This window comes from Salmo trutta, chromosome 14 (assembly GCF_901001165.1).
Source record: "Salmo trutta chromosome 14, fSalTru1.1, whole genome shotgun sequence".
Lineage (NCBI taxonomy): Eukaryota > Metazoa > Chordata > Actinopteri > Salmoniformes > Salmonidae > Salmo > Salmo trutta.
In genome coordinates this window covers 18482568-18554656 of record NC_042970.1, presented here as the reverse complement: position 1 = coordinate 18554656, position 72089 = coordinate 18482568, and the positions used below count along the sequence as shown (strand labels likewise).

General features: G+C 43.6%; 1 pseudogene; it reads right to left on the bottom strand.

Moving 5' to 3' along the window:
• Positions 1 to 13554: 13554 nt before the first annotated feature.
• Positions 13555 to 71045, bottom strand: LOC115207187 (protein SHQ1 homolog; annotated as a pseudogene).
• Between the last annotated feature and the right edge of the window lie 1044 nt (positions 71046 to 72089).

The following is a 72089-nucleotide window of genomic DNA, read 5'->3' as shown; positions in this document are numbered from 1 at the left end:
CACATGTGCCTAGGGCAGGTCATGTGTAATGCATTGATCCATGTTTCTGTAAGTGCAGTTGGAAAATCTCATAAACTGATACAATGGCTGATGCCAAGTGCCTAACCAGATTCATCCAATGAAATCTATGAGCATCAATCAGCTACATTGACAGAGCTCGCCATTGACTTGATTCATGTTTAATAGATGTTTAATAGATATTCCCCCCGCTTGGCAGATGACAACATGCCTCGTCTTCTCTCAATATAGTGATTTAAAATCAGTTCTGTTTATGATTAGAGGCTGTCACGATGTGCTCAGTGTTTCACATTCTTGTTCAGGCTGACCCTAACGCTGCCAAGTTGAGCATCTCCAAGAATGGGACAGTCAGAGAGCCAGGCCTACAGCAACTTCTGGCACCAAACCCTCTGCCAGAGTATCTATCACAGACAAAGACAATCATCCTCTCATGGATTGACTCACTGCAGCCTGCCAAGAGCTGGAATTGTATCTGTCAGTTGTATTTCAAAATCTTGAACCCTTGACAAAAGTAAACCTACATAATGTCAATGCTCTTAACTAAGATCATCTGTTCAGCAGACACACAACAACTCAGATACATTGTTGTCTGTGTAACAATCTAACAACAGCATGTGACATTTGAGTACCAGTCAAAATTCTTTATACCTGTTTTGTATGCTGCACATTTCCACAAGCTCCATAATGTCTGTGCTACATACAGTAGAAAGTGTCCCTGCGTTACCCCATGCAGCTGGCCTGGGGGGAAGGGAAGGTGTGTCCGTGTTCGTTTGTGGTTGTTATAAATCTGGGAGCGCTGCTAACACTCCACAGATGTGAGGAGGCTGGAGTTTTCCCTGACTTTAAACTGGGAGCCCACAGTCTACCACCACAGGAGATGAATGGTGTGTGTGTGGGCACCTAATTGATTAGTCCATATTACACACTCAGGGATGGGATATATTAGATTGGAACATACCCCTTCAGCCACAGTGCAAATTCCACCCATTCCCAGCTCAGAGGTTGGACTGGTCTGGTGGTAGCACAGTGTTAAGCTACAAGGATACAGAGAAGATTCCTCTGCAGAGATCGCAGAGCTGTGGGTTGTGATGCCTGCCACCATCACAGCCCTGCCTCTCCCCTCAGCTCTACCTAGTGCTTAATTCTTAGTCACCACATCTACCTCTGCCATTGGATCTCAAGTACTGCATACTCCTCTAACAACACAATCACACCACAGTCAGCTGTGCTCAGCTGGACAATGCTGACTGGTGAAAACAGAACAGCTTTTGACCCATGTTTCACCCTGACAAAAACTGCTTAAAACATTCAATAGTCCAAGTGAGGAATGCAATCCTCAGACTACCCCCATAAACAAAAAAGGGAATCATCCACAGGCCCATTTAATTATCAACAAGCACTATTGAGTGGCCCATCTAAAGGTCAGTCCCAGCTGGCAATTATGTTATTGTTGGATTATGTAAGAGCCTGTTCCCCCAGTGGAGCTCTTACAGCAAACAGAGCGGTTTTATTACCCATTAGTACTCTTTATCTCATCTGACACACTTTCCAGGGCGTGACACAATGTAGGCTCAAACACCATTAGCATACTACATGGGTATTCCATTGCCGTGATGTCAGGAACATTTCATGAACTGCCAATCATACCACAGTAGACGTACAGTACTGTACTCAGACGAACAGAGGTCTGTGCTTTACCACCCAGACTACTTAAAGAGCTGACGTCCCAATCTTTTTTATCGTTCCTGTCTTTCTTCTAACATGCTTATTTGAGAGTTTCATTTTGCCTCAGGTCTAATCCTTTGATGAGCATCAGCAGGTCCCAGACAGTCATGTGACATGCTGTAACGACATGCCACGCTAATGGGAATCTGCTGCTCCCTCCCACATTTACTCCCGAATTTCCTCCCCTCGTCTAAACCTATTTCCCCTCTCTCCCTCTCCCTCTCTCTCTCCCCATCTAAACCTTTTCCCCCTCTCCGCGGCTGCTGTGTGTCAGCTGGGAGGCTCTCTCTGCATGCCATGCAGATATAATCTACACCTCTTAGTGCTGTGAGCAGTAATGAATCGCAGAGGGTGGCCTCCTCGGTGACAGGCAGGCTTGGCGTAGCGACACGTAAGGAGATCTGCTTTCATACATGGTGTCCCAGGGGACTGCGGTGATGGCGACTCTTGTGATGCGTACAGGGGTGAAACTGAGAGGCAGCGGAACACTGCAGGCATGTGACAGCCAGACTCATGGCATGGTGCAGAGACAGAGAGGGAGTGAGAGACAGAGGTAGAGACAGTGTGAGACATCGAGAATTAGAGTGAGAGAGGCCAGGAGACAGGGAATGAAAGAGAGAGAGAGAGAGAGAGAGGGGGAGGGGTGAGAGAAAGAGAGAGAGAGTGAGCTCATGGGCTCCTGACTTCTTCTGCAAAAAAAGATTGAATTAGATTTGGATAAATGTAGATAAACTTGAATTTGTTTGGCCAGGACTTATACAGGATACTAACCTCAACATCACAACCTACAAGGACTTATACAGGATACTAACCTCAACATCACAACCTACAAGGACTTATACAGGATACTAACCTCAAGATCACAACCTACAAGGAGTTATACAGGATACTAACCCCAACATCACAACCTACAAGGACTTATACAGGATACTAACCTCAACATTAAAACCTTCAATCCAAATCACAATTCCATACCTAAAACTTTGATTTTGGACTAAATTACCTGAATGGACTATTACTACTAAGAACTATCAAGAGAAAACCTCTAACAAACCAAAACTTGCAGAAGAAACACAGTGGAACCTGGAAATACGATCCAACACAAAACTGAGTGAGTAATATTCAGTCTGATGCTACTGCTGAAGCCAAATAGTAAAAGACAATATCTAGGTAATTTTGTTATATAAAGCTAAGTAAATAAGCATACTAAGCTACCCAGCTGCTATTACAGAACCGACCTGGAGGCACCTTCAATTAGCACTGAAGTGTGAAGTCAGATGTGTGAAAACTCTTGAGCCCAACAATGGCAGGAGAGTTTCACAGGGTAGAAACTCAGAATACTAGACATTGAGGAAATTGAAACAAGTCTGGGACAGTAATGGTGCAGGGCCTCCTCATGCAGTTTCAGCAGGACTTTTACGGGATCAAAGAGCAAGCACAGCAGGAAAAGATCTCTCTCTGTGACGACTCCCCCATCCTGAGTCAGTCAGATCACACCTCTTGAAACTGTCCTGCAGACGAGGATAGTCACGCCCAGCACTGAACACACACAGGCACCACTACTGCACTGCTCCTCCATCATTGAGAGGGATAAATTCACAGAGCTGGAGAGAGACATTGTGGAGCTCAGAGAGCTAGTCCACACAATCCAGACAGAACATACCCACAAAACAGACCAGCACAACAACACCCCTCCCCCAACAAGACCCGGAGGGCAGAAGGGGGTGATGGACGGTAGCCTGAGAGAGCTGGCTGCTCTACGGACTGAGGTGAGAGAACTTAAAGAGGCACACATGGCACTGAAGGACGAGGTCAGGAAGCTGAGGTGTGACAGAGATCAGGACACCCCCAGACAAGCCAGCAGAACAGCCCACCTCAGACCCAGACCACAACCTCAACACCACAATGGGACAGACAACACAGGACCCACCAACCCAACAGACCCCACCCCCTCCTAATAGCTCTCCTAACAACAACCCCCCCCCCCCCCACATCCACTGAGGACACACAAAAGCCAGAGATTGTGCTCCTCATTGACTCAAATGGCCAATACATGCAAGAGGATAAACTTTTTCCCAAACACAAAACTTTTTCCCAAACACGGCTAAACTCTGGTGCCCAAACTGGAGCACAGACTAGGGTCCCCCAGCCATATCATAATTCACACGGGCACAAATGACCTGTGGGTCCAGCAGGAAAGGGTGGCAACAGCACTCAAAGGAGTGAATGAAAAAGCTTCTTCCACTTTCCCCAATGCACAAGTGGTTATCTCCACCCTGCTACCATGAAAATACTTTCACTCTGCCACCATACAGCAGGTGAAAAACCTAATGTAAACCTGGCCCACCATTCCACCCTGGACTTCAACAGCCTTTAGGACCAGGTCCACCACTACAAGGCAGCAATCCCAACTTTTTCCAGGACCCTGAAGGACATCACCCTCAACTGTAGCCCCAGCACCTCCCACAGGAGCAACGGACACCCTTCCCAGACCGGCGAGACCCCCCCCCCCCCCCCTGTTTCACCAGGTGTGAAACAGGGAAGACACTCAGGGGGTATGCTAATTTGGTATAGAGCAGACCTAACACACTCTATTAAATTAGTCAAAACAGGAACATTTTACATCTGTGTATCCCCCCAATAAAATCCCAATACTTTAACGATGACCTCAACCCAGAGTCTCTTAGAGCGTTCACAGTCAGTCCACTGACACCCCTATCAGATCACTGCAAAATCACACTCTACTTGAACAGAGTTATGCTCAATCTTTAGGCAGCAAAGCCAAAAGAACTGAATAATATTAAGAAATGCTATAGATAGAAGGAAAATAGTGTGGATATCTACTAAAAAACAATTAGGCAACAACAAATTCAATCCCTTCTAAACAATTTCCTGGACAAAAGGTTTCACTGTAATAGTGAAAGTGTAAACTTGACAGTAGAAAACCTAAACAGTTTATTTGACCTCTCAGCTCAAAACATTTCAAGTTGACAACCTAAGAAAATTAACAACAATGACAAATGGTTTGATGAAGAATGCAAAAACCTTAGAAAGAAATTTAGAAACCTATCCAACCAAAAACATAGAGACCCAGAAAACCTGTACCTACTATGGGGAAACACTAAAACAGTACAGAAATACACTACGGAAAAAGAAGGAACTCAATGTAATTAAAGAATCCATAGAACCTAACTATTTCTGGGAAAATTGGAAAACTCTAAACAAACAACAACACAAACAGTTGTCTATCCAAAACGGAGATGTATGGATAAAGGACTTCTCCACTTTTTTGTCTCTATAACAAAGCACAGCAAAAACATATACATGATCAAATACAAATCTTAGAATAAACAATTAAAGACTACCAGAACCCACTGGATTCTCCAATTACATTGAATGAACTACAGGACAAAATACAAACCCTCCAACCCAAAAAGGCCTGTGGGGTTGATGGTATCCTAAATGAAATGATTAAATATACAGACTACAAATTCCAATTGGCTATACTTAAACTCTTTAACATCATCCTCAGCTCTGGCATCTTCCCCAATATTTGGAACCAAGGACTGATCAAGCCAATCCACAAAAGTGGAGACAAATTTGACCCCAGTAACTACAGCAATCTTGGGGAAATCCTATGCATTATCATTAACAGCAGACCTGTACATTTCCTCAGCGCAAACAATGTACTAAGCAAATGTCAAATTGGCTTTTTACCAAATTACCGTACGACAGACCATGTATTCACCCTGCACACCCTAATTGACAAACAAACAAACCAAAATAAAGGCAAAGTCTTCTCATGCTTTTTTGATTTCAAAAAAGCTTTTGACTCAATTTGGCATGAGGGTCTGCTATACAAATTGATGGAAAGTGGTTGGGGGAAAAACATATGACATCTGCCCCGCGGGCGCTCGAGGGCCGGGCTACCCACATTACGCACTCCTGCCACCATCACTACGCACACCTGCCTTCCCTCGTCACGTGCATCAGCGATTTATTGGACTCACCTGGACTCAATCACCTGTTTATTACCTCCCCTATATTTGTCAGTTCTCCAGCTCTGTTCCCCACTGCTGCATTGATTGTCGTCTGTCTTTGTGTACCCATGTGCTGACGCTGTTCCTGTCTTGTTACATGTCTGTTCCTAACTAAATGTTGACTCCCCGTACCTGCTTCTTGACTCCAGCGTCGGTCCTTACATGACATTATAAACTCCATGTACACAAACAACAAGTGTGCGGTTAAAATTGGCAAAACCACACACATTTCTTTCCACAGGGCCGGGGGTGAGACAGGTATGCAGCTTAAACTCCACCCTCTTCAACATATATATCAACAAATTTGCGAGGGCACTAGAACAGTCTGCAGCACCCGGCCTCACCCTACTAGAATCTGAAGTCAAATGTCTACTGTTTGCTGATGATCTGGTGTTTCTGTCCCCAACCAAGGAGGGCCTACAGCAGCACCTAGATCTTCTGCACAGATTCTGTTGGACCTGGGCCCTGACAGTAAATCTCAGTAAGACAAAAATAATGGTGCTCCAAAAAAGGTCCAGTTGCCAGGACCACGAATACAAATTCCACACTATTGCCCTAGACCACACAAAAAACGATACATACCTCGGCCTAAACATCAGCGCCACAGGTAACTTCCACAAAGCTGTGAACGATCTGAGAGACAGGGCAAGGGCCTTCTATGCCATCAAAAGGAACATCAAATTCGACACAGGAATTAGGATCTGGCAAAAAATATTTGAACCAGTTATAGGAGCCATTGCCCTTTATGGTTGTGAGGTCTGGGGTCCGCTCACCAACCAAGAATTCACAAAATGGGACAAACACCAAATTGAGACTCTGCATGCAGAATTTTGCAAAAACATCCTCTGTGTACTGTACAATGTAAAATAACAAATAACGCATGCAGAGCAGAATTAGTCCAATACCCGCTAATTATCAAAATCCAGAAAAGAGCCGTTAAATTCTACAACCACCTGAAAGGAAGAGATTCCCAAACCTTTCATAACAAAGCCATCACCTACAGAGAGATGAACCTGGAGAAGAGTCCCCTAAGCAAGCTGGTCCTGGGGCTCTGTTCACAAACACCAACAGACCCCACAGAGCCCCAGGACAGCAACACAATTAGACCCAACCAAATCATGAGAAAACAAAAAGATAATTACATGAATTTACAAAACAACTGAGGAAATTGAATGCTATTTGGCCCTAAACAGAGAGTACACATTGGCAGAATACCTGACCACTGTGACTGACCCAAAATTAAGGAAATCTTTGACTATGTACAGACTCAGTGAGCATAGCCTTGCTATTGAGAAAGGCTGCCGAAGGCAGACCTGGCTCTCAAGAGAAGACAGGCTATGTGCACACAAAATGAAGTGGAAACTGAGCTGTACTTCCTATCCTCCTGCCAAATATTAGAGACACATATTTCCCTCAGATTATACAGACCCACAAAGAATTCGAAAACAAATCCAATTTTGATAAACTCCCATATCTATTAGGTGAAATACCAGTGTGCAATCACCGCAGCAACATGTGTGATCTGTTGCCCCAAGAAAAGGGCAACCAGTGAAGAACAAACACCTTTGTAAATACAACCTATATTTATGTTTATTTATTTTCCCTTTTGTACTTTAACTATTTGCACATCATTACAACACTGTATATAGACATAATGACATTTGACATTTCTTTATTCTTTTGGAACTTTTGTGAGTGTAATGTTTACTGTTACTTTTTTATAGTTTATTTCACTTTTGTTTATTATCCATTACACTTGCTTTGGCAATGTAAACATATGTTTCCCATGCCAATAAAGCCCCTTAAATTGAAATTGAATTGAGAGAGACAGACAGAGAGGCTAATAAAAGGGGAAAAGACTGGTAGAGAAAGAGACAGCCTGAGTCGAGAGTAAGGTACTAGAGACACAGCACTCATGTTATACAGGAATGTGGATTATTATCAGAGTGAGATAAGCTCTTAGAGACTTACACAGAAAAATTCACAGCTGTAATCGCTGCCAAAGGTGACTCTAACATGTATTGACTCAGGGGTGTGTAATGATGCAAATTAGATATTTCTGTATTTCATTTTCAATAAATTAGCAGAATTATCTAAAAACATGTTTTCACTTTGTCATTATGGGGTATGGTATGTATATGGGTGTTAATCCATTTTTAATTCAGGCTGTAACCCTTTCTGAAGGCACCATATATTTTTTTATACATATTTAACCACTTTTTTTAGGTACTAAACTACTTCCATATATTCAAAACGCTGTGTTCGAGAGAGTCTCATCTTTCCATAGAGGGGTCATATTAGCTTGTTCGGATGCTACAGACGTTCGGATGCTACAGACATTTTTGTGAGAAGACTGATTTTCGGGATGTCTCATGGCCTGACAAACACCTCAGTAGCTCTGCCACCTTCCACCGCAGATACAGAAGACCGACATCAGCGGATATGGTGGATTGAGGCGTAGCCCATGCAAAAAAAAACACATCTCTAGCTTGAACAGACTGATTTGTATGGGCATTTGCTATAATGCTAATTTGATTTCCACAGTGGCGCAGACATGGACTCTACTGTAGAGCTGATTTACAGAGAATGTGCATGTGTGTAGAATCTGCTATCAACGCCAAAAGCCTGTGTTTAGAGTGTCAAGGGATCTCGTTTGCAGAGCGCGTAGGGATGCGTGTGTGTGTGGAGAGCCTTTGTTCCTGGTCTGTTAGCTACATGCTTACGTCCGTGAGGCATCATTAGAGTGCAGGCTGGTCTGTGCTGAGCGCAGAGTGTAGGGGAGAACAGACACGGGCACTTCAGAGAGTGGTCAGAGGTCACACCAGCCACAGAACAAACACAGCCCCTGCTATGCTGGCTGCCTCTGAAGCTGACATGTGACATGACCGCCTGCTCTTGCTCAGTGCTACAGCGCAGAGTTTTTGCTTTGAGGGATAAATATGTTGAAACATGTAAGCACCTTTATGATGATTGTAAATCCGGCACTCGGCTTAAAATTAAGTTATACATCAAGAGCTCTTTATATATATATATATATATATATATATATATATATATATATATATATATATATATATATATATATATACGGCGCTAGTTCATTTCAGGACTCATAAAAGAAGCACTCTGTTCAATGAAAAATCAGAGGAGAGGAGAAGACAGAGAGAGAACATCGGAACAGCTTTGGTTTGTTGTTTCCAACTCCCTCAACACTTACTGGCTCCCCCCAGCAGTATCTCATGCTAAAATATGACAGCTGTTTAAAACTCTAAAAACAAATAAAGGATTGTAGTTTTTCGGATAATACACACAGACTGTCATCCCCATTTATAGACTGGCTAAGATAAGGACTGGGAATATCAAAAATAGAAACAAGAGGGATATTATATTCAGTGGGGCAACATTTAAAACACTCCAGGTAGAATGTTAATATGACCCTATGACCTATCCTGGAGAAAAATAACTTAGCTTGCACCTCCACCTCATGTCTGTTTCTCTGGAACAGCCAGGCAAAGCATGGTGTTAAAGGAGACTGACAGTGTTAAAGGGGTATAATGATGAGAGAGGAGTGAGATGCTGTGCGAGTGCACACCCGACGCAAGGCAGAGGTAATTTGCTGCATTAAGCGGCCTGATAAATCACTCCCCACTCTCAATGGAAGAGTGCTAACAGACATTGCTCACACAAATTAGGGTGAATCAGTGAGGCAGCACTGCGGAAGACGAGTGTATGCAGGCCCTGTCAACACACACACACACAATGGATAGGGGTATCCTGTTTCCAACATTCCATATTAATCAAAAGAAGTGCAATAAACATTACTTGTAGAAAGCCAACAGTTCAGTGCTATATCATGGCCTAATCTGCATATCAACACTGAAGTATAGCATATTGGTATCACAGTGAAAACCTTGTGAAAGGCTACAGAATGGCTGAGAGGGACAGACACCTCACTTTCCTGAGGTCACATATGCTCATGTCAGTCATGTCTTGTGGGAATACAAAGCATGACAGAACGAGGTAGTTGACCGGACACCTGACTCCTTTCCTGTGCTCTGAAGCTGGAGCTGCACTTAGTTTCAGCGCCATGCAGCCTGGGGAAACATAATACAGTAGGCCAGGGTCACAAAGGGAGAATGGAGCCGCATGCCTGCCTGCCCACGCCACATAGCACCAAGTGAGCACAAAATAAATTATATTTGCACACCCATTGGAGGAGTCAAGCCCTGGAGACCACCTGATTCATTTCTTCTTGAGGGCTATTCATCTTTTCAAGCACCAGAATCACTTTGCCTCTCAGGAAGGGGAGACAAGATTGAGTTTTATATTAGTATGAACCAAGAGCCGCTGCTCTCTGTGTGTGGGAGAGAAGGACTGTGACTATACTGTCCTTGCCCCCCTGCCATCCCATTGAAAAAAAGTGCTTTCTGTCAGGATAATACTTATAAGGTTGATTTCATGTAGGAATTTCCACCTTTGCAGTGTGCTTAGTACTGAGGAGCAACAAGGTCTCAGCAAATATGCTTTACCAGTGACAGTAAGCTGCTTCATCTATAAGTATCCACCATTGGCAAAACGTGTCTTCAGAGACATTTGACCCAAGACATCCATGGATACTGTAGATCCTCTGTTCAAGCCCTGTTGACCACATACTCACACAAAGCCAACTCAGTGGCCTTGTGATTAGAGTGTCCGCTCTGAGGTTAGAGTTCGAATCCTCGGCCGTGTCATACCAAAGACAAAAAATTGGACCCGATACGTCACTGCTTGGCACTTAGCATTAAGTAGATAGATTGGGGGTAAGGCCCTGAGATAGACTAGTGTCCTGTCCTGTGGATGTAGGCTACTTGTACATTAAGCTGCCTCACACTACAGAAACAGGAGATAGGCTCCTGCTCCGATGTGCCGTTCTGGTTCGCCCAAGTCTTGTGCAAGACTACTTACTTACTCGCCAACTACATTCGGGTCTAATCCTATCTATCTTCAGCAGTGATGGATAAGTGGCAGGCAGCTACAGAGGGAAATCTCTGTCATTTGCCCAGAGAAGAGAGTAATTACTGCAGTGTGTTGACCTCTGGGGTCAAAGGGCAAGCACACTGCCGCAGAAGGGGAAAGGGGATACCTAGTCAGTCGCACAACTGAATGCATTCAACAGAAATGTATCTTCTGCATTTAACCCCACGGCTGGCTGCCTTAATCGATGTCCAGGTCACCGGCACCCGGGGAGAAGTTGTTGTTGGGTGTTAACTGCCTTGCTCAAGCGCAGAACAGCAGATCTTGCCAGCTCAGGGATTCAAACCAGAGATCTTTTGGTTACTGAGAAGTAGGCCTAGTAATTAAATCTCTGTCCAAACACAGCATACACATTCAATTAATTAATGCCTTGTATTATTTATAAGGCACATGACTTATACTGCCGGGGTAGTCCTTTGAAAAATTCCTGGGTGAACAGTATGAATTTCAGAATAACAATTCATTGAGCTCTGAGAAGGCTGCGGTTATGGGGGACACACAAGCCACTTTAAGATGAAAAACAGCTATTGTCACTTAATCAGTGTGTCACTTAATCAATGTGAAACCCCAGTGGGGAGAAGCAGCCCACAGGGCCCCACAGTCCCCAGAATGGAGGTGTCTTTAAAAATGGGCCGTAGTCTTATCCCAGTCACACTGTGCATCGGTATGTATGGAGTGGTGGTTTGTCTCTGCCTGCTCCCTGCTCTCCGGCCCTCTGCTTCTCCATCTGTGCACTGGCTCGGGGAGCTCTTTTTTCTCAAACGAACAGCTACCGTGCTCCGCTCCACACAGAGCCCTCATCCATCTGCCTGACATGTGCTTCCTTGTTTGTTTTCGCTCCACGCCCCCGAGACGCAGGCAGCTGATGGTATTGAGCTGTGTTGACGGCACTCCTCCATTCATGCCAGATGAATCAATCACTCCTCCTGCACGCTGCGGTGAGTCCCTCGTTTAGCCACCAATCTCCTCTTCTCCAATCAATATGGAGTTTTTGTAGGGGCTTACTGTACTGCTGCCTCTATGAGCAAAAATATAAAATCTCTTCCCTGCAAGTCACCCCAGCAGCTAAACGGTACACATGAATGAACAATGACAAGTACTCAATAAGTGCCTTGAAAAGCAAATAAGATCTAACTTTGGACATTTGACTTCAGACAGTAACAATGTGTGAACATATCTGAGTTGAACCCAAAGGTTTCTTGGTGTTGACAGGGTACTAACTTTTTTGGGTGGGAAAGACACTGCATACATGAAAACTCAATGTCTCAAGATACATTTTAAAGCAGCAGCTGATATTTCCTGTTGGGGTCTGTCCAGTTTTGTTATCTCCCAACAACCACCACTATCTCTTTCCTTGAGAGGAAATGGCTGTGTGTGAATTGCATGTGCTAATCTAACAGCCTGCAAACAAAGTGCAACGCAATGACCGCGTCACCTTGAAGACACTTGAGTGATCTGCATAATTAAACACATACGTTGTATTATCAAAATGCTTAGCTTGGTATGAAAAGCCTGCATCAAAGAAACACCTGCACAGAGGCACAAAGTACGGAAGCTTTTTGAAACTCCTCAAGTAAGCTATGACACTTAACTAAAATGCCATGTATCCAATACAAAAAATGCAACATTTCCATGTTTGATGAAGTGTCTGCATGAAGATAGAAAATACAAAATGAAGAATCAAATCAAATCATCAAATCTAATGTTATTTGTCACATACACATGGTTAGCAGATGTTATTGTTCACATACACATGGTTAGCAGATGTTAATGGTCACATACACATGGGTAGCAGATGTTATTGGTCACATACACATGGTTAGCAGATGTTATTGGTCACATACACATGGAATACCTGGGATAGGATAAAGTAATCCTTCTAACCCCCCCCCCCCCCTTAAAAGATTTAGATGCACTATTGTAAAGTGGTTGTTCCACTGGATATCATAAGGTGAATGCACCAATTTGTAAGTCGCTCTGGATAAGAGCGTCTGCTAAATGACTTAAATGTAAATGTAAATGTTAGCAGATGTTATTGGTCACATACACATGGTTAGCAGATGTTATTGGTCACATACACATGGTTAGCAGATGTTATTGGTCACATACACATGGTTAGCAGATGTTATTGATCACATACACATTGTTAGCAGATGTTAATGCGAGTGTAGTGAAATGCTTGTGCGTCTGGTTCCGACAGTGCAGTAATATCTAACAAGTGATCTAACAATTCTCCAACAACTACCTAATAAACACAAATCTAAAAGGGGTGAATGAGAATATGTACATATAAATATATGGATGAGCGATGGCCGAGCGGCATAGGCAAGGTGCAATAGATGGTATAATATACAGTATATACATATGATATAAGTAATGTAAGGTATGTAAACATTATTAAAGTGTCATTGTTTAAAGTGACTAGTGATCCATTTGTTAAAGTTACCAGTGATTGGGTCTCCATGTAGGCAGCAGCCTCTCTGAGTTAGTGATTGCTGTTTAGCAGTCTGATGGCCTTGAGATAGAAGCTGTGCTTCAGTCTCTCGGTCCCAGCTTTAGAGAAGTCATCATCATTGATTGAATGCAAACAAGCTGTCATTCATGTACAGTACATAGAGGTAATTGCGGCATATTCTCCGCGACGCCCATCTAATGATCATCATCGATATCATCCTCATCATGATCATCACCAGTATCTGGTTTGACGATCAGCAGAAGGTTTCTGCAAGGACACTGCTCTAGGAATGTCCCTGTGCGGTTAGTAGCTGTGGCAGTAGCAGTATTGACTGTGACTGTAGCAGGCTGTGAACAGTCTCTCTCCGCCTCTCCCTGTGTTCTGCTCCTGGAATGCCTGCTGCCCACAGGCTGTGCAGAGATCCACAGCCCCTCCTTTACCCTCTCTCCCAGCTCCTGGATCAGCTGGCTGGGGCTGTCCGCAGCAGAGGGGAGGGCACTGGTCTTCCTCTCGGCTGACGTGAGGCTGGCCTCGACACTCTCTCCTCCTCTTCCCCCCTCTGTCAGCACAGTCAGGCTCTTGGGTTCTGTCAGACTCCTCTCTGCTGTGTGACTGGGGAGTTCTACTGAAGCCTTTCTCCTCTTCCTCTACCAGCGCCACAGTTTCCAGAACCTCCAACTCCAGCTCCAGGTTCATTTTCCTTAGGGACACTTTCTGTAGGGGATCAGCCAGAGGGGTCACCTTCCTGGACCTGACAGAGAGAGAGAGGACGGGATGAGACAGTCAGGCAAGTACATCAAAGATGGATCAGTTTGTCTTATTCAAATATTTAGAAATCCCAAAACCCCAACTGAAACCATTTGAAGAGCTGCTTTTCCAACACTGAGTTGTGGGTATTATGACTAACGCTGTATGTCTGACTGCATTTCCTACAAAAAATACAGCAACGAGATCTCAATCTACAAATCTAATATCCATTACCCAAATCCCAGCCTCATCTGAATGCTAAGTAGACAGCAATTCACGGAGGCCTGAGCTCAATGAAATATTGAAATAATGTTTAATAATCATGTAGGAAGATGAGTGTGTCTGATATGTAGGTTCTGCCCTGAGTCTCCGTCTGAAGCTCTCCCTGCGGTAGGTGATAAGAGAGCGAGGAGGATTACAGAGTTTACAGGACTCCATCCAGCACCGCCATCTCCTTCCCCCCACACAGACAAACTGACACAATACAAAAAGCTGCTGCAGCTGGTACTGCATGGAGCTACTGCACTCTGGCTTCTGGAGGGATAAGAGTAAGGCCTTCTGAAGAATCTGTCAAGACCCATTCTGTATGCCGACAGTGGATTTTTCATCTAGATAGGAGCAGAACGTTTATTTTTCCGGACACCAGAAAAACTGATGAAGACATCTTGTTCTTGTGTTTCAATAATTCCCATTCTGGTACATCAAAGAGACATTTTTAATATCTCAATGGCCAGCAGGGATTGTTTTTAGTGACGATGTTGGTATTCTGTAAAGAATACTGCTTGTCATGAGGAGAGACTCCCATTAGCATCTATATTATATACAGGTAACTGCCAAAATAAAGGAAACACCAACAACGTGTCTTAATAGGGCATTGGACCACCACAAGCCATAACAGCTTCAATGCACCATGGCATAGATTTTTCAATTGTCTGGAACTCTAATGGAGGGATGCAGCACCATTCTTCCACAATAAATTACATAATTTGGTTTTTGTTGATGGTGGTGGAAAACACTGTCTCAGGCGCCACTCCAGAATCTCCCATAAGTGTTCAACTGGGTTGCGATCTGGTGACAGACGGCCATTGCATATGGTTTACATCATTTACATGCTCATCAAACCACTTATGCCCTGTGGATGGGGGAATTGTCATCCTATGGGGGTATAGCCATGGTATCCAAAATAATGCCCTGCCCTAAGCATTATGGGATGTTAATTGCTTAATTAAATCAGGAACCACACCTGTGTGGAAGCACCTGCTTTCAATATACTTTGTATCCCTGTGTTAGAATTAGTTTGGCAGTTACCTGTATATTAAGAGGTACTTCTAATAATAATACAATAAATCATTTATATTCTAAAGGTTTTTTGCCATCTATATTCACATTCTGTACCAAAGTCAACCTTCCGACTGCAGAAGAAAAAGGAGACCAACAAGCTATAGAACATGGCAAGAATAAATTCAAGGGTTGGATAGAGTAAACGTGTCAAGTCACCTTGAGAATGGTCAAATAGACACCAGGCACACAACCAGCATTTACTGTGTCAATAAATGTTGGGTCAAAAAAGTCAAATTCAGGCTCCTTTGAATAGATAGATGCAAATGTAGAGAGAATGGACTCATCAACTAGCACATTGAAGCATGTTGATATCATGCATCTTCTATCCCAAGGAGAGCTGCCACATAACATTGGATTTCTATAAAAGAGGAGTAGTTTTATCCCTAATAAAAGGTCTCCTCGAACACCCATAATGTAAAGCCACTGGGGAATTGGGAGTCCCGGGCCTTATACATTATTCATGAAGCTAAACCAGCACAGGATGTTGCCAAAACTCAAGTGGCAGCTATTTTTCCACAGTGCAGCCGTGGTGATTAATAGCTGACCTTCTGCGGGTCGGCCTTCTGCGGGTCGATGTCCAGCAGGCCAGCCTCCCGCGGGTCAGCCTCCCGCTCCATTCAGGGCGAGATTAAGGACGAGCCTGCAGTTCTTCACAGCAATTGAGCTCCTTACACCTCAGCCACATTGAGGCCCCTGCTGCCCTCCTCAGCCCAATTAACCCACCGCTGAGAGCCAAGACAGCTCCTTATAACCGCAAAAGCTTAATGAGCTCCCACTCCGGGGGAGGAAACCATTTACACAGCAAACATGGAGGGATGTGTACTCATTTAGGATCTCAGAAGAGACTGTGTTAACAGATCTTATAGCTAGTAGTGGTGCTATATCAAATTAAACATAAAATGTCCATTCAGGAAATGAGAGTAAGAGTATGGAGAAAGAAAGGATAAAGAAAACATGACTGACCCATGACTCAAGTCCTATAAAAAAAACAAGGAATTGAAGGAGAACAATTACTCTGACAGTGAGTAACGGATGATTAGGCATGCATATGACCCATAGTAATACCCCCACCAGTGTGTGCAGAGTCAGACCCCACATGGAGACTGTAGACGATGGGTCTATAAAAGCCCTTCCTGGAGTAGAGCAGGCTGGCTGACTGGTTCTGGCTGGAGAGCCTCCTATAGCACTGCCACTTCAAAGCAGCACCCCCCTCTTCTACCCCCCTCCTCCTGTGATCTTTTCCCCTGTGGGAAGTCATTATTGAGTTAACATTGGAGGCTCTGTGCTTGTTTTCTCGCCTCCCTCCCCTTCTCCCTCACTCTGTGCTGTGGTGGGAAAAGCCTGGCTTGCGGTGAATACAAAGGCTGCTTTTGGAGAGAGGGAATAATGTTGTACACAGTTCAGTCATTACTAAACCACTGTTGTGGGTTGCCCTTATTAACTGAGGAGGGACGGCTTTTTAAGGTTGGAAAACTTCTGTCGAGACAAACATTCTTCCATCTGTCAGACACAAAAGTTCTTGGATGAGGACGGGAACAGGGTGGTAGGGAGAAGGACAGCTAGACTGAGGCAATTACAGACATGCATTGCTTTCATCAGCCTCATGTTCAATGACATCATAAATACACATGTCCCTACTCAGTCTCCTTAGGCTTGGATTTCCTGACTTCCTGAGTTTGATGGAGTGTGTGAAGGAGAGTGTGAGTAACACTGAAGACCTGTGTCAGAGGCATTATGCTGTATAACGATGTGTTTTGAGTCCTATCAGGTGGGTTACACAGTCAGTCACTTCCCTCCAGCCATGTGTTGGTACCCTGCTATGCTGCCCACCTTTACCTCCCCACTGACCTCACAACACCCCTCTCACAGGACTGTTGACAGTCACTGATCTCACAACACCCCTATCACAGGACCGTTGACAGTCACTGATCTCACAACACTCCTATCACAGGACAGTCATCACATTCATAGTAGGGATTGTAATCTTAGGAAGTATGTCAGAGTGCTTCCTTACTGTATAGAGAGTCAATTAGTTGATGTGCAACATGAAGAGAGTTGGTAGAAGCTAGTTGTAGAGTTTGATGTTCACCTAACTCCTACTCAAAATGAGGACTCAATGAGAGGAAGTTCCCTCATACATTATTAGTATACCACTGATGCAACAGCACCGTCAGTGTTTCTCTCTCCCTCTGTGTGTCGGGCTTCCTGTGTAAGTACACAAAAGCTGGACGTCATGCAGAGAGGAAATCTGAAGTACTTATCCCTGTTAGCTGTGAGACAGTCTTGGCTTTGTTTAGCCCAGCGGGACACAGAGAGGATCTGCTGTCTCTGTGGTGGGGAGGGCTCAAATCAGACAGACTAGATACTATATCTATCTACTGCCTCACAGACAAGGCCCAGGACAGGACAAGCTCCTGACAGAGACGTGTCTGTAGCGTAGTTACAGTACAGACCCTTCCAGAGAGTGACTGTGTCACACTAGCTGCATCACGGAAAGTAGTACAACCAAAAATCTGTAAGGAGAAAAAAAAGCTCAACTGTATTCCATTTCCAACATTTCTACCATTTCATGAAAACAATTGTCAATGCGGCCAAAGCCCTCTAATTAGCTAGCTTCCGAATTTAACAAGAGACACATTTCTAGGAATTACTCAAGAGCAATTTAACATTTCTAAACTAACCTCCCACTGGGCACCACAGTGTAAATTCTTGCCACTGCTGCAAATTTTAAAACATATTATACAGTACCAGTCAAAAGTTTGGACACACCTACTCCTTCAAGGGGTTTTCTTTATTTTTTACTATTTTCTACATTGTAGAATAATAGTGAAGACATCACAACTATGAAATAACACATATGGAATCATGTAGTAACCAAAAAAGTGTTAAACAAATCAAAATATATTTGATATTTGAGATTCTTCAAAGTAGCCACCCTTTGCCTTAATGACAGCTTTGCACTCTTGGCATTCTCTCAACCAGCTTCACGAGGTAGTCACCTGGCATGCATTTGAATTAACAGGTGTGCCTTGCCTTAATTTGTGGAATTTCTTTCCTTCTTAATGCATTTGAGCCAATCAGTTGTGTCGTGACAAGGTAGGGGTGGTATACAGAAGATAGACCTATTTGTTAATAGACCAAGTCCATATTATGGCGAGAACACCTCAAATAAGCAAAGAGAAATGACAGTCCATCATTACTTTAAGACATGAAAGTCAGTCAATACGGAAAATTTCAAGAACTTTGAACGTTTCTTCAAGTACAGTCTCAAAAACCATCAAATGCTATGATGAAACTGGCTCTCATGAGGACTGCCACAGGAAAGGAAGACCCAGAGTTACCTCTGCTGCAAAGGATAAGTTCATTAGAGTTACCAGCCTCAGAAATTGCAGCACAAATAAATGATTCACATAGTTCAAGTAACAGATACATCTCAACATCAAATCAAACTTTGTCACATGCGCTGAATACAACAAGTGTAGACCTTACCGTGAAATGCTTACTTACAAGCCCTTAACCAACAGTGCAGTTCAAGAAGAGTTAAGTAAATATTTTCCAAATAGACTAAAGTAAAAAATTCTAATAAAAAGTAACACAATAAGAATAACAATAACGAGGCCATATACAGGGGGTACCGGTACCGAGTCAGTGTGTGGGGGTACAGGTTAGTTGAGGTAATTTGTACATGTAGGTAGGGGTGAAGTGACTATGCATAGATAATAAACGAGTAGCAGCAGTCTACAAAAGGGAGGGGGGGGCAATGTAAATAGTCCAGTGGCAATTTTATTAATTGTTTAGCAGTCTAATGGCTTGGGGGTAGAAGCTGCTGGTCCTAGACTTGGCGCTCCGGTACCGCTCCCCGTGAGGTAGCAGAGAGAACAGTCTATGACTTGGGTGACTGGAGTCTGACAATTTTATGGGCTTTCCTCTGACACCGGCTATTATATAGGTCCTGGGTGGCAGGAAGCTTGGCCCCAGTGATGTACTGGGCCGTACGCACTACCCTCTGTAGCGCCTTATGGTCAGATGCCGAGCAGTTGCCATACCAGGCGTTGATGGTGCAGTTGTAGAACCTTTTGAAGACCTGGGGACCCATGCCAAATCTTTTCAGTCTCCTGATGGGGAAAGGGGTTTGCATGCGTTCTTCAAGACTGTCTTGGTATGTTTGGACCATGATAGTTCATTGGTGATGTGGACACCATGGAACTTGAAACTCTCGACCCGCTCCACTACAGCGCCGTTGATGTTGATGGGGGCCTGTTCGGCCCGCCTTTTCCTGTAGTCCACGATCAGCTCCTTTGTCTTGCTCACATTGCTCACATCCTTTGTCTTGCTCACCACACTGCCAGTTCTCTGACCTCCTCCCTATAGGCCGTCTCATCATTGTCGGTGATCAGGCCTACAACTGTTGTGTTGTCAGAAAACGTAATGATGGTGTTGGAGTCGTATTCGGCCACGCAGTTGTGGGTGTACAGAGAGTACAGGAGGGGACTATGTACACACCCCTGAGGGGCCCCAGTGTTAAGGATCAGCGTGGCAGACGTGTTGTTGCCTACTCTTACCACCTGGGGGTGGCCCATCAGGAAGTCCAGGATCCAGTTGCAGAGGGAGGTGTTTAGTCCCAGAGTCAGCTTAGTGATGAGCTTTGTGGGCACTATGGTGTTGAACACTGAGCTGTTGTCAATGAACAGCATTCTCATATAGGTGTTCCTTTTGTCCACATGGGAAAGGGCAGTGTGGAGCGCGATTGAGATTGTGTCATCTGTGGATCTGTTGGGGCGGTATGTGAATTGGAGTGGATCTAGGGTGTCAGGGAGGATGCTGTTGATGTGAGCCATGACCAGCCTTTCAAAGCACTTCATGGCTACCGACGTGAGTGCTACGGGGCAGTAATCATTTAGGCAGGTTACCTTCGCTTTCTTGTGCACAGGGACTATGGTGGTCTGCTTGAAACATGTAGGTATTACAGACTCGGTTGGGGAGGGGTTGAACATGTCAGTGAAGACACTTGACAGTTGGTCCGCACATGCTTTGAGTACAAGTCCTGGTAATCCGTCTGGCCTAACAGCTTTGTGAATTTTGACATGTTTAAAGGTTTTGTTCACATCGGCTACCGAGAGCGTGATCACACAGTTATCCAGAACAGCTGGTGCTCTCATGCATGCTTCAGTGTTGCTTGCCTCGATGCGAGCATAAAAGGCATTTAGCTCGTCCGGTAGGCTCGAGTTACTGGGCAGCTCGCGTCTGGGTTTCCCTTTGTAGTCCGTAATAGTTTTCAAGCCCTGCCACATCCGACGAGTATCAGAGCCGGTGTAGCAGGATTTAATCTAATCCTGTATTGACACTTTGCTTGTTTATTGGTTCGTCTGAGGGCATAGCGGGATTTCTTATAAGCGTCTAGATTAGTCTCCCACTCCTTGAAAGAGGCAGCTCTAGCCTTTAGCTCAATACGGATGTTGCCTGTAATCCATGGCTTCTGGTTGGGATATGTACGTAAGGTCACTGTGGGGATGACGTCGTCGATACACTTATTGATGAAGCCGAAGACTGAGGTGGCGTAGTCCTCAATGCCATTGGATGAATCCCGGAACATATTCCAGTCTGTGCTAGCAAAACAGTCCTGTAGTGTAGCATCCGCGTCATCTGACCACTTCCGTATTGAGCGAGTCACTGGTACTTCCTGCTTTAGTTTTTGCTTGTAAGCAGGAATCAGGGGGATATAATTATGGTCAGATTTGCCAAATGGAGAGCGAGGGAGAGCTTTGTATGCATCTCTGTGTGTGGAGTAAAGGTGGTCTTGGATTTTTTTTCTTCTGGTTGCACATGTGACAGGCTGGTAAAAATTTGGTAAAACTGACTTAAGTTTGCCTGCATTAAAATCTCCGGAGCACTGCTTCAGGGTGAGCATTTTCTTCTTTGCTTATGGCCTTATAGAGTTGGTTGAGAGCGGTCTTGGTGCCAGCTTTGTTCTGTGGTGGTAAATAGATGGCTACGAATAATATGGTCTACAGCTTATCATAAGGTACTCTACCTCAGGCGAGCAATACCTTGAGACTTTAATATTAGACACCGTGCACCAGCTGTTATTGACAAATAGACACACACCTCCACCCCTCATCTTACCAGACGTAGCTTCTCTGTCCTGCCGGTGTATGGAAAATCCTGCTAGCTCTATATTACCCATATCGTTGTTCAGCCACGTCTCAGTGAAACATAAGATATTAACGTTTTTAATGTCCCATTGGTAGGATAATCTTAATCGTAAGTAATCAATTTAATTTTCCAATGATTGCACATTAGCAAGAAGAACGGATGGCAGTGGGAGTTTACTCGCTAGCCTACAGATTCTCAGAAGGCAGCCCGATCTGCGGCCCCTTTTCCTGTGTCGTCAAGCAAATTACAGAGATCTGGGCCTGTTCCAGTGAAAGCATGATATATCCTTTTCATCTGACTCGTTTAAGGAAAAAGTTTCTTCCAGTCCGCGGTGAATAATCGCTGTTCTGAAGTCCAGAAGTAATTTTGGGCATAAGAGACGATAGAAGCAACATTATGTACAAAATAAGTGTTAAATAATAAGTTACACAAAATGCCAAAAAACAAAATAGCACCATTGGTTGGGAGACTGTAAAACGTTAGCCATGTTCTTTGACGCCATCTTGTTCAGAGAAGACTACGTGACTCAGGCCATCATGGTCGAATTGCTGAAAAGAAACCACTACTAAAAGACACCAATAATAAGAAGAGACTTGCTTGGGCCAAGAAACACGAGTAATGGACATCAGACCGGTGGAAATCTGTCCTTTGGTCAGATAAGTTCAAATTTTAGATTTTTGGTTCCAACCGCCGTTTCTTTGTGAGACACAGAGTAGGTGAACGGATGATCTCCGCATGTGTGGTTCCCACCGTGAATCATGGAGGAGGAAGTGTGATGGTGTTGGGATGCTTTGCTGGTGACACTGTCATTGATTTATTTAGAATTCAAGGCACACTTAACCCGAATGGCTACCACAGCATTCTGCAGCGAAACGCCATCCCATCTGGTCTGGACTATCATTCGTTTTTCAACAGGACAATGACCCAACAGTGTAAGGCTGTGTAAGGTCTATTTGACCAAGAAGGAGATTGATGGAGTGATGCATCAGATGACCTGGCCTCCACAATCACCCGACCTCAACACAATTGAGATGGTTTGTGACGAGTTGGACCGCAGAGTGAAGGAAAAGCAGCCAACAAGTGCTCAACATATGTAGGAACTCTTTCAAGACTGTTGGAAAAGCATTCCTCATGAAGCTGTGTGATAGAATGACTGGTACTGTATATATATTTCTGTAGAGACTCGCTGAAAAAAAACATAGGGAAACCACTGCTGACAACATACAATTACATTCCCCAGGCGTCTGGCCGTGGCTTGACCAGCCCACTGAACCCCCCTTAACCTCTTGCGTGTATCCTACCACTGGGGGCGCCACAGCGCATTTTGGAAAAAATGTGTTCCCATTTTCAACGGCCTACTAATCAAACTCAGAAGCTAGGACATGCATATACTTATTTTATATGGATAGAAAACACCCTAAAGTTTCTAAAACTGTTTGAATGGTGTCTGTGAGTATAACAGAACTCGTATGGCAGTCAAAACCCCGAGACCGATTGAACCAGGAAGTGGGATTCTGAATTGTGGACTCGACTTCACAGCCTTCCCTGTAATTCACAACGTGAAAAAATGATAATTGAGCACTTTCCAGTGCTTCCACTAGATGTCCCCAGTCTTTACAAAGTGTTTTGAGGCTTCTGCTGTCGAAACTCAGTGTAGGAGACGATGTGGCAATTGGTCACAGTAGGAGGGCCATCAGCATTGTGACGTCGGCGGCCGTGTCTGCCCCCACCTTTGGAAACGTTTTGAAACACAATGAAATCGTCCCACTCGAATCTTATTGGCTCTCTTGTTGAAACAGGCCCTGAAGATTAATGTTATACAACGTTTGACATGTTTGAACGAACCTAAAGGAGGGAAAATAGTCATTTTTCGTTAGCCAAGTCCCGCGCCCGTATCAACCTTTGGTTACAGCCTTCGGACGCGCTAACAACAGCAAGCTAATGGAACATAAAGGATGGACTTTTTCGACCGAAAATACATTTGTCGTGGACCTGGGATTCCTGGAAGTGCTTTCTGATGAAGACAACTAAAGGTGAGGGATTATTGGCAATATTATACAAGATCAGATGTGATGTGCGATTGTTCCAAGATGGCGACGAGCTAGGCTTTCTAGCTCATTTTCTGAGTATCGCATCCCCTTTTATCTCAAAGTGTGATTACCCTGTAAAGTCAATTTAAAATCTGTTATGACGGGTGTTTTCAAGAGATATTCATCTATAAATCTTAGATTGACAATATAAAAAAAAAAAATTGTTTTCGAATAGTAATTTATAAAATTGTAGCACTGTTTCCCGGGACGCATTTTATGGGAAAATAGTTAGTCAACGTCAGGTGCCGATGTAAAATGCTGTTTTTATATAGAAATATGACCTTTATTGAACAAAAGATTGCATGCTGTGTGTAACATGATGTCCTAGGTGTGTCATCTGATGAAGTTTGTAAAAGGTTAGTGCTACATTTAGCTGTTTTTTGGTTATATGTGATGCATGTGCTTGGTCGGAAAATTCATATGATGCTACTTTTACCATGTACTCCTCTAACATAATCTAATATTGTGCTTTTCCTGTAAAACCTTTTTGAAATCGGACAACGAGGGTCGATTCAAGAGAGGTGTATCTATAAAACGATATGAGACAGTCCTATATTTGAAAAAAAATATATATTGAATTTCGTTATGCTAATGTCGCTAGGAGTTTTCGCTGGAAAATGATCCCGCTAACGGGATGAGACGCTCAAGAGGTTTTAACCCAGTGGCCTGGGGTGGTCAGTCTGGTTCTAGCAGCAGCTGGTTGTCCCCCGAGGGCCTCCTGGGGCTGTGGAGAAGAGAGCTCTCCTCTAGGCATTGTCATACACACAATGTGTGTAGAGGCTGAATGGACGGCAGCGAGAGAGAGTCAAAGACAGAGAGAGAGAGAAAGACTAAAGGGAGAGAAAGATCCTCACTTCCTCCTCCTAGACTAGCGAGCCCTTGAGCTAGACACCCACAGGTTGCCATGGTTTTTGCTCTAGGATTTAATTGACCCAATTAATTGATTGTGCGGCAGACAGTGGGTAAAGAGGGGGAGGAATGTGTGAATGCTGAAAGAGCAAGGGGAAGTTAGAGCCCTGCTGATTTAACTGAGGTACAGTAGCACAACACTGATCCTATGGGCTTTGGTAGAATGGCCTCAGTCAATCTATATTGGAATCCTTTTGATGAGAGAAGAGACAGATAAATAAAATGAGGACTAGGTTTTCATTTCAGTCTAACAACACTGCAGGGGTTGGGCATCAGAGGATCATCAAAACAAACCAGTGAAACAAATGGTAAAGAGGTGCATTCATTTGTTAGTGGCAGATCATTGGAGGAAATGTTCAATGTATCTGACAATTCAAATATATGTAAATGATAGAATGTCCCTCTGTAATATAGAATATGTTGTAAGCAACATTAATTATCCACTTTAAACACCTTTTATCAGGACAAATACTAAATGGTGTTAAAATGATTTTCTCCACCCTGATACTACTGATCTGAGAGTGGACTGTCCACTTGTTTGTCTGTGTGTGAGTTTGTGGAACGAGAGGGTTTCACTGGTCTAAATCCCTGAAGTTTTTACGATACTGTAAATTTGAGGCCGATGTCTCAGCAGTCGGAGGGACTTTAAGAGCATGAACGCATGTGGGACAGCCCAGAGAGACAGACAGTATAAATCAACCCACTGAGCAATGCATTCATTAATCACTATGTCCATCATGAACGGGCTGATCGTGTCTGGGAGTCGACTGTGGGGAGGACTGACAAGATACAGGGGATTACAGCTCATCTCATCTTACCACCGGAATCACAGAGAAAGAAAGACAACTCACTTAGCAGGAATGACAAATCCTTCACGAGGGAATATCTAACCGTGAGGAGTAGAACAATGCTTATACAATCTGTCATCAAACCTATCACTGGGACAAAGGACTGTCACAACTAACCATATGTGATAACAGAGCGCTGTCTACGGCATGCAAACCACAGCTGGTTGCTGCTCGAGGCTTGCCTGCCTGCCTAAAGAACAGACAGCTCTCCTCTCGCTGCTGCTTTCCATGGCAAGTGGACTGTGCTATTTTATTCCACATTCAGAAAGGAATGAAATGCAGTCTGAGGCACAACAATGTAGAACAGTTATGAAATGTCTACCTGGGAATAGATTGGCAGCAAGACAATGGAATGGAATGCCTGGGCTCTGGAGGTTTTCGATCAAGGTGCCCTGAGGCAACCGCTACAACAGGAGGGTTAGTACCTCTGTCTGGACTCAGCCGCTCTCTGGCTGTCTCTACTCTCACTGTGTCGGTCTCTGCTGACACCACAGCTGAAATGAGCCATGTCTCAGGGCAGAAAGACAAAAAAGCTTTACTTTGTTTATTACGTGAAATTTTTTACCGGAAAAGGGAAATGTAACAATTCAATCACAGATCAATGCGGCAAGCACGAGGACTAATCCATTTAATGATCAATGTGGGGTTGGAACCAGTGGAAGGCAGCGTGTTGTTAGGTCAAGCTGACATTTAGCGCCGATGCACAGCGGGGGAGGAGGAGGAGAGGGAGGCGGATGGGAAAGCACTCAAACTCAGATGCCTTTCTGTGGTTTCATCTCCTTGACTCTGACTGAGGTGAGACTGATTGAGTTTTCCAGTGGCTTGACAGTGCTGTTTTGCTGCTGCTCCAAGCATACGCTGAGAGAGAGAGAGAGAGAGAGAGAGAGAGAGCTCAGGACCAAAACTCTCTCTGTACTCTCTTTTCCCTGTCTGCTGCAGTTTAACAGACAGATCGAAACGGACTCCAACTCTGATCTCTACCATTGATTTATTATTAATTGGCCGTCGAGGTGTTTTCTTTTCCAGACAGAATGGGAATTCGTTGGCAAAATTTGAACCAGAGAAAGCTCCAGTAAACTCCCGGCTGTCTGCATCTGGACGAGGGGTCTACAACGTCAGGAGCACATTTCACTGTTATTTTACAGACGAGCACACCACTTGGCTAAACCCCCGCCAAGAGTAAAACAGTGCTCACTATGGAATGATGTGCTTGCAAGCTCACATTTTCAACGTGTAAGTAATTGTAAAATATGTACAAGGGTGAGGAGCGAGCCGTGCATTCTACATCAATTAATGAAGAAACTACACAGATCTTTCTTGAGTTAACATACAAGCACAGATCTTGTACTACACAGTGCACTGTCAATCTGCTTCTTCTCATCCTAGTACTTTCACTGAGAGAGGGCTCAGTCTCAGTATGATCTACTGGGACTCCACTGCAGCACGGAGGGAGACTGTACAGACCACACACTCGCCAACAGCACCTTTGACACACAAACACGTATACAAGTAGATTGCATCTCACAATAGCTCTGTCAGTCAAGTGGCCGTGCTGTGACAAATGACTCGTCTAATCCTCTCATACGGTGCAGCATCATGGGAGCTGGGAGCCACTTTCCTTGGCCCTGGGAGGTCATTTTCTTGCTGAGGGAGGGGGGGTGGACTTACTTGACCCTCTGAATCAAGACACAGTAGTCTGTGATGTAGAGGTCATTCAGTAGGTAGGCCGGCTCATTCTCCTGGAAGACTTTGTGAATATCCAACAGGCACTTCAGGACGCATGCTTTCCCTGAACAAGGAAAACAGAAAGAGTAGAAAAACAGTGTTAATCGATGGCTGTGTGAGGAATGGTAATATATATATATATATATATATATATATATATATATATATATATATATATATATATATATATATATATATATATATACACACACACAGTTGAAGTCGGAAGTTTACATATACTTAGGTTGGAGTCATTAAAACAAATTGTTCAACCACACCACAATTTTCTTGGCAAGTCGGTTAAGAAATCTACCTTGTGCGTCACACAAGTCATTTTTCCAACTATTGTTTACAGACAGATTATTTCACTAATTATTCACTGTATCACAATTCCAGAGGGTCAGAAGTTCACATACACTAAGTTGACTGTGCCTTTAAACGGATTGGAAAATTCCAGAAAATGATGTCATGGCTTTAGAAGCTAATTGACATCATTTGAGCCAATTGGAGGTGTACCTGTGGATGTATTTCAAGGCCTACCTTCAAAAACTCAGTGCCTCTTTGTTTGACATCATAGGAAAATCAAAAGATATCAGCCAAGACCTCAGAAAAAAAAGGTAGACCTCCACAAGTCTGCTTCATCCTTGGGAGCAAATTCCAAACATCTGTAGGTACCATGTTCATCTGTACAAACAATAGTATGCAAGTATAAACACCATGGGACAACGCAGCCATCATACCTCTCAGGAAGGAGACGCTTTCTGTCTCCTAGAGATGAACGTACTTTGCTGCGAAAAGTGCAAATCAATCCCAGAACAACAACAAAGGACCTTGTGAAGATGCTGAGGGAAACAGGTACAAACATCTCTATATCCACAGTAAAACGTATGTATATATACATATACATATATATATATATATATATATATATATATATATATATATATATATGTGTATATATATATATATATGTATATGTATATATATATATGTATATATATATATATGTATATATATATATATATATGTATATATATATATATACATATATATATATATATATATATATACATACATACATACATACATACATACATACATACATACATACATACATACATACATACATACATACATACATACATACATACATACATACATATATATATATATATATATATATATATACATACACACACACATATTTTTTTATTTCACCTTTATTTAACCAGGTAGGCAAGTTGAGAACAAGTTCTCATTTACAATTGTAACCTGGCCAAGATAAAGCAAAGCAGTTCGACACATACAACAACACAGAGTTACACAAGGAGTAAAACAAATATACAGTCAATAATACAGTAGAAAAATAAGTCTATATACAATGTGAGCAAATGAGGTGAGATAAGGGAGGTAAAGGAAAAAACGGCCATGGTGGGGAAGTAAATACAATATAGCAAGTAAAACACTGGAATGGTAGATTTGTAGTGGAAGAAAGTGCAAAGTAGAAATATAAATAATGGGGTGCAAAGGAGCAAAATAAATAAATACAGTAGGGGAAGAGGTAGTTGTTTAGGCTAAATTATAGATGGGCTATGTACAGGTGCAGTATTCTGTGAGCTGCTCTGACAGCTGGTGCTTAAAGCTAGTGAGGGAGATAAGTGTTTCCAGTTTCAGAGATTTTTGTAGTTCGTTCCAGTCATTGGCAGCAGAGAACTGAAAGGAGAGACGGCCAAAGGAGGAATTGGCTTTGGGGGTGACCAGAGAGATATACCTGCTGGAGCGCGTGCTACAGGTGGGTGCTGCTATGGTGACCAGTGAGCTGAGATAAGGGTGGACTTTTCTAAGTCAGAACCGTCCAGAGTAGTGATGCTGGACGGGCGGGCAAGTGCGGGCAGCGATCGGTTGAAGAGCATGCATTTAGTTTTACTTGTATTTAAGAGCAGTTGAAGGCCACGGAAGGAGAGTTGTATGGCATTGAAGCTCGTCTGGAGGGTTGTTAAAACCTGTTATGGCTTGATCCCGTTAGCGGGATCGATATGACGACAGCCAGTGAAAGTGCAGGGCGGCAAATTCAAAACAACAACAAATCTCATAATTAAAATTCCTCAAACATACAAGTATTATACACCATTTTAAAGCTTTACTTCTTGTTAATCCAGCCACAGTGTCTGATTTCAAAAAGGCTTTACGGCGAAAGCAAACCATATGATTATGTTAGGTCAGCGCCAACACACACAAAAACACAGCCATTTTCCAGTCAAAGAGAGGAGTCACAAAAAGCAGAAATAGAGGGGAAATGAATCACTAACCTTTGATGATCTTCATCAGATGACAATCATATGACTTCATGTTACACAATACATGTATGTTTTGTTCGATAAAGTTCATATTTATATCCAAAAATCTCAGTTTACATTGGCGCGTTATGTTCAGTAATCTTTTTCCTCCAAAAACATCCGGTGATTTTGCAGAGAGCCACATCAATTTACAGAAATACTCATCATAAATGTTAATGAAAATACAAGTGTTTTACATGGAACTTTAGATAAACTTCTCCTTAATGCAACTGCTGTGTCAGATTTCAAAAAAGCTTTACCGAAAAAGCAAAATCTGAGTACGGCGCTCAGACACAAAAACATGCCATACAATATATCCGCCATGTTGGAGTCAACAATAGTCAGAAATAGCATTATAAATATTCACTTACCTTTGATGATCTTCATCAGAATGCACTCCCAGGAATCCCAGGTCCACAATAAATGTTTGTTTTGTTCGATAAAGTCCATCCTTTATGTCCAAATACCTCCTTTTTGTTCCCGCCTTTAGTTCACAAATCCAAATTCAGGACGCGCATGTCAGACGAAAACTAAAACATTTCCATTACAGTTCGTAGAAACATGTCAAACGATGTATAGAATCAATCTTTAGGATATTTTTATCGTAAATCTGCAATAAAGTTTCAACCGGAGAAATCCTTTGTCTTCAGAAATGCAATGGAATTGAGGTACCTTTCATGTGAGCGCGCATACCTGAAGCTCATGCCCTGCTGGCAGTGTTCTAACTCCAGTAGCTCTTATTCATCCCCACTTCACAGTAGAAGCCTCAAACAAGGTTCTAAAGACTGTTGACATCTAGTGGAAGCCTTAGGAAGTGCAACGTGATGCCACAGACACTGTAGTTTGAATAGGGAATTAATTGAAGTCCTACAGACCACTTCCTGTTTGGATTTTTTCTCATAATAATAATATAATAATATATATATAATAATATAATATAATATATAATATAATATATATTATATATTATAATATAATATGCATATTATTATGCATATCATTATTATTATATCTTAGTTTCTGGGAGTGAGTAGCAGGCAGTTTACTCTGGACACGTCAGTCATCCAAGCTACTCAATACTGCCACCATCCATAAGAAGTTAACACAGTGTCCAAAGAAGGGCCAGAAGTATACAGAGTGGTATCGTCTGCGTAGCGGTGGATCAGAGACCCACCAGCAGCAAGAGCGACATCATTGATGTATACAGAGAAAATAGTTGGCCCAAGAATTGAACCCTGTGGCACCCCCATAGAGACTGCCAGAGGCCCGGACAACAGGCCATCCGATTTGACACATTAAACTCTATCAGAGAAGTAGTTGGAGAACCAGACGAGGCAATCATTTGAGAAACCAAGGCTATTGAGTCTGCCGATGAGGATGTGGTGATTGACAGAGTCAAAAGCCTTGGCCAGGTCAATGAATACGGCAGCACAGTATTGTTTCTTATCGATGGTGGTTCGTATATCGTTTAGGACCTTGAGCGTGGCTGAGGTGCACCCATGACCAGCTCTGAAACCAGATTGCATAGCGGAGAAGGTGCGGTGGGATTCGAAATGGTCGGTAATCTGTTTGTTGACTTGGCTTTCGAAGACCTTAGAAAGGCAGGGTAGGATAGATATAGGTCTGTAGCAGTTTGGGTCAAGAGTGTCCCCCCCTTTGAAAAGGGGGATGACTGCAGCTGCTTTCCAATCTTTGGGAATCTCAGACGACACGAAAGAGGGGTTGAACAGGCTAGTAATAGGGGTTGCAACAATTTCGGCAGATCATTTTAGAAAGAAAGGGTCCAGATTGTCTTGCCCGGCTGATTTGTAGGGGTCCAGATTTTGCAGCTCTTTCAGAACATCAGCTGACTGGATTTGGGAGAAGGAGAAATGGGGAAGGCTTGGGAGAGTAGCTGTGGGTGGTGCAGTGCTGTCACGCGAGCACGCCGTTCCTTCTTTTTCTTCTTGAATGAATATGCTATTGTCCGGTTGGAATATTATCGCAATTTTATGTAACAAATACCATAAAGATTGATTTTCAACAGCGTTTGACATGCTTCTAATTACGGTAATGGAACATTTTGACTTTTTGTCTTTCGTTCCGCGCTCGCGCGTTATGCCTTTGGATAAGTGAGCTGTACGCACGAACAAAATGGAGGTATTTGTACATAAATATGGATTATTTCGAACAAAAACAACATTTCTTGTGGAAGTAGCAGTCCTGGGAGTGCATTCTGACGAAGATCAGCAAAGGTAAGAGAATATTTCTAATACTAATTCTGAGTTTAGGTTGCCCCGAACTCACCGTGATGGCTGAGCTATGTACTCAGAATATTGAAAAATGTGCTTTCTCCGTAAAGCTATTTTAAAATCTGACACAGCGGTTGCATCCATGGGTAGTCTATCTATAATGCTTAAAATAATTGTTATATATTTTGTCAATGTTTATGATGAGTATTTTTGTAAATTGATGTGCACATTCACCGGACATTTTGGTGGGAATAAATTTTCTGAACATCACGCGCCAATGTAAAATGCTGTTTTTGGATATAAATATGAACTTTATCGAACAAAACATACATGTATTGTGTAACATAATGTCCTAGGAGTGTCATCTGATGAAGATCGTCAAAGGTTAGTGCTACATTTAGCTGTGTTTTGGGTTTTATTGACACATGTCCTTGCTTGGAAAATGGCTGTGTGATTATTTTTGTCTATGTACTCTCCTAACATAATCTAATGTTTTTGAAATCGGACAATGTGGTTAGATTAACGAGAAGTTTATCTTTAAAATGGTGTAAAATAGTTGTATGTTTGAGAAATATATATATAATATATATATATATATATATATATATATATATATATATATATATATATATATAATATGTATATATACACATACATATATATGTATATATACATATGTATATATATAAGTAAATATATGTGTGTGTGTTTGGGCACACCTACTCATCTACTCAAGGTTTTTGTTTGTTTTTACTATTTTCTACATTGTAGAATAATAGTGAAGACATCAAAACTATGAAAGAACACATATGGAATCATGTAGTAAGCAAAAAATTATTAAACAAATCAAAATATATTTTATATTTGAGATTCTTCAAAGTAGCCACCCTTTGCCTTGATGACAGCTTTGCACACTCTTGGCATTCTCTCAACCTGTTTCATGAGGTAGTCACATGGAATTCATTTCAATTAACAGGTGTGCCTTGTTAAAAGTACATTTATGGAATTTCTTTTTCTTAATGCGTTTGAGCCAATCAGTTGTGTTGTGACAAGGTATGGGTGGTATACAGAAGATAGCCCCATTTGGTTAAAGACCAAGTCCATATTATGCCAAGAACAGCTCAAATAAGCAAAGAGAAACAACAGTCCATGATTACATGAAGGTCAGTCAATCCAGAAAATTTTAAGATCCTTGAAAGTTTCTTTAAGTACAGTCACAAAAACCATCAAGGGCTATGATGAAACTGGCTCTCATGATGACCGCCACAGGAAAGGACGACCCAGAGTTGTCTCTGCTGCAGAGGATAAGTTAATTAGAGTTAACTGCACCTCAGATTGCAGCCTAAATAAATACTTCAGAGTTCAAGTAACAGACACATCTTAACATCAACTGTTCAGAGGAGACTGTGTGAATCAGGCCTTCATGGTCAAATTGCTGCAAAGAAACCTCTACTAAAGGACACTAATAAGAACAAGAGACTTGCTTGGGCCAAGAAACACGAGCAACGGACATTAGACTGGTGGAAATCTGTCCTTTGGTCTGACGACTGTGGTGGAAATTCTACCCTTAATCAATAATGAGGAAAGGCAAAATGAATAATCAAATCAAGGTATTACTTTTATTAAAAGACTTGTTACAACAAGGAGGCTCGTCACCCCACCCCGCAGGTGGTGGAGTGAGAGCCCACTGAGTGGAATTAACTTCTGGGTTACATACTATGTCAGGATAGGTGCAACTTCAGATATGATGTACAATGGTTCCAAACACTAACCCCACACATCCTGTGCCAGACCTTGGGCCCCAAATACAAATAACTTGTTTTGTTCAGTACTAAGAACTTAGGACATTTGTTGTTACTTTGTTCTCTCCCCTAGTTCAAGGTGGAAACTGTCTCCCCCTAGGAGGTGACTGACACACAGACACTGAGGAGACAAGTGATTTGGTTCCCCATTAATCACTACATCCCTTCACATGGTTTGCAATAAAGACACACAGTTCACATATGGAAACAATGTTTCCTTCTGACCTCCTTTTCCATACTCCTTGCTGATATTCTGCATAGCAACAGGGACATGTGATAGATAAGACTGACTTCTCCCCTCTCTGGACCCAAGGTTACTGAGGCCCATTTGAGGGAGGAAGTGCAGCTGCCAACACCAGAATCCGAAAGGAGACATTCTGATAACAAAGAGTTTCAACAGTTTCAACAGCTCAGTCATATAAGCATATTCTGTAGATAAGACATCTTAATTATATTTGTTACTTAGCTTATATGAGTTAGTTAAAGAAATTAACTCAAGCCCAATGCCTAGGCTTAAAGAAGGATATTTTAGTACACAAGCATTAGTAGGGTTCATCTCTGATAATCTCTTCATGTGTGGTTCCCACAGTGAAGCATGGAGGAGAAGGTGTGATGGTGCTTTGCTGGTGACACTGTCGGTAATTTATTTCGAATTCAAGGCACACTTAACCAGCATGGCTACCACAGCATACTGCAGTGATACACCATCCCATCTGGTTTTCACTTAATGGAACTATAATTTGTTTTTCAACAGGACAATGACCCAACACACCTCCAGGATGTGTAAGGGCTATTTTCCCAAGAAGGAGAGTGATGGAGTGCTGCATCAGATGACCCTGGCCTCCACAATCACCCGACCTCAACCCAATTGAGATGGTTTGGGATGAGTTGGACCAAGGAAAAGAAGCCAACAAGTGCTCAGGCAAAGGGTGGCTACTTTGAAGAATGAAAAATATATTCGTATTTATTTAACACTTTTTTGGTTACTACATGATTCCATATGTGTTATTTCATTGTGTTGTCTTCACTATTATGCTACAAAATAGAAAATAGTAAAACTAAGGAAAAACCCTTGAATGAGTAGGTGTGTCCTAACTTTTGACTGCTACTGTATATTATTACACAATAGGGGAGTTGCTGGCAGAGACTGTGGTTCCTAAAGGCTTAAAGTCTCATTGTCATTGTTCCACACATCCTTTCTTCAAATTATAGGCTAAACAGGCTACGGGAGATCATGGGAGCATTGCAAATTCATACTATTGCAGAGAACTCATGACAGAGTGAGCAATTAATCAACTTTCAGGTCTACTATATCTAGTCCAGAAAGACAACTCAAGTGGCCCTAGATAATCCAAACGGTTCATTTCATAACAGTTTAGGAACTCATTTATTTGGCCTGATTTCCCTCAAAGTGTACCATTACAAAAAGACACACACCTGAAGGGAGCCAAGTTAGATCCTTTACATTCGCTGCCACAAAATCCCTTTCTCAACCCAAGCATATAAATTGTCCCTTGGTGGGACGCAATTGGCTTGTTGCAGAGCACTGAGGTCTAGATACAATCCTCCTGTCCAGCATCCACCTCCAGGATTGGCTCACAGTAACCAGAGACATTCTGTTCTTTTCAAAACAAACAGAACACTCACTCTGAGGAAAACCTTACACAAACATTTTAGTTTTCATTTAGAATATGAGCTGTCTTACAGAGGGAGCAGAGAGAGAGAGCTCAGCTTCCAACTCCAGGGCCAGGACGCAGAGTACAGAGACACAGCTCTACTCTCCCTGCTCCAAAACTCATGGATTTACTTTTCTCTCCAGCCTGAAGAGCTAGCCTGGGAGGGAGAGAGCCGTGCGACACAATGAATCCTGCACTCGTCTGTTTTACACTCTGATGACAAGTTCAGCCAGTTGATCATGTTGCTGGCGAGCCCAGTGGTTGAGCCCTGGATCGGGTCAGACAGGCAGGCAGGCAGGCAGGCCCGGGAGGGATGTGCATGGGCACAGCAACACAGCTGCCACAGGGGCACTGCCCCTAACCTCCATCATGGCAAAGTGACAAGAGAGCATAGGCAACACACAGCTGCACATACTGTATAAGATAACTGAAGACTTTAGTGCCAAATTGAAGTAGAGTGACTGCTAAATTTCAGCTAAATGTTAAAAAGCCAAGGGAAAAGGCTCAATGAAAAACATGACAGAGAAATGTGAGTTTAGCTACACTAATTACGGAACATTTCCTGCTCAGTATAGGCTAGCGCGACAGTCAACTCCAGTGGGTCCTTCTGTCAGCTACACGACAGCAGTCGTGCTAAACCCTCTTTACCCAGCTCTCCCTGCCTGGCAGCCCATTGGTTGCAGCCACTTAGCAGGCAGCTGGATGAGTTCCTTGAGAATAAGCGTCCGTGCTGCCAGAAGGACCATCTTTTATTTGTTATTTGGGTTGGGTGGTCGAAATTGACCGAAAAATATATAAATACAAAAATAATGGACACAGCCGGCAGCCCATGGCCATGTTTTTTCTATGACCTTTGCACCTTTTCTCTGTTGTCATAATCATCTACACTGAGTGTACAAAAAAATTAAGAACATCTGCTCTTTCCATTACCTAGACTGACCAGGTAAATCCAGGTGAAACTTATGGTCCCTTATTGAGGTCACTTGTTAAATCCACTTCAATCAGTGTAGATGAAGGCGAGTGTAGGGTAGGAGACAGGTTAAAGAAGGATTTTTAAGCCTTGAGACAATTGAGACCTGGATTGTGTGTGTGCCATTCAGAGGGTGAATGGGCAAGACAACAGATTTAAGTGCCTTTGAACTGGGTATGGTAGTAGGTGCCAGGCGCACCGGTTGTGTCAAGAACTGCAACGCTACTGGGTTTTTCATGCTCAACAGTTTACCGTGTGTATCAAGAATGGTCCACCACCCAAAGGACATCCAGCCAACTTGACACAACTGTGGGAAGCATTGGAGTCAACATGGGCCAGCATCCCTGTGGAATGCTTTCTACACCTTGTAGAGTCCATACCCTGACGAATTGAGGCTGTTCTGGCGGCAAAAGGGGGGTGTGGGGGTCCTTAATGTTTTGTACACTCAGCGTATATTGAGCATTTGGCTGGCTAGTGGGCAACGGCCGGACTCACTCCCAAGATGGGTCGGCCCGGTTTTCTGATTGGCTGAGCTGAGGTGGCGCAAATTCACATACAATTTAAATGCGCATCATCAAAGAGTATGAGAACCGCTCTGACTCTCTGCCAGTCACTCAGTCAAAACAGAAACCTACTTATTTGCAAAAAGTTCTGGCTCTGCTGGTCCATGTACTTTGTCTGTGAGAAATGACCGATCAGCTGCTGTTGTGCAGTCGAGGTAGGAAGAAAACAGACGGACACACTCACTAACGCACACTGACACAGATAGGCCTAATATTTTGGTTGTATATTGTATGAAATATAGGCTAATTAGGAAAGGGGGATTTGGGGGAACATTTACACACTAGGCTAGTTGCAATATAGCCTAACAAGTAGTGAGATTGGCCTTTATAACACATACAGTAGGTAAGGCAATAGCCATCTACTAGACATTTATACAGTGCTTTTTACTAAACACAAATATTTTTTACTTAACACATGTATTACAATAATGGTCAATTCAGGGACTGTCTGTGTATTTTCATTGTTTGATCAATGTTTAATCGCTTCTGAATCTGTCTCTTCAGGGTTTATGAGCTGTAGTAACAAGTGACTTTGGTGTCAGATTACATTACATAGCCACTGCCAATGAAGGCTGGAAAGTCCCTCCTATCTCCAGCTTATTTAATTTGCTGAATGGTCCTGAAAGGTCCGTCACTTCTTGGCAGAAAGATATGCATACACGCGCAGAACTGTCAAACTAAGCACAAAGCTGGAAATCCATCCACATAAACTAGTCCCGGCTTCATTCCTTGACAAACACAGAAGGTTGTATACTAAATTCAATAGAAGAAAACAGAGAGCGTGAAGGAGAGAGAGACTGACAGTTCCTTAATGTAGCCAATGACTATCTTATACAGCCAAACCATTAAGGAACTGTCAGTCTCTCTCTCCTTCACGCTCTCTGTTTTCTTCTATTGAATTTAGTATACAACCTTCTGTGTTTGTCAAGGAATGAAGCCGGGACTAGTTTATGTGGATGGATTTCCAGCTTTGTGCTTAGTTTGACAGTTTGTTTTGAATTATATGTAGCCTAATATTTAAACACTAAGTGGGCAGGGGGGAACACTTGATATGCACTAATTTGAAATATGTAGTTAGGCTGTTCTAAGGTATTATATTACCTCAATGGTCATCTACGAGGCATTTATTCAGTGATTTTGTTCTTTGTCAAATATGTGTTTATTATTTTACAACTAGGATGGGTAACACTTTAAGAATCCGTAATTAAACATAAGGCATTTATAAATTGTGTGTTCACCATTTATTAATCATTACGCTCACAGTAATAAACCATTTACTAATCATTCGTAAGGTATTTTTGCAGTCCCAAATCTAAAATGAGTGCTATATATATTTTATAAATACTTTATAAATGTTTTGAGTGACCAGTGTAATTTCTCACAGAAGCAAACACAGGATGTTAAAGGAAATATATATACATGTGTGAATAACTAGCTTACTAACATTTACAAATGTGGGAGTAATGATTAATAAATGGTGAGCAAACGGTTTGTAATATATACTGCTCAAAAAAATAAAGGGAACACTTAAACAACACAATGTAACTCCAAGTCAATCACACTTCTGTGAAATCAAACTGTCCACTTAGGAAGCAACACTGATTGACAATAAATTTCACATGCTGGAAATTATAGGCAATTAGCAAGACACCCCCAATAAAGGAGTGGTTCTGCAGGTGGGGACCACAGACCACTTCTCAGTTCCTATGCTTCCTGGCTGATGTTTTGGTAACTTTTGAATGCTGGCGGTGCTTTCACTCTAGTGGTAGCATGAGACGGAGTCTACAACCCACACAAGTGGCTCAGGTAGTGCAGCTCATCCAGGATGTCACATCAATGCGAGCTGTGGCAAGAAGGTTTGCTGTGTCTGTCAGCGTAGTGTCCAGAGCATGGAGGCGCTACCAGGAGACAGGCCAGTACATCAGGAGACGTGGAGGAGGCCGTAGGAGGGCAACAACCCAGCAGCAGGACCGCTACCTCCGCCTTTGTGCAAGCAGGAGCAGGAGGAGCACTGCCAGAGCCCTGCAAAATAACCTCCAGCAGGCCACAAATGTGCATGTGTCTGCTCAAACGGTCAGAAACAGACTCCATGAGGGTGGTATGAGGGCCCGACGTCCACAGGTGGGGGTTGTGCTTACAGCCCAACACCGTGCAGGAAGTTTGGCATTTGCCAGAGAACACCAAGATTGGCAAATTCGCCACTGGAGCCCTGTGCTCTTCACAGATGAAAGCAGGTTCACACTGAGCACATGACAGATGTGACAGAGTCTGGAGATGCCGTGGAGAACGTTCTGCTGCCTGCAACATCCTCCAGCATGACCGGTTTGGCGGTGGGTCAGTCATGGTGTGGGGTGGCATTTCTTTGGGGGGCCGCACAGCCCTCCATGTGCTCGCCAGAGGTAACCTGACTGCCATTAGGTACCGAGATGAGATCCTCAGACCCCTTGTGAGACCTTATGCTGGTGCGGTTGGCCCTGGGTTCCTCCTAATGCAAGACAATGCTAGACCTCATGTGGCTGGAGTGTGTCAGCAGTTCCTGCAAGAGGAAGGCATTGATGCTATGGACTGGCCCGCCCGTTCCCCAGACCTGAATCCAATTGAGCACATCTGGGACATCATGTCTCGCTCCATCCACCAACGCCACGTTGCACCACAGACTGTCCAGGAGTTGGCGGATGCTGGGCCCTGTACAGGCAGTGTGGTCCCCTGGTCTTCTAGTCCCAGTGATGATAGGCACAGCAGCACAGACAGCTGCTGCTGCAGCCATCAAGTATAGTGGATGTAGGGAAAAAACAGAGACCGAGTGAGAGACACACACACACTGACACATGTTTGTAATAATAATTAACCGTTAGGATAGGGGGTGACATGTATGATTGTCACGGGCGTCGTAAGGAGTGGACCTAAGGAGTGGGTATATTGATCATATTCTTTATTTTAATAAAGAAAAAACACTTAAACAAAACAAACGACGAAAACAGTCCAGTAAGGTGCACAGACTATACCGGAAACAACCACCCACAAAACACAAGAGAAAACTAACCCAACTAAATATGGCCTCCAATTAGAGGCAACAACAACCAGCTGTCTCTAATTGGAGGTCCTACCAAAACCCAAACATAGAAATAGAAAAACTAGATTGTCACGGGTGTCGTAGGGTTTAGACCAAGATGCAGCGGGAAAATGTATACTCATCTTCTTTTATTAAAGGATAAAGAAGGAAAACCCAAAACAAACACGTATAAAAAACACGACGACAAAGAACAGGCCGGTAAGGCACAAAGCTATACACAGCAACAATCTCCCACAAAATCCCATGACAAACACACTCCTAAATACAGGACCTTCAATCAGAGGCAACGATAGACAGCTGCCTCCAACTGAAGGCCCCAACACCAATTAACTAAACATAGAAATAGAAACGACTAGACTGAACATAGAACTAAACTAACATAGAATAATAACCAAAACCCTGGACTAATAAATCAAATACCCCTCTACATACATAACCACCCCGAACTATATAAAGCAAATACCCCCTTTACATGAACACATACACAAACACACCCTAAACCACATAAAACAAATACCCCCTGCCACGTCCTGACCAAACTATAAGAACAAATAACCCCTTACTGGTCAGGACGTGACATAGATAAACACATAGAAATAGAAAATGTAGAACATAAACCAAAAAACCCCGAAACACACAAAACAAACACCCCCTGCCACGCCCTGACCAAAACTACAATAACAAATAACCCCTTTTACTGGTCAGGACGTGACAATGATAGCCAGGCACTTATATTTGCAATATAAGTAGTTAGGCTTTCATAAGGCATTATGAGCCAATGGTCATCTTTTAGGCATTTATCAAGTCATCTTTCTTCATTCACAACTAGGATGTTGCTGGGCCCAGCAGAGTTAATGTGATCCCCTGGTCTGTGGGAATGGATGCTAGGCTTAGCAGAGACAGCTCAGAGGTGAGTGTAGTGGATTTGATGTACTGCCAGTTCCTGAATATGTTGGCTCTATATATAATAGCAATTAACACTTAGGAGTGACAGACTGAGTGACTGACACAGACAGAGTACCAACAGAGGAGAACAAGGAAAAGTAGACAGACAGACAGACAGACAGACAGACAGACAGACAGACAGACAGACAGACAGACAGACAGACAGACAGACAGACAGACAGACAGACAGACACCGCGCGCAGTGAGGCTGAAATGCCAGGGCTGAATTTTTATCCCAGTCTGCCCTGGCAGAGGGCAGTTCAAATATTTACCCCCAGGATAACATTTCCTTCAAGGTCTTAACCTGCCGCTCCCCCAAGACATTAATGAGTTTGTTTTCCTAATATCTACCAAAGTTTGCTTTCACGGCCGTTTAAATTAAGTGCCTCAAATTAGAGCACACGTTTTCATTTGCCTTATCCTGACAAATGAATTAGCTGTGCGCAGTAATGCTGGGAGGAAACGTGTGGTGCCCTCTCAGACGTACACCAGCCAGGCTGCATTACTGTAGCTTTACAATTTATTAACGAGAGCCTTATTACCCACACTCACTCTCACTCGCCTGATGCTTCTGCATGGAAATAAAGACAATTACAGGCCTGAACAAAATGTTGTTGAATTTGCAGAGGGAAACTCATTCAAATGAAGAGACGCATTTGCTGTTGTTGGCCTGCTTAGACTAATATCATCAGTTAGGCTTGGTTGCATTTTCCAGCACAGAAACAACTGGGTATGTGACTGTTTATTAACTAATGTCTATCGTCAGGAGAGAGAGTGAAATGGTCCATTGTAACAGGTTGTGTGTTTGTTTCTAAAGAATTAAGGTAGATAGTGTAGTCTAGTACAAGGAGGCTTACTTCACAGTAACTAAGTGAGATTCTCTGATTCTCCCAGTCATCTGATCAACTCATCTCCTTACCTAATGAGGTGCGGAAAAATGCTAATCTGGAGCTTAAAATAACCTTTAATTTGCAGACATTGACGAGCGTTCAAATCATCACAAACTGGATAATCTCACTCCACAGACATCCTAAATGTGTTGACACGACAGAGCCTTCATCTACCTACCCGCGGGGCTTTGATTTAAAGATTACTTTGTGCTGGGAGATATCAAAGTCAACAGTTTGAGTCCGTATGGAACAAAAACACACTTCCTGCTTGGAGAGGTTGAATCAGACAGACAACTCTGTTGGAGAGGTTTCTTTTACACATATGCTATACTGCAGCACGAATGAGAGGCCTTGCTCTAGATACTTTATTCAGTGCACTGTTTTGAGTAGGAAGTATTCTGCTTGTATGCGGGCTGCTCTGCTCTGCTTGTGGTGCTGTGGTGATGTATGAATTTGGGTGCATGTTAGCTGTAAAGCAGTCTTTCTGTCAGTCTCCAAAGCATTGAACAGACAAGTTGCAGCCCACAGCTACCAGGCAGGCTTTGCCTTCCGACAGAAATGCATTAAACCACATAATTTCCCATCAAAACATTGGTCAGAGTAAAGAGAGTGGTACTAAATCAATGCTTTCAAATTAAGCATAACTATGCTATCACATTAATTGGGGGTAGACGAGGCCATATTGAGGCCTTTATTATTTGGGCATGACACTGAGGCCGCCAATACTGCTCTAACCAGCGTGCACAAACGGGCCACTAAGGTGCGGAGGTGCCCGGCAGCCTCAGGGCAGGGTTGAGTGGTCACAGAGGGCATCATCTAGTCTAGACTCACCTGACTGGAGGATCCGAGCTGCATCCTGCATGGCTGCAGAGACCAGGGCAAAGTGCCTGTAAAGCAGTCAACAACACCCTCCTCCCGAAGGCCACAAGGACCTTCTGCAATGAGCTGTAAGTCTGAAAGAAAACAAACAAAGACATGCTGCATTTTCATCATGGCCAGACACTAGACATTCAAAAAGGGAAACCTTACAAAAGAAGAGTAAGGCACTTCATCTTAAAAAGTTTGGCTCAGCAGCCTCTTGCTTTCCTCCTTCCCTCCAGCACTAAGCAGGCTTGCCCACTCCTAATTGCAGTCTTTGGTAAACTAACAACTTCCCTTTTATAGAGGGGGAAATAGGCAAGGAACTCTTAAACACCTTCTGCAGCCGCAGCCTTTAATTGTTGGTGGTCCTTAATCACTTTCTCAGCTCAAGGCTTTTTTTCTGCATCGGTGGACAAAAGAGCTGAGAGAGAACCCTCTGCTTTCCTTTTTTATTCATCCTCTCTGGCTTGTTAAGACTGCGCTCAGAGAGAGGGACAATCTCCTTGCATGTCATCAGGGCTCATCCCCTTTCCCTCGGGGCTGTTTAGCAGCCTTGCTGTAAATAAGACTCAGCTGCACACCAACCACCAACCCTGTCTGAATGGTTAGGAGGCTGGTTAACAGCTATGCCAACCCTGTCTGAATGGTTAGGAGGCCGGTTAACAGCTACGCCAACCCTGTCTGAACGGTTAGGAGGCTTGTTAACAGCTACGCCAACCCTGTGAATGGTTAGGAGGTTTGTTAACAGCTACGCCAACCCTGTCTGAATGGTTAGGAGGCTTGTTAACAGCTACGCCAACCCTGTCTGAATGGTTAGGAGGCTGGTTAACAGCTACGCCAACCCTGTCTGAATGGTTAGGAGGCTTGTTAACAGCTACGCCAACCCTGTGAATGGTTAGGAGGTTTGTTAACAGCTACGCCAACCCTGTCTGAATGGTTAGGAGGCTTGTTAACAGCTACGCCAACCCTGTCTGAATGGTTAGGAGGCTTGTTAACAGCTACGCCAACCCTGTCTGAATGGTTAGGAGGCTTGTTAACAGCTACGCCAACCCTGTCTGAATGGTTAGGAGGCTTGTTAACAGCTACGCCAACCCTGTGAATGGTTAGGAGGCTTGTTAACAGCTACGCCAACCCTGTATGAATGGTTAGGAGGCTTGTTAACAGCTACGCCAACCCTGTGAATGGTTAGGAGGCTTGTTAACAGCTACGCCAACCCTGTCTGAACGGTTAAGAGGCCGGTTAACAGCTACGCTAACCCTGTCTGAACGGTTAGGAGGCTTGTTAACAGCTACGCCAACCCTGTCTGAACGGTTAGGAGGCTTGTTAACAGCTACGCCAACCCTGTGAATGGTTAGGAGGCTTGTTAACAGCTACGCCAACCCTGTCTGAATGGTTAGGAGGCTTGTTAACAGCTACGCCAACCCTGTCTGAATGGTTAGGAGGCTTGTTAACAGCTACGCCAACCCTGTCTGAATGGTTAGGAGGCTTGTTAACAGCAACGCCAACCCTGTCTGAACGGTTAAGAGGCTGGTTAACAGCTACGCCAACCCTGTCTGAATGGTTAGGAGGCTTGTTAACAGCTACGCCAACCCTGTCTGAATGGTTAGGAGGCTTGTTAACAGCTATGCCAACCCTGTCTGAACGGTTAAGAGGCCGGTTAACAGCTACGCTAACCCTGTCTGAATGGTTAGGAGGCTTGTTAACAGCTACGCCAACCCTGTCTGAATGGTTAGGAGGCTGGTTAACAGCTACGCCAACCCTGTCTGAATGGTTAGGAGGTTGGTTAACCCTTTACGCTCGTAGGAATTGGCCTATATGGACAGGGATAAACTGAAATGTTTCTTACAGAAGAAATATGAAATGCATAACCATGGTAGCAATTGAAAGAGAACAGTTTGGAGATAATGGGAAATTGTGAGGACACAACAGTTCACCTGCCACAAGACTGAATCCAAAACATAACACTTAATTTTATGTGCACTTCACATTTATTGTAATTTGCTGCATTTGTTGATAACAAAATCTGAAAATACTCTGGATACATTCAGTAACATGATAAGACTATTCCTGAAGAATGTGGAGTAGGTGCAACATAAAATAACAAAAATTACAACGTTTAAGTGAGAGGTCTAACTGGTGTCTAAAAGTGGCCACACACCTCTTCAAAGTGTGTACAGTTCCTAAGCAATTTCAATGTACTTTTATGACTCAAAGAAGTCTTCAACTATAAAGTTATTTTCAAGCTCTCCTAGCTGTGCCGTTGAGTAACTAGAACAAGCACACTTTTAGTTGGTTAGTTTGGAACACAACTCTGCATCACACGATTACTGTTGTTGTTTACACAATCCAAAAACGGTCCATTATTGTTAGGTATGCGTAACTGGCTGTAAGGGAGTCAGGCGCAGGAGAGCAGAAGTTGGGTAGCAAAAGGAGCCTTTTATTTCGGCGAACAAGCACACGGCACTAAGAACACTAAACACAATATGGGTTGACATAACCCAGCGCAAACCAGTTTAGTGTGTACATACACGAAACAACAAACAATTCCACACAAAGACATGAGGGGAACAGAGGGTTAAATACACAACACTTAATGAGGGAAATGAGAACCAGGTGTGTAGGAAAACAAGACAAAACAAATGGAAAATGAAAAGTGGATCAACGATGGCTAGAAGACCGGTGACGCCGACCGCCGAACGCCGCCCGAAAAAGGAGAGGAACCGACTTCGGTGGAAGTCGTGACAATTATAAATCGCAATCTGGGTCAAGCGGGCATGATTTCAAAGCTTGTTCTATTGCCAACATGACTAGCTAAGTAATAAAATATTATCTTACAGTGTTAGGCTTTCACAAGGTAATTCAGAGAAACAGATAGTAATTTTGTTGCGCATAGAAAGGAGACATGAGTGCATTCAGGTGGGTGTGCTGGCAAACTTTCGTTACAATAAACAAACCAAGGGTGTGACACCATGTCATCTTGTAACTGTACATCAAACATAGTGTTCTGAAATGTTGACACTCTAAGACATGAGTTTTATGATTTGGAAATGCACATTTGGACTCAGGGGTGTTTAGCTGGCTAGTATGACATCAAAGTCTAATACTTAAAACACATAGTCCTCTTCATTTACAGCCTTTACCTCATTCAGACAAGAAATGTGCATAAGTTGCCCAATTACTGCAGGGATCATACAATTTTTTTCCATGACTTTTAACCAATGCTGGAAGGCTGCTCTCTGATCCCATGTACCATTTCTTGTCATTGTGCAAGGCACTTAACCCCCCACAAAATAGAATAGCTGTTAGGCAACTGTATAAAACACATGTGGTCAACCCTCAGTCTGGAGAGCTACTGGGTGTGCAGGCTTTTGATCAAGCTCTGCTCAAACACATCAGAGCCAGTTTATCAAGGTCCGGTTAAGCAGGTCATTTCGAAAATGTGGTGTTTTAGAAGGGGACTGGAATAAAAGCCTGCACAACCATTAGCTCTCCCGGAGGATGGTTGACCACCCTGATGTATATACAAAATTAAAACCAAACACGTTTTATGCCTTTTTAAATAATTTGCACATTCAATATATTAAAATATCAAATGGCTATGGTATGCTACAAATCTTTTTATTCAGCTGAAGCAACCCCACACATTTTCTTCAGGAAACATACTTTTTTCAAGTTAGTCATACCTATCTTAGCTACGGTAGCTAACTTTAGTGTTTACTTTGCAGGCTGACCAGCATCTATTGAGTTGCAACGTCCCAAATAATGGATGCCCAAATACACTGGAAGTATTTACAAAACAAATTTTGAAGCTACATAATCCAAAAGAAAGGCTACATCAAATATTTTCCCCTGTTCATGATTCAAATTATTATTTTGATTTACATGATTCCATTCACTGCAATTAAACCGAATCTCAACTAATACAATGGCGAAGTGAATCGTTAATTTCGTCAAAAATAATCTGTTAAATTAATCATATGAATAGTTCAAAAAGTAAATCAACTTCGTATGGCCTTATTCGCGATTGTTGGTGGAAAGTTTTTGAGGACATTTCATGACGAAAACATTAATACATGATAACAATAGCTAAACAGTTTAGGGCTGTCCCCGACTAAAAAATGTTTGGTTGACCAAGAGTTGTCTGTTTTTTCGACCAATCGATTGGTTGACATTTTTTTACTTGTATTTTTCCATATACACACACCCTATGTTTGAATAAAATATATGTAGACTTCTGAGCTTGTGTAATGCTTTAAGTACTACAATTAAAAATTAAGACACAAATTACTGAAGGAGCCAGAGATCAATATAGACTAACCAGAAGAAATAAACCTGTTCCCTACCCCACTCTCCTCTGCCTTTACACTCTTGAAGTTGACGGAAATAGGCTACACCAATGGTCTGCAATCTTTTCCATTTGGAGTGTCAAGTTATCGTACAATTTCTACTGATCTGCGTGCCAGTTATGATTTTCATATGCACATTTTCGTGCAACAGTTTAATTTCATGTATAATAAAGTCTTCATATCTACTAAATCAATGGTTAATCAAAATTCTATCTAAATGAAAATGTTACAAATCTAAAAGTAACTTCTATTGCCATTGGCAAAATGTAAAAATAGCCTACATAGCGGCAACAAATAAAAACCTTGCAGCCCGCCAGTAGAAAATGTATTGATTAAAATATATATCCTATAAATCACATAGGCTACGCATGGCCTGTCTGCAAAGAACTTGAAACATTGTATCAACTATTAACTTAGTCTGGCTGAAGCTTGTGCTAGCAAACTTGCAACATTGTCTAAAATATTCTGGGCCCTCAGAGTTTCCTGTGCCAGTGAGCTCCTGACAGACAGACACAGCTGTAAGCTATTTGAGCAAGGGATAAGAAGTAATCAGATAGGTCTTTTTCATGACGTTTCCACTGGATCAGAGCATGACTTTTTTTTCCCCTTCCCTGCTGAGTGGACTATTGTCATTCTCAATGGATGTAAAAAACAGATTTTGTTTACTTGCTGTTTGAGGCGAACGCAAAACTCCTTTCAGAAGTTACACAGTGATGGAGAGTTAAGACAATCAGAAAAAGTATCAGATCCACAGATGGCCACATTTATAAGCCTACATTTGCGCGAGATTGACAGCAGCACTCTAAACAAACGGTAATGAATAAATTGACAACTTCTTAATGGAATGAAATTAACCAAAACTTCTCACAAGTACAGGCTAGGTTGTGCGCTCTGCAAAACGTGTCCACTTGTACAACGAGAATGGTAAGACTGTAATAATAATAATAATATATTGAATGCATTAACAGAAATCACCGTAACCAAACAAACATTGTAGATGATAAATTCTGGTAATTAACGATAAATGTACTACTGGTGATACTGGTGTGCGGTCTCCGCAATGGATTAGTCCACTCAGACAGGCATGAATCAGACGTGTCTCATGTGCCATAACATTTTTTTTATATATTTGCCACTGCTGGATCAAAAAAATCTTGGTCGACCAACAGCCTAACAACCAACCAAACAATCAACCAGTCGACTAAATGGGGTCAGGCCTAAAACAGTTACTAGAGGGTACAAGATACACTGAGTATACAAAACATTAAGAACACCTGCTCTTTTCAGGTGATAGACTGACCAGGTGAATCCAGGTGAAAGCTATGATCCCTTATTGATGTAACTTGTTAAATTCACTTCAAATCAGTGTAATTGAAGTGGAGGAAGCAAGTTAAATAATTATAAATATTTTTAAACCTTGAGACAATGGAGACATTGTGATTGTGTGTCCTTCAGAGGGTGAATGGGCAAGACAAAAGTTTTAAGTGTCTTTGAACAAGGTATGGTAGTAGGTGCCAGGCGCACTGGTTTGTGTCAAGAACAGCAACGCTGTTGGGTTTTTCATGCTCAACAGTTTCCCATGTGTATCAAGAATCATCCACTACCCAAAGGACATCCAGCCAACTTGACACAACTGTGGGAAGCATTGGTGTCAACATGAACCAGCACCCTCTTGAACACTTTGACACCTTGTAGAGACCATTCCCCAACAAATTCAGGCTGTTCTGAGGGCAAAAGGGAGTTCAACTCAATATTAGGAAGGTGTTAGTAATGTTTGCTATACTCAGTTTATGATTTCAACTGGCTACCTAGTTAGTCTGTTCTCAATCATATTTTATAGGCTAAGCATACCTGCTGCTGCAATGTCTGACTGTCTCTCCTTGAGCAACAGCTGTCTCGCACACATGCAGGTGATGCGCGCAAACACAGACGTGCTAAAGTGTCATTCCAATCCTGGCTGATATGTAGATTTGTATTTGATTGATCAAATATTTAAAAACTGTGCCTAAAGAAATTACAATAACAGAAATTATTTAATTAATTTCCATTACTTTTCCCAAACTTTTCGGACTATATCATTTTCCAAAACGTTTCCAGACCTGGAAAACACAAATTTTTAAATTCCATTACTTTTCCAGGACTTTCATAACCGTAAAAACCCTACAGGAGGGATTGTGGCAACCTCTTGTCGTGCGGTACTCAATTTCAGAACGGCTGTCAGTCAAAACCCATACAGCGCTGTGAAGCACAGAGCCAGAGCTACGAGTGTAAAGGGTTAACGGCTACACCAACCCTGTCTGTCCGGGTAAGAGGCTGTTTAACAGCTAGCAGATGGAGGGGGGGGGGGAGAAGGGTGAGAGTTAGACGGGACTGAGGACAAGAATAAAAGGGAAAGACAAAAAAGGGGAAACAGTGAAAAGATTGAGAGAAATGGAGAAAAGAGAGATAGAAAGGGAGGGGATAGTTAAATACATAGAGAAACTGGAAAAGAGAGAGAGCAATACTAAGGGAGGGGATAGTTAAATAGAGAAATGGGAAAAGAGAGAGAGATCTAGAAAGGGAGGGGATAGTTAAATAGAGAGACGGGAAAAGAGACTTGGTAAAGTAGAGGGTTAGAGAGAGAGAATGAGGAAGAGAGTGGATGAAAGAGAGTGAGTGACAGAGCGGCTGAGAGACAGAGTGGATGAGCGACAGAGTGGATGAGAGATGGGGTCCCGTCAGTCTCTCCCAGGCAGACAGCTCTACTGATGAGGGCTTTCAGGCAGCTGCAGGATGTCATTAGATTACCACTTCCTCCATTATCACCATTATGGCCAAACTGCTATCTCTCAGGCGTCCGATTACCAGCCCTCACTGTCAGGTTCACAGGGAAAGGTTTAAGATAAGCCGCACACACACGTCCTTCTTCGTCCTCTGGTGCCTTCACACACACACGCCATCGATCAGGGAGCAGACGGCCACCTCGTCTGTTTGCCAGTTGGGGAAACACACCTGGGCTTGTTCACAGCCCCGGGGCACACCCTAATACTCCTATTGTACCTACACTCTGATGCACTCAAGCCACACATGCACACACACACTGGTCTAAGAGAAACCAATCTGTCATCATAGCTTTAACCTGGCTGCCTCTTCTTCTCCTAAAACAATGCGCTACCAGTGTACCAGTAGGAGATGACAATCAGTGGATATATACAGTGCCTTCGGAAAGTACTCAGACTCCTTGACTTTTTTCAAAATGTTTTACGTTATAGCCATATTCTAAAATGGATTACATTTTTTACAAACTCAGCAATCCACACACAATGCACCATAATGACAAAACAAAAAAGGTTTTTAGAAATTTTAGCAAATGTATTCAAAATAAAACACTGATATACTTTATTTACATCATTCTTCAGGGTAGGGTCTATTTTTCTCCACTTCCTGTCTGACTGACGTGCCCAATAATTGGTACCATTGGATAGAAAACACTTTGAAGTTTGTAGAAATGTTAAAATAATGTATGAGACTATAACACAATTGATATGGTAGGAGAAAATCCAAAGAAAAACTAACCAGAATTATTTTTATTTTCTTTGAGAGCCCATGCTCTTACAATGGAAAGCTATGGGGCATATGCAATTCCAGCTCCCAGATTGCAATTCCTATTGCGTCCACTAGATGTCAACAGTCTTTGTTCAAGGTTTCAGACTTGTTTATTCCCAAACGAGGAAGAATTTTGAGTTTTAGTACTGGGAGTCAGAGTTGGAAATCAGTGTGTGCGCGCATGACGAAGAGGACACGCACCTGCTAATTTTACTTTCCTATTGAACATACTTCTTTCCGTATGAAATATTATAGTTTAATTACATTTTAGGGTACATGAGTTTAAGAGTAGCTTTTGGATTCCTTTCTCTGCATGTTGAACGAGTGGATTACTCAAATCGATGGCGCCAACTAAACAGACTTTTTGGGATATAAAGAAAGATTTTATCTAACAAACCGACCATGCATGTTGTAGCTGGGACCCGTTGGATTGCAAATCAGAGGAAGATTTTCAAAAAGTAAGATAATATTATTTATTTTTTTAACCCCCTTTTTCTCCCCAATTTCATGGTATCCAATTGTTAGTAGTTACTGTCTTGTCTCATCACTGCAACTCCCGTACGGACTCGGGAGAGGCGAAGGTTGAGAGCCATGCGTCCTCCGAAACACAACCCAACCAAGCCGCACTGCTTCTTAACACAGCGCGCATCCAACCCGGAAGCCAGCCGCACCAATCTGTTGGCGGAAACACCAGAAACCTAGCGACCTGGTCAGCGTGCACTGCGCCCGGCCCGCCACAGGAGTCACTAGTGCGCGATGAGACAAGGATATCCCTGCCGGCCAAACCCTCCCTAACCCGGACGACGCTAGGCCAATTGTGCCCCGTCCTATGGGCCTCCCGGTCGCGGCCGGCTGCGACAGAGCCTGGGCTCGAACCCAGAGTATCTGGTGGCACAGCTAGTACTGCGATGCAGTGCCTTAGACCACTGTGCCACCCGGGAGGCAAGTAAGTGAATATTTAATCGCTATTTGTGATTTTATGAAGCCTGTGCTGGTCGAAAAATATTTTGATGTGGGACGCCATCTTCAAACAATCGCATGGCATACTTTCGCTGTAAAGCCTATTGTAAATCGGACAATGCAGTTAGATTAACAAGAATTTAAGCTTCTTAAGACACTTGTATGTACCTAGATGTTTAATATCCATAATTTTTATGATTATTTATTTGAATTGCGCGCCTTCCAATTTCACCAGAAGTTGTCGACAGGTGTCGTTTGGAACCACCAAGTTTGGAACCAGTTTGGAACCACCAAGACTCTTCCTAGAGCTGGCGGCCGGCCAAACTGAGCAATAGTGGGAGAAGGGCCTTGGTCAGGGAGGTGAGCAAGAACCCGATGGTCACTCTGACAGAGCTCCAGAGCTCCTCTGTGGAGATGGGAGAACCTTCCAGAAGGACAACCATCTCTGCAGCACTCCACAAATCAGGTCTTTATGGTAGAGTGGCCAGACGGAAGACACTCCTCAGTAAAAGGCACATGACAGCCCACTTGGAGTTTGCCTAAATGCACCTAAAGACTCTCAGACCATGAGAAACAAGATTCTCTGGTCTGATGAAACCAAGATTGAACTTTTTGGCCTGAATGCCAAGCGTCACGTCTGGAGGAAACCTGGCACCATCCCTACGGTGAAGCACAGTGGTGGCAGCATCATGCTGTGGGGATGTTTTTCAGCGGCAGGGACTGGGAGACTAGTCAGGATCGAGGCAAAGATGAACGGAGCAAAGAACAGAGAGATCCTTGATGAAAACCTGCTCCAGAGCGCTCAGGACCTCAGACTGGGGCAAAGATTCACATTCAAACAGGACAACGACCCTAAGTACACAGCCAAGACAACGCAGGTGTGGCTTTGGGACAAGTCTCTGAATGTCCCTTTGCAGAGTTCATTTTTCCAAGGTAATGTACAGAACAGAGGCGTTTGTCCAGCTTATACCACAATTGCCAAAGAAAGCAATATGAAATCACAAATTTACTGGTAGAAATACTTTTTTGTTTGTTCTTACTTTCTAATCTTCATACTTCATAAATTCATACTTTCTAATCTTTTGGTTGCTAGAGACACGACCCAGTCGTTCGTTCAATTATGTCTTTGCAAAAACAAATCAATGCTAGTTAGCTAAGTTTTTCCTTTTTGGACCTGCGTTTACAATGTATCCAATTTCAGTTTGTGCGGTTGTTGGTTTATCTTTCTGTAACTTTGTAGCTGGTACGGTCTGCATGTGTAGGCGCATATTATTGCAAGGTGTCCCGATATCTTTTCCAAATGTCCCATTATCTGGTTTTAATGTCCATTCTAGAATGCCCTTATAGCCAATCAGAAACAAGTATTAAACAATGCTGTAGTATAATCAATGATAATTACGGACTGCCCCCCTAATTCTACCTCAAGCCAGCAGAGAGTGCCACTGAGTTTTCCGATGGTCCACGGTGATTCAACCTACATTGAGAGATCAGAGGTCAATGTCTACACAGACTTCAGAGAATCAAGGTGTCAAACACACAACATGTGTCTACAACACGCAAGGACGCTATGATACCAAGAACAGGCAGATCCAGGTCACACACTCTTAAACACTCAGTCTCCAGTGTCCATTATAAATACTTTATTTTAGATGAACACAATCTCTGGAAAAGTCTACTTTGTTCCAGATTCTCTATGGAGTATCTGGCCATAACACCCCAGATGTTAATAGAGCGTTCATAGATTACTTCACAGGTAGCTGTCTAAAGTATGTGTTCATGGCAGTACTAAGAATTACAGCTCTGGGTCTGACCCAATTCTGTACAGTACCAGTCAAAAGTTTGGACACACCTACTCATTCAAGGGTTTTTCCTTCTTTATTTTTTTACTATTTTCTACATTGTAGAATAATAGTGAAGACAACAAAACTATGAAATAACACATATGGAATCATGTTGTAACCAAAAAAGTATTAAACAAATCTAAATATATTTTAGATTCTTCAAAGTAGCCACCATCATATATTTTGATACATTGAATGTTAATATTGTGAACCTATGTTATAAATGTTTTACCTCCTGTTTCCTCCTGCCCCTATATATAGGACCTTCCACCCCCACCTGTTATATGGATGCCTGATGAAGACCTAAAGGTCAAAACGTTATGTCATGACGTGGCCCTCTTTGGGTATAGCAAGTGCCTTCCCCCGCTCTCCCTCTTACACCCAGGTTCTGTTATCTCAGGTCGTAAATTCCTGGAGGAGACGCTCTCCCTCATGCAGTATAGAGAGAGAAAGGTTCACAGTAGAACAAAGGAACTTCTTCTACCTCACAGAATTTGAGAACTGAACAATATCCATGTTTTGGAGAATGTGTAAACGGTCGGTGGAGAATCCGAGAGACCGAGAGACAATACAGCCACATTACCATAACTCTGTTTATACAAGTCTCCATCATGAAATTTGCATCTAATTATTGTATAAAATGAATGAGTAAAGATGAAACTATTTGTGAAATGATGTAATGTGATTTTAAACTGTTTAATGAAAGAGAATCCAATTCCCTTTCAAATTTAACTAAGTCATTGGCCCGCCCCATGAGCACAGACATTGATCTGGTGTCATGAGACAGCCCTTTTCTGCTGTTCCGAATATAAACCCCATCTGGAGAAGCCCACTGCAGACCAAGTGTACATCGATTACCGAGAGGGCTAAGGTTTGAGTAGAGACCATGCATTCCTCGGTTGTTGAATTCCTAACCAAACCACGTGGAACATTGGCTACACTGGTGGAAATGGTTCAACTCTGAGACTATCGATACCGACAGAATAAGAGCAAATCTTCCATACTAATTACTAGTTTGCAGCTAGAATTTATGTCGACTGAATGCGAAGACCGACAACCGCCGAAACCACTATTCTATAAGAACATTTCTGAATGGGACTCTATAGTATCCATTCTAACAAGGAAAGACTTCATGGGAGAGAGAGAGAAGTTCAGATGAACTTTCCAACAGAAAGACGGACGATTCCAACAGAGATCATGACGACACACTGAGCGTAAATATATATATTGATTGCAATTATTCCCGAATGAGTGAGCGTTCATGTGCAAAGGATTAGTATTTCAATTGTTATAATTATCAACTGTGTAGTGTCTTTTGTCTTTCGCGCCCTTCTCAGTCCCTTTGTCTACCAAGCCGCCATACCGGTTTAGCCCACTAGGGCACATCCCCTATCATTTCCTTGTAACCATATCTACTTTGTTTGTTTATGCATTTCTGTGATTATTTAGTTAGTTAGTAAATAAACGATTAGGACAATTGATGTATGGATGATTCATAGTGAAGGCTGGGTTCGTGCAGATAACCAACAATTTATGATGTTTGGAATGAGACTAACTTGAGGTAAAGAATAATTCATTAATTAGAAGACTAATTGATCAGATATTAAAATATATGAAAAGTTATATTAGGAAAATTATAACTTTGTAATCTGAAGATTTTTCTTGGTGCCCCGACTTCCTAGTTAATTACATTTACATGATTAGTTTAATCACGTAATAATAATTACAGAGAATTGATTTGATAAAATAACAGTCTTCACTTTAATGATGCCAAAGACACAACAGTTAATATAAATAAACATCACCTGGGAGCATGAGCAGCAGTGTGCAGAATTTCCTTTCTGTTTTCCTAACCAGACAATCTCTCATAGTAGACCTTTACTCTCTTATGTCTACCTCCATCTGTGCCGCAAAGGACTGTAGTAGGGGTTAGTGACATTAAGACAACATTGAGCTCTCAAAATCCCTACAGGATATTGGTGTAAGCCCATGTTAAAGCTTTGACATGGTGGAGGATGAAGAGATTTGCCACTCAAGTCCAACTGCAATGTGACGATCTCTTGTCAGTCGTTGACTCACATTGTGCTCTCCCTCTGTAGTGCGCACTTCGTAGCAGTATGCTAGGATGATGTCCACCAGGCTGAGCCACACCTGGACACAGGCCTTCTTGTCCAGGAAGTAGGAACGGTTGGTGAACTTCCTCAGTTGCTCTTTCTCATCATCAGTGAAGGACACTGCTGCAAAACAACAGTCCACACTTACACTCACTGGGTTTTACACAGGCCTAATCATCCTGACCTGTTTTACAAATGCATTCATTTGGAAGCCCATGTCCTGTAGTGTGGGAGGAGAACACTACTATGTTGTCAGTTCATTTGGAGAGAATCAAGTCCCTAATGAGTTTCTTCCTCAGTAACTGATCAAGATACCCTTCGACCCAAATTATATTGGTAAAGTTTTATCTGCAACTTTCAGTGCTGAAAATCAAGCTGAAAATCTGCAAGAACAGACTCAAGTCAGCACTTTCTCTGCAGCTTATGGAACAGCTGAAAGCAATCCTTCCCTTTGCCTGTTGTGTGGGGTGCAAGTGGGGAGGGGGGACAGCCCCTATGTTGAGCCCCTGATGTGAGAGGGGCGCTGGGTGTGTGGGCTAGCGCGCAGGCACGCAGAGACCCACACACCGCAGCAGCAGTTTCAAATGATCCTCTTGGCTGCACTGGGCTCTTGGCTCTGCTGGGAACTGGATTCCTGCTGCATTACGTCAGGGCTTAGATCCCTGCAGACAGTACCGGAGTCCCTCGCCAGTGCAGCTGCAGCATCCCAGCCTGGCCAAGCAGAGCACACACACCTCCCCCCCACCACACCTCCCCTACCGCCCGGGAGATCAGCCAGGACCCTGGGGAGAAACTCTGTGCCCCACTAACCCACATCCAGCTGTCTGCCTCAGTGTAGAAAACACACACTGACCTGGTCCATTTAAATGATCAGGGAAAAGGATACGGCTGCTGGCAAACAGGTTCCTTTGTCTATTTATTAGAACAGCATTAATACAGTCCAACATTTATCAAGATGCAATAAAAAGTGTATACATGCACATCGTCATTCAGTGATATCTAGCCTAAGACTTAAGAGGGCATCAGCAGCTATAACTCCTGTTTTTCCCCACATGTAACTGAACTAAAGAGTTACGTATTTAAAACAGGATGAATGTGGGATTACTGCTGACCATTAAACTGTCAAATCACAAGCTAACTAGGCCTACATAATGTAGCCGCAGCGCTCCATCCATCCAAGAGACATCATATGTCCCATTAGATCTTCCATCCAATTGTATCCAATCTCCACGGCACTCACTAATCTCAACCTTAATCCTAGCCAATCAAGTGTGAGGGGGGAGGGAGGGTGGGGTAAGATGAATGGAGATGAATTTGTGACATAGTTCCTCCAGTCTTCTGAGCAGTTTGCCCCATAGCATGGCCCTAGCCCGAGCTTCTGACATATGACTTTGGTAGTTCAGAATAATGTGGGGCACACAGGGTCCTCAGAAACTTTAATAAAGCTTATGTCGATTGCCTTATATTCAAACATCATGCCTTGAAATGTAACTGAAAACACAATTGTTTGACATTTTCATTTTCTGCAGTGAACCTGCGAGTCATTGCAATGAATATAGTGATGAATCACTAAACCAGCCATAAGAAGTGCTGCAGGTCGAGACAGGGCTGTCATGTCCGATCAGCCCTGGCCACTCAGGTCATTTGGACACAGTGGACAGCTGTGGCCTGTCAGTGCTCTGGCCTCGACACAGGGGAGAGAGAGGGGGCACACAGGCCCAGGGTGGGGGTTTCTACTTCATTAGCACTAGTGTCTACACCCATCTGTCAGCTGACATATACAGGTAACTGTCTCATTACTCAAATGAGGCATTCAAAGTGTAATGAAAACAGGTGCTTCCACACAGGTGTGGTTCCTGAGTTAATTAAGCAATTAACGTCCCATCATGCTTAGGGTCATGTTTAAAAAATTATTTGGGGCATTATTTTGGCTACCATGGCTATGCCCCAATAGGATGACAATGCCCAAATCCACAGGGCAGGACTGGTCCCTGAATGGTTTGATGAGCATGAAAACAATGTAAACCATATGCTATGGCTGTCTCAGTCACCAGATCTCAACCCAACTGAACACTTTTGGGAGATTCTGGAGGTTCGCCTGAGACAGAGTTTTCCACCACAATCAACAAAACAACAAACAATGGAATTTCTCATGGAAGATGCCAAGGTGCATCGAAGCTGTTCTGGCTCGTTGTGGCCCAACGCCCTATTAAGACACTATGTTGGTGCTTCCTTTATTTTGGCAGTTACCTGTATATCTTTGTCTTAGGGGAGGTGAGGGAGGGAAAAAAGCTGAAGAAGGTCAACATGTGAAAGCATAAGAAGTTAGCCTTCCCACATGACATGTGATCAAACATTTAAAATCCTAAGCATGCTATCAAGATTTTACTGCAAACAGCAACATTTGCTGACCAACACTCTACTCGACAGGCAGGGGAAGGCTGAGTGCTCTATCTCAGAAAGCAGAATGAGAAGAGGGAGTCCACAGAGCTGCAGGGAAATGTAATGTTCTTTAGAGGGCTGGATTCCTCCTGCTTGCCTGCCGCTAATGGGCTGCGTATCAGTGCTGCGTAGCATTGACTGATGGCTGTTGGTCATTATGTGATCTCTCCAGAGCTAGGCAGACAGGGATCCTGGCACTCTCAACCCAACGCACCCTCCTGTCATAATGCTATCTGTTTTTATCTAAATCCTTTCCCGAGTGTACCGTACGACATCCTGCACTGACATAAGCTGTGGCTACTGGCCATGTGTTTGTTGAGGCGGTGGGAGCAGAGGAATAAGTAGGCTGTTAGGTGAGCTGGATGGCACAACTGAATTGTCTCACAGTGGAGCAGTGAGGCTCCATACACCCTTATCGCTCTCATCTGAGAAAGAAGAGAAAACAAACAAACCTGGGGGCCTAGCCAACCAGCCAGCCCTGGATCACACCTTTTAAATGACTCATCAATTTCATATGTCATGGACTGACAGAGAAAGAATAAAGAGAAAGAGGATTTGTGGGAGAGTGAGGCAATGGAGATATATACTATTTGCAAGATTCCCACTCGACCTATGTCACAACTCTCCTTCCCTTGCAATAGATAGGAGTCTGGATAGTGGGATGGCTGGGAAGAAAAGGGCAAATGTGTTGAAATATACATTTTAAGGAAAGCTCTAACAGTTGAGAACTGAAATGAGGATCTATTCTAGAGAGAATACATTCTATAAACAACGGCAACCAAATGAACCAATACAACAGGGACATATTTCCAAATTACCTTTAAAGAACCAACTCTGTAGTCTTAATGTCAATCTCATCATCAATCCAGTGAAATGTTATCACCTACTGTGAAAGCACAACCTCACAACTGACAGTACCCAGAAAAACTATTTAGAATACTGAATATACAATGTTTAGTACAAACAGTACTAATTGCGTATACATTAACATACTTTATCAAGTCAAGTTCCTTCTTTGTTGTCTGTATTTTTACACCACCTGCTGGTGGGAATCTTACTTTGTCTGAGCTGAGCTACAACTATAGGTTACTATATTAATTACAGCATACCACAGATATAAGATCAAATGAAGGTAAAGTGTTAGCACCTGATTTGGGGATGAACTATCCCTTTACATGCAGTGCTTTTTGAGGAGAGAGAAAGGATGAGCTCACCTGCCTCTCCCTGCAGGGTGGAGTCTGTGCTCAGACCAGACCACCATGGGCAGAACTTCAGCTGACCCTGGATCATTTCGTCTTCAAACAAGTCAGCACTACAGAGACAAACAGGTCGGTGTCATGACAGATTATAATGTAATAAAACGTATATAATCCGTGCAGTAGTTAAATGTCATATAATTACTAAATTATGGGGTCCTATTCTTTGGATAACTCACAGGTAGGTAATGGTCATGGCAGAATATGGACGTCTCGGCGTCTAGCCTTTCCCGTCTCCTCTCTGACGCTGTGGTCCTATCTGGGTTTCGGACATCGATGACATCACTCAACTCCTCCTGATTGGACAATCCTCCATTAGATTTTCACATGATGTACTTGATGTAATGTTTTCCTGCTTATATGATCAGGAAGAACTCCTGGCCTTTCTTATGTGAACTATAACAATCACATTCTAAACCTACTAGCAGTGATTCCAAAAGAAACCATTCCACTACTCATTTCTAGTCATTGTATTATTTAAAAATATATATAATAATTATTGGCCCATCCACCTCTTCAGAGGACAAAAGTAACTTTGTTTTACTTTTTTTATTTTTTACAGCTATTTTGTTACATATACATTATTCATACAAGCCAATGGCCTTACCTGCAGTCCAGTGAACTCCGGACCTCTGATTCCCAAAGCCATACTTCTGCAGTTCTATCAGCTGCTCCTTCGATGTCTCCATGTCCACCTGCTGCTCAACCTGCCAGTCAAACCCATCTTCATCATCCTCTTCCTCACCTTTCACACTCCCACTGCACGCCTCTGTAATGTAAAGCATCAATGTCTTCCTGAGAAACCAAACCATTCAGCCAAATTGTATTACTAAAATCACCAATGACTAAATCCAGTGGGGTTTTCTGTTCTCAGTGATGTGCTTACTCAAGCAGTTTCATTGGGCTTAATTTAAACATCAATAAGGCTTCCAACCACATACTGCTAAATTAATCTAATCTAACAGTATCATCAACCAGGGCCCAGTTTTTCGAAAGTTATCTATCTGGATTTCGCCTATTGCATAAGATTAAATGCATAGAATTAGAATGAATAAAACAGGGGTCCCCATTCAAGTCAATGATTCATCCATTCTATTTAATCTATTTCTATGCATTTAATCCTATCCAATAGGAGAAATTCAGATCGATACCTTATGAAAAACTGGGGGCAGGATACTCTTCAACATACCCAGGTCTTCCAACAGAGGCTTGGGTGAGCGGGAGCCGTTGGGACCCAGGAGACTGGTCAGCATCTGGAGCCTTCAAAGTGCTCCCCTGAGGTCTCCTTGGGGACGCGCAGGGTAAGAAGACCTGAGACATATCACAGAGAGAACATCAGGGAGCAGGTGAAACAAGTGGCACCAATAGAATGTTTAGCTGTACAAGGTGTATAGATGTAGACAATGTGGAAGCAAATGGGATAGAATTGTCTTCCTCTAAACTGTCCTGAAGCGTCAGATAATTTTTGGTAATCAATTAGATATGGCTCCTTACATGTACTGTAGTACAATAAATGTTAATGATAAATGCATGATTGAATCTCTGCAGAACAGACACCTATCCAGTCTAAAGCAGAGGTTTAGTTCTCTAAAAAGAGCAATTAAAAAAGAGAGAGACTACACAATCTATAAAATGTGTGACCATTCCTTCACGTCTAGCCAAGGAGATCATTTTTAACATTTTAAAGAACTCATAAAACTTTCAACACGTTGGAGTATTTATCTTAAAAATGCTTTATGCTAGTTGGCTAATTGCCTTGGCTGTGTGCCCCTAAAGAGGCATCTTAATGATTTCTAATTGCGAGTGCAAACGCAGATACCCATTAGAGAAGGTTTATTAGCAGCAGTTAGTGGCTTATTTAGACAGTTTGTCAAACAGGGCATCGCTGATCGAGGGCCAATGAGGTGTAAGTGTACAAAAGGCTAACGCTCCACCAACCCAACATAATTAAGAGATCATTGGAAATGAAACTCATTAAAGAGAGACAGAAGTGTTCCATTCCTAACTGATAAAATTGCTTTGCCACTTACACTAGTAACAAACACTTTGAATCAAAGTAACCTCACGAGCTGGTAAATAAAATAAATACATGAATAAAAAAAAAGGCCAAGTCTCACTAAGTAGGCATTCATTATTACATCACTGACAGCTCAAATTGCCATTCATATTTAATAGTATAGCCAGCGATTAAGCCTGGGTGACTGACTGACTTTAGTAAGACTTAAAGAGCCCCAGTGATCAATCCCACTGACTGCTATCAGCCCCATGACTCCGGGTCCTGCTAGACTATCTCTGACTAGCTGTAGTAGTAACCGCACACTGTGGAGTCTAGTGAGAAAAGAGAACATCCTCCTAATCACCAGTAAAGCAGATCTGATTACTAGCAGGTCAAACGCACAGACAGGGATAGGGTCACATTGCTTTTGAATGATTGTTAGTTTTCCCCTATATTCAATTAGCAGCTAAATTGTTTCTGATACTCCAAAAAATATATTCACATGTATGTGTGTGTATATATATACACACACACACACACACACACACACACACACACACACACACACAGCATTCGGAAAATATTCAGACTCCTTGATATTTTCCGCAATTTGTTAGGTTACAGCCTTATTCTAAAATTGTTTTTTTTTTTAAATCCTCATCAATCTACACACAATACCCCAAAATAAAAACAGATATACCTTATTTACATAAGTATTCAGACCCTTTGTTATGAGACTCGAAATTGAGCTCAGGTGCATCCTGTTTCCATTGATCATCCTTGAGATGTTTCTACAACCTGATTGGAGTCCACCTGTGGTAAACTCAATTGATTGGACATGATTTGGAAAAGCACACACTTGTCTATATAAGGTCCCACAGTTGACAGTGCATGTCAGAGCAAAAACCAAGCAAAGAAGTTTGATGGATTTGTCTGTAGAGCTCTGACACAGGATTCCCCACAGATCTGGGGAAGTGTACCAAAACATTTCTGCAGCATTGAAGGTCCCCAAGAACACAGTGGCCTCCATCATTCTTAAATGGGAGACGTTTGGAACCACTAAGACTCTTCCTAGAGCTGGCCGCCAGGCCAAACTGAGCAATCGGAGGAGAAGGGCCTTGGTCAGGGAGGTGACCAAGACCCAATGGTCACCCTGACAGAGCTCCAGAGTTCCTCTTTGGTGACGGGAGAAAATTCCAGAAGGACAAACATCTCTGCAGCACTCCACAAATCAGGCTTTTATGGTAGAATGGCCAAACGGAAGCCACTCCTCAGTAAAAGGCACATGACAGCGCGCTTGGAGTTTGCCAAAAGGCACCTAAAGGACTCTCAGAAACCGAGATTGAACTCTTTGAACTGAATGCCAAGCATCACATCTGGAGGAAACCTGGCACCATGTCACAACGTCCACAGAAGGTGGCGCCTCTCTCCGTTCGGGTGGCGCTCGGTGGTCGTCGTCGCCGGCCTACTAGCTGCCACCGATCTCCTTTTCTGTTTCATTTGGTAATGTCTGTTTAGGTTAGCACCTGTTTTGTGTTTATTCATTAGTGGGTTATTTAGTCTGTCTGTTTTTGGTTTGGGGTTGTACGGGAATGTTTCGTGTCATTTTGTTGGAGGGTGGGGATTTGTTTTCCTCTGCCGTTACGCATTATGCATTAGGGTTTGCTGGGCTGCGTCCCGACTCATTTAGGACTGTTACCTATCGTTAGAGTTTTATACCCTGCCTTGTGATATTTTCGGCACTCTGGACTGTGTTCATTAAATCGTGTTTCCATGTACCTTAGTCTCCTGCGCCTGACTTCAACCCTCCTGCATGATTGAATCTTATGACAGAATCCCGCACCACATATCATGGAGTCAGCAGGAGCAGAAGCGCCAGCAACGTCCATGGAGGAACGGGTCACCCAGCACACCAACATCCTCCATCGCCTGGGTACGGCTATGGATCAGGTGTTGGCGCGTCTAGAGAGCTGGGAGAGAAGTGCTCCCCCTCCCACGTCAGCTGCTGTCCAACACCCTGCGCCCCTACCAGCGCCGACAGAGTCCAGCCATAGTGGGATTAAGATCGCGCTCCCGAGGGAGTTCAATGGGACGGCCACTGGGTGTAAGGGGTTCCTCCTCCAACTGGAGCTGTACCTAGCGATCGTTCGCCCCACTCCCTCGGGAGAGGAGAGTGTTAGTGCCCTCGTCTCCTGTCTCACGGGTAGAGCCCTAGAATGGGCCAACGCCGTCTGGGAGGGTCCAGACTCGGCTAGGGACAATTACCCGGAGTTCACCTGCCACTTCCGGGCGGTATTCGATCATCCCATGGAGGGCAAGGCGGTGGGTGAGCGACTGTTCCATCTGAGACAGGAGACGAGGAGCGCCCAGGACTTTGCGTTAGAGTTCCGGACCCTAGCCGCTGGAGCGGGGTGGAACGAAAGGGCCCTGATTGATCACTTCCGCTGTAGCCTGAGAGAGGACATCCGCCGGGAGCTGGCATGTCAGGACACCACCATCACCCTGGACCAGCTTATCGATCTGTCCATCAGACTGGACAACCTGCTGGCTGCCCGCGGGCATTCCCATCGGGCCCTTTTCGTTCCACCTCCCAGTCCTCCTGCTCCAATGCCCATGGAGATAGGGGGGGCTGCAGCTAGGAGGTCCGGAGGGGGAGGTTTCTCCTGTGCCCACTGTGGTCGCAGAGGGCACACTGCCGACCGGTGCTGGAGAGGCTCGCCCGGGAGATCAGAGGGCAGGCAGAGCACCACCGACACCCCAGGTGAGTTAGCACCAGCCTCACCCAGAGCCCCCTGTCGGCCACATGCATGCCTTAGTTTATTTTCCTGAGTTTTCCCCTCACTCCCAGCATAAGGCGCTAGTCGATTCAGGCGCGGCTGGGAGTTTTATGGACTGTGGGGTCACCAATAAGTTAGGGATTCCCCTGGTCCAGTTGGACCAACCCTTCCCGTGCACGCCCTAGACAGTCGACCACTTGGGTCAGGCCTGGTTAGGGAGGTCACTGTGCCACTGGTTATGGTGATGCGGGGGGGGGGGGGGGTCATGAGGAGCGTATCAGCCTCTTCCTCATTGATTCCCTGGCGTTTCCGGTGGTACTGGGATTTCCCTGGCTGGTCACTCACAATCCTAAAATTTTGTGGAGACAGAGGGCTCTTAAGGGGTGGTCGAGGGAATGCTCGGGCAGGTGTATACGGGTTTCCATCGGTGCGACTACGGTGGAGAGTCCAGACCAAGTCGCTACCGTGCACATTCCCTCAGAATATGCCGATTTGGCTATCGCCTTTAGTAAAATGAAGGCGACTCAATTACCACCTCATCGACGAGGAGATTGTGCGATAAACCTCCAGGCTAACGCTGCACTTCCCAGGAGTCACGTGTATCCTCTGTCTCAGGAGGAGACAGTGGCTATGGAGACATACATCACTGAGTCCTTGAGGCAGGGATACATTTGGCCATCCAAATCACCTGTCTCCTCAAGCTTCTTTTTTTGTGAGGAAAAAGGAGGGAGGTCTGCGCCCGTGCATTGATTATAGAGGTCTAAATTCCATCACGTTGGGTTTCAGTTACCTGCTACCTCTCATTGCCACGGCAGTGGAGTCTTTTCACTGGGCACGCTTCTTCACAAAATTAGATCTCAGGAGCGCGTATAACTTGGTGCGTATCCGAGATGGAGACGAGTGGAAAACCGCATTTAGTACCACATCTGGCCATTATGAGTACCTCGTCATGCCGTATGGGTTAAAGAATGCTCCCGCTGTCTTCCAATCCTTTGTAGATGAGGTTCTTCAAGACCTGCTCGGTCAGGGTGTGGTGGTGTATATCGATGACATTTTGATTTACTCCGCCACACGCGCCGAGCATGTGTCTCTTGTGCGTAAAGTGCTTGGGCGGCTGCTGGAGCATGACCTGTACGTTAAGGCTGAGAAATGTGAGTTCTTTCAATGAGCCGTCTCTTTCCTGGGGTATCGCATTTCCACCAATGGGGTAGAGGTGGAATGTGACCGCGTTACAGCCGTGCGTAATTGGCTGACTCCAACCATGGTGAAGGAGGTGCAGCGGTTCTTGGGGTTTGCTAATTACTACCGAAGGTTTATCCGGGGCTTTGGTCAGGTAGCGGCTCCCATTACCTCACTGCTGAAGGGGGGCTCGGTGCGGCTGCAGTGGTCGGCAGAGGTGGACGGAGCCTTTAGCCGTCTGAAGGCTTTGTTTACCGACGCCCCCGTGCTGGCTCATCCGGACCCATCTTTGCCATTCATAGTGGAGGTGGACGCGTCCGAGGCTGGGTTAGGAGCAGTGCTGTCGCAGCGCTCGGGCGCACCTCCGAAGCTTCGCCCCTGTGCGTTCTTTTCTAAGAAGCAGAGTCCGGCGGAGCGCAACTATGATGTGGGGGACCGGGAGTTGTTGGCTGTGGTCGAAGCTCTGAAAGTGTGGAGACATTGGCTTGAGGGGGCACGTCACCATTTCCTCATCTGGACTGATCACTGATCACCCTCGTCAAGCCAGGTGGGCCATGTTTTTTACGAGGTTCCAATTTACCTTGTCGTACATTCCAGGTTCCTGGAACCGGAAGGCCGATGCACTGTCGCGTCTCCACGACACCGAGGAGCGGACCATCGATCCTACTCCCATCCTCCCTGCCTCCTGTCTGGTGGCACCAGTGGTTTGGGAGGTGGATGCGGACATCGAGCGGGCAGTGCAGTCGGAACCTATTCCACCTCAGTGTCCCGCTGGCCGGAAGTACGTCCCGCTTAGTGTTCGCGATCGTCTGATCCGGTGGTCACATACTCTACCCTCCGCGGGTCGTCCTGGTGTGGAACGGACAGTGCAGGCCTTGAGAGGGAAGTACTGGTGGCCCACCTTGGTTAAGGATGTCAGGCACTATGTTTCCTCCTGTTCGGTGTGTGCCCAGTGTAAGGCTCCTAGGCACTTGCCACGAGGGAAATTACAGCCCCTCCCTGTTCCACAGCGACCGTGGTCCCACCTGTCGGTGGATTTCCTTACGGATCTCCCGCCTTCTCAGGGGAACACCACGATCCTGGTCGTTGTGGATCGTTTCTCTAAGTCCTGCCGTCTGATCCCTTTGCCCGGTCTTCCTACGGCCCTTCAGACCGCGGAGGCCCTGTTTACGCATGTCTTCCGGCACTACGGGGTGCCCGAGGACATCGTCTCTGATCGGGGTCCCCAGTTCACATCCAGGGTGTGGAGGGCGTTTATGGAGAGGCAGGGGGTCTCGGTCAGTTTGACTTCGGGTTTTCACCCCGAGAGTAATGGGCAGGTGGAACGTATTAACCAGATGTGGGCAGGTTCCTGCGGTCCTATTGCCAGGACCGGCCAGGGGAGTGGGCAAAGTTTTTGCCATGGGCGGAGATGGCGCAGAACTCTCTGTGTCATTCCTCCACTAACCTGTCGCCCTTCCAGGTGGTATTAGGTTACCAGCCGGTCCTGGTGCCTTGGCATTAGAGCTAGATAGAAGCTCCTGCAGTGGAGGACTGGGTTCAGCGCTTGAAGGAGACATGGAGTGCCATCTAGGAGTGCCTTAAACGAGCTGTAGGACGGCACAAGGAGAGCGCTGACCGCTGCCGCAAGTGAGGCCCCCGTGTACAAACCGGGGGACAGAGTCTGGCTCTCGACCCAGAACCTGTCCCTCCGCCTGCCCTGCCGGAAGCTGGGTCCGCAATTTGTGGGGCCGTTCAAAGTCCTGAGGAGAATAAACGAGGTGTGTTATAGGTTACAACTTCCGTCATATTACCGTATTAACCCCTCGTTTCATGTGTCTCTCCTCAGGCCGGTGGTAGCTGGTCCGCTACAGGACGCTGAGGTGCGGGAGGTCCCTCCTCCCCCCCTGGACATCAGGGGGGCCCCGGCGTACACAGTCCGGTCCATCTTGGACTCCCGACGTCGGGTAGGGGGCCTGCAGTACGTTGTGGACTGGGAGGGTTACGGTCCGGAGGAGAGGTGCTGGGTACCGGTGAGGGATATTCTGGACCCAGCCCTGTTGCAGAGATTTCACAGACTCCGCCCAGATCGCCCTGCTCCTCGTCCTCCGAGTCGTCCTCGAGGCCGGTGTCGGCGCGCTGCGGGAGCCGCGCGTCAGGGGGGGGTACTGTCACAACGTCCACAGAAGGTGGCGCCACTCCCCGGTCGAACGGCGCTCGGCGGTCGTCGTCGCCGGTCTACTAGCTGCCACCAATCCATGTTTCATGTGTCTGTTAGTTATGTCTGTTTTGTGCGCACCTGTGTCTTGTTTGTAATTAGTGGGAGGGTATTTAATTTGTCAGTTTCTTGTTTGGGGTTGTGCGGGATTGTTTCGTGTTACGTTTTTGGATTTAGGGCTGGAGTATTTTCTTATGGGTTTGATTACACGATGCTGATATTAGGCATTAGGGTTGCCAGGCTGCGTCCTGTGTATTTTGAGTTTTGGAGCTGTTCTACCTCCTGCTTACGTTTTGCACCCTGCCTATAGTTGTATTCACTCTGGACTTAATTAAATATTTTTCTGCGGACCTTTTTGTCTCCTGCGCCTGACTCACCCGTTTCCTGCTCCTTGAAAGACGTGACAATTACACCATGTAGTAAATGGTCCCGTGTAGCTCAGATGGTAGAGCATGGCGCTTGCAACACCAGTGTTGTGGGTTCGATTCCTACGGGGAATACATACACTCACTACTGTAAGTCGCTCTTGATAAGAGCGTATGCTAAATGACTCAAATAAAAATAGTAAAGGATTAACCTCTTAATTTGTAAAAAAAAAAATCATAAAACGCAACTAACTGGATTTATGTAAAAGTCCGTCAGACAAAATAGAAGGCATTTCATCTTCACAATTATTGTCCAACAAGTTTTTAAAGGCCTTGATTGTTTAATTCTAACAGATTATTCAAATATGCAATACAAATCTAAAAATGTATTTTTGTTTTGTTTTAGGCTATAGCACTATTAAATGATCCAGGGATAATTTTGTTAGCATTTTGGCATGTTAAAACAACATTTCTAAAGCAAACTTAAGTCTAGCACCGCAAATACTTCAATTGTTTGAGCATATGTTGCAGAAGAGTGATAAAAAAAAAGTGAATATACACTGCTCAAAAAAATAAAGGGAACACTAAAATAACACATCCTAGATCTGAATGAATGAAATAATCTTATTAAATACTTTTTTCTTTACATAGTTGAATGTGCTGACAACAAAATCACACAAAAATAATCAATGGAAATCCAATTTATCAACCCATGGATGTCTGGATTTGGAGTCACACTCAAAATTAAAGTGGAAAACCACACTACAGGCTGATCCAACTTTGATGTAATGTCCTTAAAACAAGTCAAAATGAGGCTCAGTAGTGTGTGTGGCCTCCACGTGCCTGTATGACCTCCCTACAACGCCTGGGCATGCTCCTGATGAGGTGGCGGATGGTCTCCTGAAGGATCTCCTCCCAGAACTGGACTAAAGCATCCGCCAACTCCTGGACAGTCTGTGGTGCAACGTGGCGTTGGTGGATGGAGCGAGACATGATGTCCCAGATGTGCTCAATTGGATTCAGGTCTGGGGAACGGGCGGGCCAGTCCATAGCATCAATGCCTTCCTCTTGCAAGAACTGCTGACACACTCCAGGCACATGAGGTCTAGCATTGTCTTGCATTAGGAGGAACCCAGGGCCAACCGCACCAGCATATGGTCTCACAAGGGGTCTGAGGATCTCATCTCGGTACCTAATGGCAGTCAGGCTACCTCTGGCGAGCACATGGAGGGCTGTGCGGCCCCCCAAAGAATACCACCCCACACCATGACTGACCCACCGCCAAACCGGTCATGCTGGAGGATGTTGCAGGCAGCAGAACGTTCTCCACGGCGTCTCCAGACTCTGTCACGTCTGTCACATGTGCTCAGTGTGAACCTGCTTTCATCTGTGAAGAGCACAGGGCGCCAGTGGCGAATTTGCCAATCTTGGTGTTCTCTGGCAAATGCCAAACGTCCTGCACGGTGTTGGGCTGTAAGCACAACCCCCACCTGTGGAAGGCGGGCCCTCATACCACCCTCATGGAGTCTGTTTCTGACCGTTTGAGCAGACACATGCACATTTGTGGCCTGCTGGAGGTCATTTTGCAGGGCTCTGGCAGTGCTCCTCCTGCTCCTCCTTGCACAAAGGCGGAGGTAGCGGTCCTGCTGCTGGGTTGTTGCCCTCCTACGGCCTCCTCCGCGTCTCATGATGTACTGGCCTGTCTCCTGGTAGCGCCTCCATGCTCTGGACACTACGCTGACAGACACAGCAAACCTTCTTGCCACAGCTCGCATTGATGTGCCATCCTGGATGAGCTGCAATACTTGAGCCACTTGTGTGGGATGTAGACTCCGTCTCATGCTACCACTAGAGTGAAAGCACCGCCAGCATTCAAAAGTGACCAAAACATCAGCCAGGATGCATAGGAACTGAGAAGTGGTCTGTGGTCACCACCTGCAGAACCACTCCTTTTATTGGGGGTGTCTTGCTAATTGCCTATAATTTCCACCTGTTGTCTATTCCATTTGCACAACAGCATGTGAAATTTATTGTCAATCAGTGTTGCTTCCTAAGTGGACAGTTTGATTTCACAGAAGTGTGATTGACTTGGAGTTACATTGTGTTGTTTAAGTGTTCCCTTTATTTTTAATTGAAACAATTTTAAGGGGGTTAGCCATCAGTGATATTTTTGCATCTAAAAATAAAATATGGAAAATTATTCATTTGAAAATCCCCAATAAAAACATAACTATTCTATCAGGTCTTTCACCACTCTGACGGAGACATAAATGTGACAGTGTTTATGTTTTACCGAGTTGACAAAAATGTCATATTTTTTCATCCATGTGGTATACAGTAGCAATTTAGTTTTTCCTCAGTTGCTTTATGACTCTAAAACCTAATTAAATGTAACATATTTTAACCAAAATTCATATTCTATTTTAATCTCAGGCAGATGGAGTTGACAAATTTATTGGTTGTGACCATGGTGATTCCAATATTGTTTGATTAAATCAAAAGCAGAGAACTTCACAGAATATGAGTGGTCGTTGCACTACACTACATGTAATGAGGACATGAATAAGGGGTCCTTATGGTATAAATGACCCTCCTCATTAATTTAGGATTTTAGACAAATCTGACGGATTAAACCAAAACTCCGGACACATCTTTTAGGAATCAAAGTTTTGAGAGAAATATTTAAAGTCACAGGGGGCTATTGCAACAAACTACATAATGTACGTTTTCAGTTAATATGATTTTTGGGGGGAGTTTGAAATTGGGATCCTTTGCTCTGGACAAGGGCATTTCCCAGGCATAGAGCCGACATGGAAATGAGTAACATAGAAAATATTCAGAAAATTCCAAAAACAAACTTTCCCTCATAAAATTCCCCTAAATGTACATTTTAAGCTCAATAATGCAACAAAATAAAAAAAATACTACTTTAAAAATTAAGTTTCTCTGTCGGACAAGGACTGTCCCGACTTTCAAGAATCACTGAGCTAATTTCCTGCTATTCTACACATTTTCCTCAAGTCTGAGATAACGTTTAGCAGTTTTAAAGCTAAGTTCCTGTAATTCTAAACAGTTTTTTCATGGCTTGTGATTTTTACAAATGTATGGCTTCTGGGAATTTTTCCAGAATTCCATGAACAAAACAAATATATTTTAAAAACATTACCTTTATCAATGTCAAAGGAGGCTTTTTCCCTCCCATCCTCCACTATTGTTTCCAGGTAAGGTCAGTCTTCATAAGAGATTAAAATGTTAGATATCTGATATTAGAACTAAACATGGACATAGCCTATCAACATTTTGACACATTTACAGCATATCATGGTGCATTTAATTACTATATACAGTGGACCTAATACTTTTAAAAAAATCATTGAATTAGGTGACTTCAATACTGGCAGCACATAACTTTAACTGATGGTCACTCACTCACCTGAGAAAGTAAGGCTCGGCGTAGAATTTGAAATCATCTCCATCGATGTAGAGATCGAACTCTGATGTTCTACTGCAGGGCACATGGAGGTTTAGGATAAGGAAAGCTGGGTCCTGGCTTAACTCAAGCGCTGGAGTCATCATAATGAGCAGAACACCCGCAGGTATATAGATCTACAGAAGTCTGAGAGAGCTGTAGAAACAGTAGGGGAGTTTGATTAGCACACAAGATATTATACACATTTCACAATGTTTAGCACTGCTTGACATCATACTACTCTTGTCTTGTGGCCACTTATTTCTTCTTATATCCTGGAATTGGGGACTCACAGAGCTTCAATACTTTTGTACCAGTAACACACGCCAGGGTCTGGTTATCCTTATCATTTATTTTAAAATGTTCACGGCTTTAGCCACAGGTTGCGCACCTCTCTGTATCTGGTTCTCCCTCTTAGTGGGTGTTGTCATTGTTCATTGGAAATGTTCATGTTTGTGTTATAGCCTATTTTGTAGTGTGTTAAGTATTAATCATTATGTGAAATGTGCATTAGTGCTATTGCTAATGAACAATTTACTTGTTTAAAAGGTGTGAATTGTTTATGCCAGGTTAGGGCAGGTCTATTTGGATGCCCATGCTCCTCATTCTAGGTCTTGGAGTCTGACAGCTGCTTGTAATAGTAACATACGAGGTACTAGCTCTTTTTTTATTCTATTGACACTGGCTGCTTTTACACAGGCAACCCAATTCACGTCTGTTTTTTGTTATGCCTTTTTTACTCTAGTTATTTTGGCTAAGTAGCTAAGTTTATTATTTTGCAATCATACTTTGTCAAGTATCATCATCATCAGTATATTTTGTAAATAATCTTTGGCTCCAGTCATCACCTGCACTATCATACCTATTTTTGCACCTGATCTATTGATTCACCTGCTGCTCCAGAGCCTCCTAAATAGGCTGCCGGGTCCTCTTTAACAGCCACTATTGGGCTGGAACAAAACCTGTGCTCCAGGCCTATGAATCCACAAGACCACGTTAGAAAAGTGGCAAACAACTCCACCGTGTGGTCAGTTTAGTAGCAGAGTGTGATGTGATGTTTACGGTCCACGTGCCAATGAGCCCGTCAGTTAGTTGCCTACAATGACCGTAGGTTAAATTACCTAACGTCACAAAGATCACGTTGAACTGTT